The sequence below is a fragment of the Arachis hypogaea genome, chromosome 2 (assembly GCF_003086295.3).
Source record: "Arachis hypogaea cultivar Tifrunner chromosome 2, arahy.Tifrunner.gnm2.J5K5, whole genome shotgun sequence".
Taxonomy (NCBI): Eukaryota; Viridiplantae; Streptophyta; class Magnoliopsida; order Fabales; family Fabaceae; genus Arachis; species Arachis hypogaea.
Window position 1 is genome coordinate 30,300,565 of NC_092037.1, and position 70,496 is coordinate 30,371,060.

Sequence of the window (70,496 nt, forward strand, 5' to 3'; positions counted from 1 at the left end):
CCTCTAGTCTGTGGGGTGCCTTCAAGAATTAATTTCTAACGCTTTAGCTCCCTTAAGTTCACATCCTTGCTCTTCATGTTCCCTTAGGTGCCATGATCTTAATGAGTTTTAGCTCAGTGATCATGGCAAATCACACCAAACTTAGAGGTTTGCTTGTCCTCAAGCAAAAGAAAGGAAAGGAGAGGAATAGAAGGAGAGGCAGTTTCGAAAAAAAGATAAGATGAGTTGAAAAAGATTTGAAAAAGATTTGGATTGGAAAAAGATTTGTGTTTATGAATTAAGATACATTTGACATCTTTGAAAAAGGGATTTTAGAAATTAGTGTTTTTAGAAATTAGGATTAAAATTTTTGGAATTGAAAGATGATATTTTAAAACATATTTATGCAAGAAATTATGAATTGAAACATAAAAATTAGAAAATTTGTGAAGAAAAACGAATTTTACCTCCTCCCCACCATTCTGGCGTTAAACGCCCAAATGCTGCATGTTTTGGGCGTTTAACGCCCAATTGCTGCTTCTCCTGGGCGTTCAATGCCCAGCTGTTGCTTCTTTCTGGCGTTGAACGCCCAGATGGCTACCCTTACTGGCGTTGAACGCCCAGTGGGTGCTTCTTTTGGGCGTTCAATGCCCAAAACATTTCTTACTGGCTTTTTCATGCCAGTGAGCTTCCAAATTTCCCTGTAACTCTGTGAATTTAATCAATTGCTATTTTACCTTTTGAAGATACTCTGACATATATCTGTAAAATCAATTAATTAGCAGAAACAAATAAAATTAAATTTTGTGAATGGCTGGGTTGCCTCCCAGTAAGCGCTTCTTTAATGTCGTTAGCTGGACTATTACTGAGCTTTTGATCAAGTCTCAGTTTTGAGCATTCTTGCTCAAAATTGCTTTCAAGATAATGTTTAACTCTCTGTCCATTAACAATGAACTTTTTGTTAGATTCATTATCTTGAAGCTCTACGTATCCATATGGTGATACACTTGTAATCACATATGGACCTCTCTACCGGGATTTTAATTTCCCGGGGAATAATTTGAGCCTAGAATTAAATAGCAGAACTTTTTGCCCCGGCTCAAAGACTCTGGATGACAATTTCTTATCATGCCATCTTTTCGCTTTCTCTTTGTAAATTTTTGCATTTTTGAAAGCATTGAGTCTAAATTCCTCTAGCTCATTTAGCTGGAGCAATCGTTTTTCTCCAGCTAACTTGGCATCAAGGTTTAGGAATCTGGTTGCCCAATAGGCCTTGTGTTCCAGTTCCACTGGCAAGTGACATGCCTTTCCATACACAAGCTGGTATGGAGAGGTCCCTATAGGGGTCTTGAATGTTGTTCTGTATGCCACAGAGCATCATCCAAGCTTCTTGCCCAATCCCTTCTACGGTTAATTACAGTCCGTTCCAGGATTCTTTTGAGTTCTCTATTTGAGACTTCAGCTTGCCCATTAGTCTGTGGGTGATATGGAGTAGCTACCCTGTGGCTAACTCCATAATGAACCAAAGCAGAGTAAAGTTGTTTATTGCAGAAATGAGTGCCCCCATCACTGATTAATACTCTAGGGGTACCAAATCTGCTGAAGATGTGTTTCTGGAGGAATTTTAACACTGTTTTAGTGTCATTAGTGGGTGTTGCAATAGCCTCCACCCATTTGGATACATAATCCACTGCCACCAGAATATAAGTGTTTGAGTATGATGGTGGGAAAGGTCCCATGAAGTCAATACCCCATACATCAAACAATTCAATCTCTAAGATCCCTTGTTGAGGCATGGCATAACTGTAAGGTAGATTGCCAGATCTTTGGCAACTGTCACAATTAAGTACAAACACTCGGGAATCTTTATAGAGAGTAGGCCAGTAGAAGCCACATTGGAAGACTCTTGTGGCTGTTTGCTCACTTCCAAAATGTCCTCCATACTGTGATCCATGGCAGTGCCATAGGATCTTCTGCGCTTCTTCTTTAGGCACACATCTATGGATTACTCTGTTTGCACATCTCTTGAAGAGATACGGTTCATCCCAAAGATAGTATTTTGCATCTGTGATCAATTTCTTTGATTGATGCCTACTATACTCTTTGGGTATGAACCTCACTGTCTTGTAGTTTGCAATGTCTGCAAACCATGGCACTTCCTTGATGGTAAAGAGTTGCTCATCCGGAAAGGTTTCAGAGATCTCAGTAAGAGGGAGGGACGCCCCTTCTACTGGTTCTATTCGGGACAGGTGATCTGCTACCTAATTCTCTGTCCCTTTTCTGTCTCTTATTTCTATATCAAACTCTTGTAGAAGCAACACCCATCTTATAAGTCTGGGTTTTGAATCCTGCTTTGTGAGTAGATATTTAAGAGCAGCATGATCAGTGTACACAATCACTTTTGATCCTACTAAATAGGATCTGAATTTGTCAATGGCGTAAACCACTGCAAGTAGCTCTTTTTCTGTGGTTGTGTAATTCTTCTGTGCGTCATTTAGAACACAGCTAGCATAGTAAATGACATGCAGAAGCTTGTCATGCCTTTGTCCCAACACTGCACCAATGGCATGGTCACTGGCATCACACATTAGTTTAAATGGCAATGTCCAGTTTGGTGCAGAGATGATTGGTGCTGTGACCAATTTAGCTTTCAGAGTCTCAAATGCCTGCAGACACTCATTATCAAAGACAAATGGCGTGTCAGCAGCTAGCAGGTTGCTCAGAGATTTGGCAATTTTTGAAAAATCCTTTATAAACCTCCTATAGAATCCTGCATGCCCCAGAAAGCTTCTGATTGCCTTAACATTGGCAGGTGGTGGTAATTTTTCAATCACCTCTACCTTAGCTTGATCCACCTCTATTCCCTTGTTTGAGATTTTGTGCCCAAGGACAATTCCTTCAGTCACCATAAAGTGACATTTTTCCCAGTTTAAAACCAGGTTAGTCTCTTGGCATCTCTTTAGAACAAGTGCTAGATGGTCAAGACAGGAGCTGAGTGAGTCTCCAAATACTGAAAAGTCATCCATGAAGACTTCCAGAAATTTTTCCACCATGTCAGAGAAAATTGAGAGCATGCACCTCTGAAAGGTTGCAGGTGCATTGCACAGGCCAAATGGCATCCTTCTGTATGCAAATACTCCAGATGAACATGTGAATGCCATTTTCTCTTGATCTTTTGGATCTACTGCAATTTGATTATAACCTGAATATCCATCCAGGAAGCAGTAGTATTCATGACCTGCCAGTCTTTCTAGCATCTGGTCTATGACTGGTAAAGGAAAATGATCCTTTCTTGTAGCTGTATTGAGCCCTCTATAATCAATACACATACGCCACCCAGTAACTGTTCTTGTAGGAATCAGTTCATTTTTTTCATTATGAACCACTGTCATGCCACCTTTCTTAGGGACGACTTGGACAGGGCTCACCCAAGGGCTATCAGAAATAGGATAAATAATCCCAGCCTCTAGTAACTTAATGACCTCTTTCTGCACCACCCCCTTCATGGCTGGATTCAGCCGCCTTTGTGGTTGAACCACTGGCTTGGCGTCACCCTCCAGTAAGATCTTGTGCATGCATCTGGCTGGGCTGATGCCCTTGAGATCACTGATGGACCACCCAAGAGCTGTCTTGTGTGTCCTTAGCACTTGAATGAGTGCTTCCTCTTCCTGTGGCTCTAGAGTATAGCTTATGATTACAGGAAAGGTATCACCTTCTCCCAGAAATACATATTTCAGGGATGGTGGTAATGGTTTGAGCTCGGGTTTGGGAGGTTTCTCCTCTTCCTGAGGGATTTTCAGAGGTTCTATTATTCTCTCTGATTCCTCCAAATCAGGCTGAACATCTTTAAAGATGTCCTCTAACTCTGATTCGAGACTCTCAGCCATGTTGACCTCTCTTACCAGAGAGTCAATAATATCAACACTCATGCAGTCATTTGGGGTGTCTGGATGTCGCATGGCTTGGACAACATTCAACTTGAACTCCTCCTCATTGACTCTCAAGGTTACTTCCCCTTTTTGGACGTCAATGAGGGTTCTGCCAGTTGCTAGGAAAGGTCTTCCTAGAATGAGAGTTGCACTCTTGTGCTCCTCCATTTCCAGCACTACAAAGTCAGTAGGAAAGGCAAATGGCCCATCCTTGACAATCATGTCTTCAATCACACCTGATGGGTATTTAATGGAGCCATCAGCAAGTTGAAGACATATCCTGGTTGGTTTGATTTCTTCAGTTAAACCAAGCTTTCTGATAGTAGATGCAGGTATTAGGTTGATACTTGCCCCAAGATCACATAAAGCTTGCTTGGTACAAGTACCCTCTAATGTGCATAGTATCATAAAGCTCCCAGGATCTTTAAGCTTCTCAGGTAAGCTTTTCAGAATGACTGCACTGCATTCTTCCGTGAGGTAAACTTTTTCAGTCTCCCTCCAATCCTTCTTATGACTTAAGATCTCTTTCATGAACTTAGCATAAGAGGGTATTTGCTCAAGTGCTTCTGCAAACGGAATCTTTATTTCAAGAGTCCTGAGGTAGTCTGCAAAGCGGGCAAATTGCTTATCCTGTTCCGCTTGGCGGAGTTTTTGAGGATAAGGCATTTTGGCTTTGTATTCCTCAACCTTAGTTGCTGCAGGTTTATTACCTACAGAAGTGGTTTGAGAACCCTTTTTAGAAGGGTTGTTATCAGCACTTGTATGTGACTGATCCCCCACTGGCATTTGAATGCCAGGGGTGGAAGCTGGAGTGGCGTTAGATGCCACCTCCCTATTTGTTACTGGCGTATGAATGCCAGAACTATGCTCCCTTTGGGCGTTCAACGCCAGATTCATGCTTGTTTCTGGCGTTGAACGCCAGGAATGAGCATGGGCTGGGCGTTCAGCGCCAGCATTATTCCTCTCTGGGCTCTGATTGTTCTCAGAGGGATTTTGAGTAGCCATTTGTTCATTTCTTGGCTTCCTGCTGCTTTGAAGTGAAGTATTTAATGTTTTCCCACTTCTTAATTAAACTGCTTGGCATTCTTCTGCTATTTGTTTTGACAGTTGCTTTTCTGTTTGCTTTAACTGTACTTCCATATTCATGTTAGCCATTCTTGTTTCCTGTAGTATTTCCTTGAATTCGGCTAGTTGCTGGGTTAGAAAGTCTAATTGCTGATTGAATTCATTAGCTTGATCCACAGGACTGAGTTCAGCAGTTACTGTTTTAGCTTCTTCTTTCATGGAAGATTCACTGCTTAAGTACAGATGCTGATTTCTGGCAACTGTATCAATAAGCTCTTGAGCTTCTTCAATTGTTTTTCTCATATGTATAGATCCACCAGCTGAGTGGTCTAGAGAAATCTGAGCTTTTTCTGTAAGCCCATAGTGGAAGATGTCTAATTGCACCCACTCTGAAAACATTTCAGAGGGGTATTTTCTTAGCATCTCTCTGTATCTCTCCCAGGCATCATAAAGGGATTCATTATCTCCTTGTTTGAAGCCTTGGATGCTTAGCCTTAGCTGTGTCATCCGTTTTGGAGGGAAATAGTGATTCAGGAATTTTTCTGACAGCTGTTTCCATGTTTTTATGCTATTCTTAGGCTGGTTATTTAACCACCTCTTAGCTTGATCTTTTACAGCAAATGGAAACAGTAATAATCTGTAGACATCCTGATCTACTTCCTTATCATGTACTGTATCAGCAATTTGTAAAAATTGTGCCAGAAACTCTGTAGGTTCTTCATGTGGAAAACCGGAATACTGGCAGCTTTGCTGCACCATGATAATGAGTTGAGGATTCAACTCAAAGCTACTAACTCCAATGGAGGGTATACAGATACTACTCCCATATGAAGCAGTAGTGGGGCTAGCATATGACCCCAGAGTCCTCCTGGACTGTTCATTTCCACTTAGTTCCATGATGGAATAAAGGAGATGGTATGTATGTTGATATTATTTATTTTATAAAAATAAAATAAAAATGGAATAAAAACGAAATAAATAAAAAAATTGAAAATATTTTGTGAAGATTTTCAAAAAAATTTTGAAATTGAAATCTGAAATTTTTATATAAAAATTTCGAAATTATTGTTTAAAATTAGTTAGAAAAAGATATTTTTTGAATTTTGAATTTTATGATGAAAGAGAAAAACACATAAAAGACACAAGACTTAAAACTTTTAGATCTAATGCTCCATATTTTCGAAAATTTTGGAGGGAAAACACCAAGGAACACCAAACTTAAAAATTTTAAGATCAAGACACAAGAAAAAAACTCAAGAACACCAAGAACAAAAGGAAGAACACCAAACTTAAAATTTTTAGAAAACTTTAATAAAATTTTCGAAAATTATGAAAAGATTAACAAGAAAACACCAAACTTAAAGTTTGGCACAAGATTAAATCAAGAAAAATTATTTTGAAAAAGGATTTTAAAAAGAAGGTGCCCAATTGCTAAGAATATAAACCCACGCTATAACCAACTAAGCTAAAAATGTAACGTATTTTAAAGATGTATTATTTTTTTATGGATAAAATAAATTTTTGAAAACTAATGTTTTGAAAAAGCACAAGAAAAAACAAGAAAAGACACAAAACAAGAAAAACTCAAGATCAAACAAGAAAAATAAACAAGAACAACTTGAAGATCAATGAAGAACAAAGAGCACAAGTTCGAAAATTTAAAGAAAAATATAAAAGATGTAATTGACACCAAACTTAGAACAAGACACTAGACTCACGAAAAATTAACAATTAATAAAGAAAAATAATATTTTTTTTTGAAAAGAAATTTTTTTGAAAAGAAACTATCCTATCAGAATTTAATGACTCTATAACAATAAAAATAAATTATTCCTAATCTAAGAAATAGAATAAACCTTTAGTTGTTCAAACTCGAATAATCCCCGGCAACGGCGCCAAAAACTTGGTGCACGAATTTGCAATCCGTACAACTAACCAGCAAGTACACTGGGTTGTCCAAGTAATACCTTACGTGAGTAAGGGTCGATCCCACGGAGATTATTGGTTTGAAGCAAGCTATGTTTATTTTATTAATCTTAGTCAGGATACCAATAGAATTCTTTAGCCTCGTATAAAGTAAAAAGGGCATAAAATAAATAGTTGTTACTTGTTGTGCAGTAATGGGGAATATGTTGGAGTTTTGGAGATGCTTTATCCTCTGAATTTCTGCAATGTAATATTCAACTCAATTGTTTGTAAAGCCCGTCTATGGCAAGCTGTATGTAGGGTGTCACCATTGTCAGTGGCTACCTCCCATCCTCTCAGTGAAAACGGTCCAGATGCTCTGTCACAGCACGGCTAATCAGCTGTTGGTTCTCGATCATGTTGGAATAGGATCCATTGATCCTTTTGCGTTTGTCATCACGCCCAGCAATCGCGAGTTTGAAGCTTGTCACAGCCATTCGATCCTTGAATCCTACTCGGAATACCACAGACAAGGTTTAGACCTTCCGGATTCTCAAGAGTGGCCGCCATCAATTCTAGCTTATACCGCGGAGATTCTGATTAAGGAATCTAAGAGAAGCTCATTCAGTCTGATATAGAACGGAGGTATTTGTCAGGCACACGTTCATGGATTGAGGGAGGTGATGAGTGTCACGAATCATCACCTCCTTCATAATTAAGCGCGAATAAACATCTTAGATCGGAACACACACACGTTTGAGTGAAATAGAAACAATTGCATTAATTCATCGAGACGCTGCAGAGCTCCTCACCCCAAACAATGGAGTTTAGAGACTCATGCCGTCAAAGTGTATATAATTCAGCTCTGAAAATGTCATGAGGTACAAAATAATTCTCTAAAAGTTGTTTAAATAGTAAACTAGTAACCTAGGTTTGCAAAATATGAGTAAACTAAGATAATTAGTGCAGAAATCCACTTCTGGGGCCCACTTGGTGTGTGCTGGGGCTGAAACTAAAGCTATCCACGAACTGAGGCTTTTCTTGTAGTTGAACTCCAAGTTATAACGTGTTTTGGGCGTTCAACTCCGGATCATGACGTGTTTCTGGCGTTTAACTCCAACCAGCAGCATGTACTTGGCGTTCAACGCCAAGTTACATCGTCTATCTTCGCGCAAAGTATGGACTATTATATATTGCTGGAAAGTCCTGGATGTCTACTTTCCAACACCGTTGAGAGTGCACCAATTGGACCTCTGTAGCTCCAGAAAATCCATTTCGAGTGCAAGGAGGTCAGGATCCAACAGCATCAGCAATCCTTTTTCAGCCTAACTCAGATTTTTGCTCAGCTCCCTCAATTTCAGCCAGAAAATACCTGAAATCATAGAAAAATCACACAACTCATAGTAAAGTCCAGAAATATGATTTTTGCTTAAAAACTAATAAAATTATATTAAAACTAATTAAAACATACTAAAATCTACATGAAATTACCCCCAAAAAGCGTATAAAATATCCGCTCATCAATCTCCCGAAGGGCTAAATCTTTTCCCTTTTATATCTAACCTAATTTGATTTGAAACTAAAATCAAATAATAAATTCTAAACCTAAAAATATCTTTTCTTAATTCAAAAATTAAATTGAAAATCAAATAAAGCCTTCTGTGCTGATTTATTAAAGACGTAAGGACCACTCCTATTAGCACTGCCGGGGTTTAGCGCCAGTTTCTAGCATTTGGCACCGGGACTCTAAAGAAGAATGAGTGCTGGACGCGGTTTGGCGCTAAACGCTAATGTCATAGCGTTTAGCGTCGTGATTCCAGAGAGAAAGTATATACTATTATATATCGTTGGAAAGCTCTGGAAGTTGGCTTTCCAATACTGCTAGAACCACGTCAATTGGACCTCACTAGTTCAAGTTATGGTTGTTGGAGTGTAAGGAGATCAGGGTTGACAACATCCACTTTCTTCCTTTTCTTCCACACGAACTCTGTCAAATTCGCTCGGATCTTTCCTGAAATTAGTAAAACCACAAAGCGCATCAAAGTAACATCCAAACAGGCCTAAAACACTAAAATCTAAATAAAACTCAATAAATTCATATCTAAAATAATAAGAAAATAGCAAAAAAATGCTCACACATCAGGTTTCATCGGGAGGGGGTAGAAACCGACACATGAGCTCATAACCTGCACCAAGATTAGATATGCATCATACTTGTTTGTGCATCCTTTTTTGTTATGTATTCTCTATGAATGTATGTGTTTTCTGTATTGTTACTGTGATGCTTTTTGTATTTTCTATTTATCTATTATTTTCTATATTTTTATTTACTGTTTTTGTATTCTCTGTTTATACATTGCGTGTCTAGTCAATAGCAAAGAATTAATAAACGTAATTAACAACCCTGACCTTACTAGGAAATCCTAAATTTTTACCCCCTATTCTCCCCATTCAAATGGAAACGAAGTGCTTTTCTATGAGTTAGTGCCTCTGTTCATCTACGAGGTCCCGACGTTCGAAATTTATTATGTTTTGGGTGGGGAATCTCGTGTTCGACTATACGTACTATGCGATAGGCCCTTCTCACACCCAATAGATAGTCCGGACTTTAACTTGGACATGCTGTATGATTTCCCTCTTTCTTGGTTACACCCTAACAGCCACGGTCATCCTTTTCCTAGTCCACCGATCCATGCTTAGCCCTTACATCAGGTGGCTTCTAAGCCTAACACAGGCGAGGGTTACATTTCAGATCCACCTCCGGACGTCATTATACCTCAGGCACCTCCTTCACCAACCGAGCAACTGCAATCGCAGTTCGGTCCGTTGGGCGAAGCCTTAGCTCCTGTGTACGCTAATAGACCTGTATTGGGTGGCGGGAATAGCAATTCATTTGGTGGAGCATCTATTCCTAGAGACTCAAAAGAGGAGGATCCAGAGGAATATTAACAAGAGGAGGAGTTACCATCTTTCAGGAGTGATTCATCTGCAAGCAGGCCATATAGGTGGTCTATCGAATGACGATATTTGTGTTCAGTTAGGGGATGTTAGTTGATATTCTTTTGGCGGCATCTCAGCTTAGTACTTTTTCAGTTTAGTCTCTCCCTTTTGTTAGTTTACAGAGAGAATAGGAAAGTCTAGAAGTGTTAGGCTACCCCGGACAATAGCTTAGTGACTTTTTGTATGGGTCAAGGCCTGTGATGTCATATGTTAATATTTGTATATAACTATCTTATGGGATGTATACTGACAGGGTCTGTAAACATTGTACTAATGTATGATGATATGTGAATATTCTGTTAATATTTATGTTTATAATGTTAATTATTTTTGTATGCTTTCAATAATATATCGATAACTGTTTTCAACAAATTTTTACCTTGTAAAAGCGACGATATTTTAACAATGAATCACGGTTATATAATAAAGATTAGTCAATAAATAGAAAGGCAAGTTAGTGACGTTTAACTTCTGGTTGGTCATAACATACTAGAAGTTGGATCGTTATATGATTAACCCTTCACTTTACCAACTTCCTCACTTTAAAGGATTCGAATTCTAAATTTCAATCTCAATTACTAAATACTACAATAACACACACCAGCCACCACCAACCACCCGCCACATCATCAGTCTAGTCTCCTCCCACTCTCTAACAACCTTAAATTTTAATTTTAATTTTAATTATGATATTATAGTCAATTTAAAAATAAAAAATATTAAAAATAATTTTAATTTTGGACAAAAATTTTGAAGATAAAAAAATATTTTATTTTATTTTTATTATTTATTTTGTTAATAATGATAATGGGATGGCAAAAATTTACGTATGGTCATTTTTGTATGAAATTGATAGTTATCATTATATGATAATTTAATTAAATATATTAAATTATTTAATAATTTTTAATTACTAACTTTATATAAAAATAATTGTATTTGATTTTTTACTTAATAAAATATAAATATTAATATCTCTTATTCATACTGCTTAATGAAATAAATAATAAAAAATATAAATATTTTTAAAATATATATCAGTGAATAATTATTTTATTTTCTTTATTTAATTCTTTAATATGTATTTTGAACTCTCAAATTTTAGATGGACTGATTGTTAGTTTTATTTTTGTCAAGGTTACCGAAATCCAACCCACCATAGACCCATACCCCTGATTCCGTTACGCCCTGTCGCACTCCATGAAAAGTCACCGCCATATGCATTCCTTTAAAATACATAAATGCCGAAGACACATGGAATGATCGCTACCTTCAAGAACCATTCTAGAGCCTCCGAAGAGGAGAACTTCAATTGGAGACAACTCATAAGGTGTCGATCCACTCCTCTCTAACTTCGTTTTCTGTTTTCCACCTATATTTGTGCTATCGTGATTTTCATTCATTCTCTGGAGGTGTGTTTGACGTGGAAAAATCGTATAAACAATATTTTCAGGGTTTATGTTTACGTTGTTTTTACGCCGTCAATGTTATTCTTGCACAGAACAGTTTATTTTATTATTATTATTGCTTCTTCTTCTTCTTCTTCTTCTTCTTCTTCTTCTTCTTCTTCTTCTTCTTTCGAGATGTGAGTATTTCTGTTCTATTTGATTCACTTTGGTGTAGGTTTGAACTGCCTCTTTAAGCTCTTGTCTTGATCCTAACTGTTGGTTATGTCTTTGTTTTCTGGAATACCAAGGAGTGCAATTGGCGTTTTGCTCCCTGCTGTAGATTTGGGTATTGCCATTTGTTATTCTCACATGTGCTTTTAGAAATTCCATTGAAGATTTTCATCATGTTTGATAGTGCTATCTTGTGCCTTTCTTCTATTTGGAACACCTGGAAATTGAGAATTTGGTTGATTTATCTGCGTTCTTTAACTTGTTCAGAATTTGAATTACAGCAGAATTTTGTTCTAAAGTTCATGGAAAATTGAGAATTTCTATAAAAAAAAAATAGTTTTTATTGGGTAGAGAATTGTTTTTCCTTCAATTTCTATTATCAATAATGGGTGGATAGGTTATTTCTATCTGTCACTGTGTTTCTTCTTAATTAGTTATATAAAGCTCCCTGAAAGGATCTAGAATTTGCTTGACAATTGATTATATGTGACAAATGAGTTGAACGGCATAACCGCATAAGGATAATGTTGTAAAATTGTTGAGTAGATTTTTATTTAAAATTTTAAATATTTCATTTGCTCTCTATGGATAGAGATACAATCTGATTTTTTCCCCATAGCCCAAACACAAGAATTTTTCTGTGGGACTTGATCCTTTCAAAAGCTAATGAGTGCTATTTTAATCATACAAAAAATCATTGTTTCTTGATGAAAGGGTAAATTTTTGGGTAGCTATAGAATAACTTAGCCTGCAGCGACGTTGAAAAATAAAATATAATCAGTTAGCTTTCTTTAGGTAGTCATAACTTGGTCTTGAAAACTGATTTTTGTGTGGGGTTTCTTTTTGTTATGAAGCTTATTATTTCTAGTATCTACTATCCAGAAATCTAGATCAAAAGCCAATAGATGAAATTTTAGTGGTGTCGTGAAGTTAGTGTAGCAATCATGGTGAATATGAAATCAGTTTGGAATACAGGGTACAAGCTGAGTTAATGAGGTGTGATTTCCATTTCTAGTATTTTTCCATATACAGTGATAAAACAAGATAGTCCACCAAAATCTAGATAAGTCTCATCATTCTCATATGTGGAAATAAACATACAAAAATGGGAAGGTATGCATCCTGCATAACTGCACTTTTGCAGCATGGGAGTTGTTTTTGTTATTTGGAGTTCTTTTTATTTGATTGTGGTGAAGCTAATCTGAAATGAAAGTGTAGTCAATCTAGTTATATTGCAGAAAGTCACAGGTTCCAACTATATTGTTTTTCTTCTAAATTTAGCTATGTCTTTTTTAATTTATACTGATTAAATTTTTTATTTTTTCGTTAAATGGCTATTTTGGCACTTGAAAAATTTGAGTTTGACAAAATAGAGCCTTAATTAAAGAAAGAAACCCATGACCACTAAAATATAAAAATGTTTGACAAAATACACCTAACGTCGTCTGTTTGCTATTGCCATTATCGTCATTGGCAACGTGCAAGTTAGGCATCTACTTAGCACTACGACACAATTTTTGTGGATTCTAACCAACTGAAATCTATAGTGACTCCAAATTTACAAGACTCTTATATGATTCTATAAATTTGGGGGTCAATATAGGTTCTAATTGGCTAGGGTCAATGCCAAGTAGATGGCTAACATGACATGATGCCAACGATGGTAATGGCAATGATGAATAGATGACGATCGGTGTATTTTGACAAACGGATTAGTGCATTTTGTCAAATATTTTTTTATTTTTGTATTACACGGGCCGCTAATTCGTTTCTCTAATCTGGGGGCTATTTCGGTCAAATTTGAACATTTTCAGATGCCAAAATGGTTATCTACACTCCTGTGTTGTTTGAAGTAGCCAGGGGCGGAGGCTAGTGTTGGTGAAGGGGGGCAATGCTGCCCCCCCCCCCCCCCCCCCAACAAAAAAGAAATTAAAAATTTTAATGTATAAAGGTCACTGACTTTTACATTAGCCCTACTTAATTTTAATTTTTTTTTCCTTCTTCTAAAGTTATATATTTATATTGGCGCTCTCCTAAGAATTGCTCTAGGTCCGCCCTTGGAAGTAGCCCATTTTTGCATAACTTTCTGTGGAGACAGCAGCGTTCCTCCGTTCATAACTCAACCCATTGAGCTTATATTAACAAGAAACCATTTTTCCTAAAAGCTTGAGCTCTTTTAATATTAGGTCACCAAATATGAATCTCAAAAGATATTCGTAGAATTAGTTCTGAATTTCACATTTCTGGTGCTTAAAAAGGAACTAAGTGCAAATTTGTCCCATACTTGGTTCATATGTTGGGTTTTATAAATGAATTAGGACTAAAAGGAGATGGAAATATAAATCAGGAACATCCCCACTGAAATTTAATCCTAAGGACCTATACATGGGTTTTGGTTATGAATTTTCACAAGTGATAATTAGACGTGATTGTGATTGCTATCACATATTGTGCAGCAGTCTAGAAGGAAGATTTTGTGTTTAAATGGCATTGCTTGTTTGAACCAAAAGACATTTGAATTGTGTCTTTCTTGATGTTTCGTGACTTCCTATGATCATTAGGTTAGTTAGCTATTGGAATGTGTTTATTGTCCCTTTGGCAAAAGCTGATTATGATGGTTCTGGTTAAGGCCAATTTAAATTGATGATGCTTGACTCATTGACTATTATTCTTTCAATAGAGAATAGCCGTGCGTTGGTATGAGATATAGTTTGTAATAATGAGTTTTAAGCTGAATTTGATTGATAAAAGATGTTTATTGTTGTTGTTTGTGATTTTCTGCAGCATAAGAAAATGATCTTTGCTAATGATATCTGTTGTGTGTTGCTTGGCAACTTGATATTAGCTTTAGATTTCATTAACAATTAAGGATTTTCCCAAAAGAAAAACTATGCTGAAATTATGAGAATGTGACCAAGCTTCAAGAGGAACAACATTTGATCTCCCCTTTTTTCAGAAAGGTTCAGCCATGTATGGATGAGTGGGTGAGGACGAGTTTACTTTTCCTAAACACATGTAAACTCACTTTTAATGTGTTTGTGTTCGTAAAAATTGTTAGATCAAAATCAAAAACAACTTGAGATAATTTAGCTAAGCCAAAAACTTGTTGGTGTTGGTGTTGGTGGTGGTGTTTCTGAAAACTTCAGAATTCTGTCTAGCAGGGGTATCTTTGTGATTTTTTAGTTGTGTTAGGAAACTGCCAACAAAATAGTAGAAGGGATAAGTGTGTATGTATTGTTAACACTCGGTGAAGCTGGATCTCAGCTTACTGATGAAGAAGAGATGAGAATTAGCTAAACAGAAGGGATAACACAGGGCACTATAGCAGCCACCTCTCTCCCCAGACAGATTCGCGAAATCATCCCCTTCCCACTTTTCCCTCACCTGTACATTTATATCACCCCCTGTGCACCAACAGAATGCACACACATGCCCTATGCACTCTGCATCCCGGCATTGCATTCTTCTCACCTCATGCGTCACCCCCTAAGCATGTCAGTTAGGCCTCGAGGGCTCCCTTGAACCTTCTATTCCCTGATTTTGCATAATTCCTTGGCTTTCCCTTAACCTTTTCCTCTCGTACACTTTTAGACCCTTAGGGAATTTATTCTTATTACTAACATATGATTGAAGGTGAAGATTTTAACTAAATTTTACAATATTAAGCTTTTTCTATATTTAATTTTGGAAACTTTTGAGCTGGTTAGCAGTGTGTACATGGGTGTTGAAGATAAACCTAGGCTGAAGCTGTTTATGTTTTCCGATGTAAATAGTAAACTTTCATAAATTTTCTGTTTTAGTTAGAGATCTCGGATTGACCTCATATTTTAGTATGTTGTAGGTGAGACGTTGAAGTGAGTCTCCACAAAAATTTGTAGGTTTCTGTGTCGGTTTTTGTTAACTAATCAAATGACACTCAGGTGGCCTAAAAATCTAATATGATGATCACAACATATGAAATTGTTAATTGAATTTTAGAAAGAACTCAAGAATTTGTTGGATAGCAGAATTGATACTTCGACTTACCGAGGACAGTAATTGGTGCTTTTCTTCCCTCTGTAGTTTGCGTATTTTCAATCCCACGTGCCTTAGGAAAAAAGTATTCGATTGATCAATCCTCTTTATGCAACTTACCTTGTTTGGAATTTGAATTTGAATTAGGGTATAATTTTAGTTCAAGTTAATGGGAAATTGGAGAGCTATATAAAAAGATTTTGGTTAGTTTATGTTAGAGTATTCTAGTTTTATTTTTTACTTTTTCGATTTCGGTTATTGACAGGTGGATAAGCTATCTATGTTTGCCAATTGATTTTGTGTGACAAGGATAGTGTTGTAAAATTGTCGACTGAACTCTTAATTTTTTTTTTTTAATATTTGATTTGCTGCCGAGACATAGAGATTCAATCTTTATTTTCCCCATATCCTAAAGCAACTGTTTATTTATAATTGGACTGAATTATTTCTAGGAGTTTGTTTTAAACATGTCATAAATGTAGAATCATGTAAAATTTGCTAAGGTGAAACTTTGAGCACTTTTGATATGACTACTTTGAGCAATGACTTCTCAACTATTATGTAGAACTCTATTCTGTTTGAAACAAACAATTTATTATTTTCCTTCTTGTTCTGATTGCTAGGATTGTCGTATTAGGTGATCAGTAAGATGCTGGAACCAGTTCAATTTTGTGTTGGCACTTCGTCTCTAGTAGTACCAGGGCCAGGTGCACTGATTTTAGACACCTCACTATCTCAGTTAGTAGTTGAGCTAATTTTTGTATGTGAAGTGTCTCACATGTTACTTAAATCAATGGAATATGTTTTTGTTATATTTTCTCTGATGCAGCTGGATATAGAAGTCAGGGTGAAGTGCAGGTCAATAATGCTCGACCTAACATACTTCAGATGCAGCCCTTACCATATAACATTAGAAAAGGAGAACTTCAGACTGCTAATTTTCGAAGCCGTTCATCTCGTGTCAAATGTTCTGCTGTTTTGGTAGGCTATTTCCTTTTCCTTTTTATCTTTGGCATTTTTCTATATGTGGACCTCTTCTATTTTTTACTTTTAAATATAAAACAACTAATTTCAATAAGAAATGAAAAATATTACAAAGGTATGGAGGATAAGAGATCCTCATCACGATCAATTGGTATAAGCAGCAGTCTGTATTGTTACAAGGCAACTTTCATTCCTTATTGAAATTTTCAGAGTTCCTATTAAAATTGTTTGTAGTTGAATGTTATTTATCCAATCAAACGAGCTCAGGTCTTAATGACAGAGGAAACCATGCTAGGAAACATAGGAAACAGTTGTAAACCTACTTCCTTTTTAGAAAAAGCTTTTGGCTTCACTACTTGTAATTTCTTATTACCCCTTTCACAATCCTCATCATGTCTCACATATTGAGGCAATCTTTATCAGTTCCTTGCCCTATTTTTCTTAATCCCTTATCGTTTGAAGATGCTCAAGGACTCATCAAATGTGGATTATATTTTTAATAGAGGAGTCAACATTATTCTGTGCAGGATATTTTCCTGCTTGTTACTGAAGTATCTAAGTAGTTTTTATGTTGTTCTTTTCTGTCTTGATCTTTCTTCCGATCTCTGAACTTCCTCTTGGTTGTTATTACTCTCCATATTGAACCATTCTGATGTTTTGTGTTCTTTATTAATAGAGTGAGCTAGAGAGAAGCTCTATAAGAGTCCAGAAGAATGTATAAGAGTCAGAATCAGTTAGAGAATTAGTTAGATTAGTTAAGCAGTTAGGCTGCATTTGGAAGGGATACTGAGACTGAGGGACTGAGATTGGGAGACAAGAGACTGAGAAAGTGAAACTAAATTAAGTCTCTGTATTATGTTTAGTGTAAAATATATTAGACTAAGTTATGTGTTACTATTATTTTCAGTTTAAGATAAATATGGAGATTGAGGGCATAGATTTAGAATTTGAAAAGTTAAATGAGGATACTTCTGAGAATAAATGTTATTAAAGTTTCAGTTTTTATTCTACAAAATCTCAGTCCTCCGTGTTCTCTCTTTTTGGAGGTACTAAAGGGACTGGAATTTCGTGTCCCAGTACTGAAATTTTAGTTCCAGTCTTTGATCGCCAAAGACAATACTGAGTTGCAATCTTCCCGTCTCTGAAAACAAAAGCTACTTTAGAGAGCAATTAGACAAGTGGCTTCTAGAATCTGTTAAGAGTCCAACTAACTTAAGTGCCAAGGCCCCATGTATATATATAAAAGCATGAACTTAGTAATCTTCCTCATAATACCAGTATCATCTCTTTCTCTCTCTCTCTCTAACTCTCTAATTTATATAGGATGCTAGATGTGCTGCTGCTAGTGCAACACAAACCTTGGTACGTCGTTCTCGAACAACTACTATTTCTCCTGGTAATTACTTCTCTCCTATATCATTTATTTCGACGGCAGCCACAAACTTATATTTTGTTTTGTGCTTATACCATATCATGTGTGCTTGTTCATTTGTTTATATGAGAAATACTAAATGTTCCCATGTGGTGCTTAAAATTCTTCCAAGTTTAAAATCTCACATATATTAATAGTCTTTTTATGTTGTGTAAATTAAAAATCATACCAAGAGTGGAGCTCACCTTATGTGTTCAATGCCAATCAATATGATAAGCTTTGTTTGGGATGACAGAGAAAGTGAAGTCCCCTAAACTTGATGACAATGGCCCGGGGTTGCCCCCTCGAGATAATGATGGAAATGGCGGTAATGGAGGTGGAGGTGGTGGTAAGTTTTCCGGTGGACTTATTCTTTTGGGTATTCTTGGGATCCTGGACATTCTAAAGGATATAGAGTGTGAATGGCTCCGCAACCGTAAGCATAGGAGATTTCTTCAAGCATGAAAAGTTACTTGTCATGCATTGCTGTCGATTCTTCTTACATGCTTGACATAGAAACTTGGATTGTTACTCTCAAGTTACTGTTCTCGAGTTTTTCCATCGTTTATTGAGACATGAATTGATCTCAGTTAGAAAAGCTTAGATAGTTATGGTGCTCCATAGAAATTAATTCCTATATTGGTACACGTGTTGACTATGTAAGACTAGTTTGATCCATTATCTGCACCCTAACCAATTCAAAATTTTCGGATAAAACTTATTTTTTCGGGGTCCATTCGTTTATTCATTTTATTCATTTTTTGTTTGTTTTCTTTTTTTCCTTCCATTTGTCTCTTTATGTGTTAGGGGCGTATAATAGAATGGATTCAATTTCTACGAGGTATAGAATGGCCAATTTCTACGAGGGCCAAATAAATGCAAAATACAACAAAAATATAATAAGAAGTTAATATATTCCATAAAAAATATATATCTAGGTTAATAGTTTAGATTATATCCCATATAAAAGTCGACATTTAGTAACATATCTTAAGATTTCTGGTATTTTAAGTGGTGTATATGTTATGGAATTAAGATTATCAATTGTGCTTAGTAGTTATATAAAAGGGTTCTCAATAACAGTTTAAACATTATTTGTTGAATTTGAAATGATATTTATAATTTAGCTTATTATATGTTTTTTTCTCCCTCTTAAAAAATGTTAATTGTTTTTTAGATATTTTATAGTTTTAGCCGGACAAAATAACATCTTATTTATAAAAAATTAAACTACTTGACCTTAAATACTTATAGAAACATGTAAATACTAAAGGAAGAAAAACTATGTACTATGTAAGGACTAAGCAATAGATAAATTAAAAAAAAAAAGTCATGTTACAAACTAGGCAGCCAAGTTTAATCAAATTGGATTAAATTTAACAAAAATTAATTTTATTAGTGAGAGCGTCAATACACGTTTCAATTATGTTTTCTCTTTTTTTTTTTTTTGCATTTTTTCTCTTTTTTCACGTTTCTTCTTCTTCACATGTTTTCTCCTCATCGTCATTCTTTTATTGCTGTTGTATTTTTTTCTTTTTCTCCTCCTCTTTCTAGTGATTTTGGAGCATCATGCATTTTTTTTTCTTTGTTTAATTTTTTCTTGTTTTATTTTTGTTAAAAGAATAAAACCAAAAGAATAATAAGGTAAAACAACAAGAAGAAGATGAACAAAAAAAGACGATGATAATGCTGAAGAAAAAAAAGGAAGAGGAGGAGTTATCATTAAGTAATTTCGGTGAATTTTGAATTTAAATAAAGTGTACTTATAGTCTGTACTTGTTTCGAATTGAGTTTGTATGTGTGCTGTCATTATTAAGTAATTTTGGTTCATTTTGAATTTGAATTTTGATACATTCTAGATTTAAAATAAGGGGTACTTTTGGTTTGAACTTGTTGAACTGAATTTGTTTGCGTCATTATCATTAAGTAATTTCGGTGCATTCTAGATTTGAATTATTATACATACAAAAAGACGATGGTGATAATAATGATAACGATGATGATAATAATGATGACGAAGGAGGAGGAGGAAGAAGAGGAGGAGGAGGAGGGGGAGGAAAATGAAGGAGGATATTGAAGAAATTCAAATGAAAAAAAGAGGAGAAGAAATAGATGTAGGTGGTGGTGGTGACGAGGATAACAGAGTTATGAGAAAAAAAAAAGAGTAGGAGAAGAAAAAGAAGAAGTAGCAATATGAGTGGAGGAGTTTTATTCAAAAAAAAAAGACTAGATTTAAATTCTTGTAACTAGAGAGTTCTGCGTATATGCGCCATATAGACACTTTTATAGAAATTATTGTTTAAAAACAATTGTTTAAGTTTTATTTGTCTATGATATAATGTATTATAGGAAACTAATAAAATTTGAGATATTAATGACAAATATATAATACTAAATTATCTAGATTCTAAATTTTGGTTCATATAATAATTTAACATAATATTTATAAATAATATAATTGATAGTCTTACTTTACATAAGTAATAAGATATAAACGACGACTTTTTTTTAACTTTTTTTTTTATCATTTTCACCGTTTAACATAAAATGAAATTTTGCCAATTGAATATGATATTGTTATGTATTTATGAGGAAAAATAAGACTAAAATTTTAAAGTGATCCCTGACATTGGGTGAGTTATCTATAATTGTCTTTGACTTTTAAAATTTTCTAAAAGCATCTCTCACATTTAATTTCGGGACCCATAGTTGCCCTTCTACCTTTTTCAGAGGACAATCAGTAAATGGAGTAATGATGTGGCACCTCCTATGCCATGCTGGAGCAAGCAACGACTAGATGACGTGGTAAATCTTCATTTTTTATCTAATGTGGTCCTGGTCCCTTTAAAACCCTAAAAGCTAAGAATTATTACTGTATGTAGTATCTCTTCCTCCCTTCTCCTTCGTCCCATAATTGTAGTTTCACCGTTGTGATTTAAGAGAAATTCCGTTGAAGCTCTGAAGCGATGTTTGGAGGTGAAGAGCAAGCTAGTGCAAGCTCGATACGCTCAACAAGTAGTGGATACAGGGCTAAGACCCAAAATTGTAGCAGGACTACGCGTGTGCCAGAATGATGTGGTTGCGGCTGCCAACATGTTTTCCGGTGATCTGGGACAAATTTCAACCCAAATAAGCCTTTATTTGGGTGCCCAAATTACAATCTTAGCTATAATTGTTGGTTTTTACTGATTTTTCATTCCTTTCTCAAATTCTAATTTGGTTATTGAATCATTCATTGATTACAAACAATTGGTAAAAGAGGTGTGGTTTGTTTGTTTGGACAGATGTTGGGCAAGAGTTTGTGCCTGCAAAATCAAAAAGTGTTAACTACAATGATGACCAAAAGATGATAGAAGGTTGAAGGCTGGAAAAATTGAAATATGATATTAGGAGTCAAAATTTTATAATCCAATTATTGTTTCTGATTGTTTCTGTAATGCTATTGTTCTTACTAGTGGTATTTTGCAAATTTTGAACTCAATGTTGAGTAATGATGCGATTGAGATTTGGTATATGTGTAATGTTTTCAAGAATAAAAAAAGTTGCCGAACATCTAACTGTGTTAGCCAACATTTTCGAGATATTAAATGTTTTTGTACCACTAAAGATAATCTGAATATATAGCAATAGCAAAATATAGTAATTATTTTGAATAATGCCAACAAAGTCATGATTCATAAGTTTTGATGGGATTACAAAGCCATAAGCAAGGTATTGCTAACAAAATAAACATAACCATAGGCCTGATAAGAAAGTAGTCATAAACACAAAGTTATCCTAACAGAAGAAAGGGCCACATAATATAAACAAAGGTAATGAGTTTTTTTTTCAAACTTTCAAATTGTCCTATACAAAATAACTTCCAACACAATAAGCATGTTAGACCAAAGTCATCAATTTTTCTTCCTAGGTGCCTTGAATCCCAGAGTAGAAACGAACTTGAAGAAACTACCAAGTCTTGCACCTGTTTCGGAGCTAGCACCTTGCATGGGATTAACTGACGCATGGGCAGAAGTTGGCAGTTTAGACGATTTTTTCTTTGGTGGCAACTTATCTGGTCTTGACTTAGTGATGGTACATACTTCAGCAGCATAAAAGAAATGTAGTATATCAGAATATGCTTTTATAATTACATAACACTAAACAGTAGCATCACCACAATGCCTAAAATTTGGGTACTTCCTAACCTTCTTAACTAGTTTGCTCGCTACCCAATTTCTGTTGGCTGCCCTGTTCTTATCTTTTCTTGGACACGTATGATCATTAACGAGGGCATTATTTACTAACAAGTGTCTTCATGATCCCTTAATGCATACACCACCCATGGGCATCCTTTCACTTTACAAGTAGCCCTCATCCTCATATTGTCATTCTTCGTAAACTTAATTCATCTGCCCTCTTGAATTGTGAACTCCCTAATAGCCTCTTTAAAGTCCCATTTTGTGTTGAATTTCATGCCAACGTCCAATTGCAGTTCTCCAAACCTTATACCTTCTCTAAACATTGGAGAAACATCTTCATACTCCTCATCTGACCTCTCATCCTCAGAATTTGGAAGAGTCTTCATTTCTTCAAAATGCTACAAATTTGCCACGTTTGAGTCAGCCCCCTGAATCATATGCATCATCCCCTATTCTCCCACAAAGAATAGGTCTACATCCCCATCCGAGACCTCCTCAACAAATGCATCATCCTCAATAGTAACTTGGTCTTTATCCGTAGCAAATGCAACGACAGGAGCATGTTTAAATCTGATGTCTTTTTTGACAATCTTAGTCTCACAAACATCATTAGCATAATCATCATCATCAGAAGAACTATCTTCGATCCCTGGCTTATACAAACTATCTTTGGCACTATCCTATGAATCAGAGGATAATTAATAACCTCTCTCATGTCGTGCTTTCATCACTGCTTTTTCCTTAGCAACACTCCTCATACAAGACCTAAAATTATGGGTGGTTGTTGTTGTTTTCTTCTTGAGGGTGAATTTGGATGTTTCAATAAACTTTGGTGTGGATTTGGGTGTTGCAGTTGCACCAATTACCTTCTTTGGGGTGGGTATTGACACACTTTTAGGGAGATTAGACTTAGTAGGAGGCTTTGGCTTTGGATTAGTAGGAGGCTTTGCCTGAGATTGAGGATTTGGATTGGCAAGAGGCTTCGACTGACTTGGAGGTTTTGGATTAGTGAGAGATTCTAGCTTAGTTGGAGGTGTTGGATTAGTAAGAGATATTGGATTAATAGGAGCCTTTGGATTGTCCATGGTGTTGACAGGCGTTAGCTTGTTTTGGGGGAATTGATTAGTGGGGTTCTTCGTTTTGTCATTAGGAGTGACCATAGCACCTTGTCCTTCTGCAACATCCACTCCTTTATTGTCCATGCATATCTTTTTCTCCTGACCTTGTAAATAATCTGGAGATAACACTCGATGCTCAAAATATACATCTATCAATCAAATATTCTTTTGAGCAAGAAAACTGTAACACCCTAACTACCAAAGCTCACACTTCCGGCTGCGCGACTCTGATAGCTAAGACATTACGACAACACTTATACTTTTTAATACTAAGATATGAGCCTGTTTAAAACTTTAAACCTCAATACCGATCCAAAAGATACTTTTGCTATACAACGTACATCCATACATACAATACACTTACAACAACTCATAAAACGTACATACATGTATATATATATACATAAATGATATTACAAATATTATCCAATACAGTTCCTATCCCTCTTACAGAATATATCAAGATAAAGGCTAGGGTACAATAGACCATAACTAAAACAATACAGAGCATCTCAACAACAACTAAATAAATTCTTCGTAACTTCTGCGCCCATATCCTGAAAGGGGAAAAATGAAGGGGGGTGAAAACATCATCCTCGAAAGGGTTCTCAGTAGAGGGTTTTTGGGAATTACTGTAATAGGATACGTGAAGATAACTGCACCAGTGATTAATAATCGTCTTATGCCTCTTTTCAAAAATAACGGTTTACAATAAAAGTAAAGTCGGAAATCTTTTCTGAAAGAGGAACTGTTCAATTCTCAAAAACTCAAAAGTCTTTCAAAAAGGTTTATCTATACTGAACCAAAATAGCCTTTCATATCTTATTCCAAGCCAAAACCACAAAATCGAAATCAACCATCAGTTCATCTCATTCCAACCACGGCCCTAGGCCCAAACAATCCAACCACGGCCCTAGGCCCAAACAATCCAATCACGGCCCTAGGCCCAAACAATCCAATCACGGCCCTAGGCCCAAACCATCCAACCTTCAACCAAATCCCCACAATCCAACAGAGTCCCAATTGCAAACACAGATAGGAAGATGCAGGCACAAACAAACAGTTATTGCAAGTAGAACAATTAGCAATTAATCACATAGGCAAACCAAGTACAATATGCACACCCAAATAATGTCACATAGATGCATATGATGCATGCCTGTCCCTAGTGGCTGATGATATCATCTGTCGGTTATAGAGCCAACCCGACAAGTCCTGGTAGCTAACCATTGGACTGTCCCTCTGTTGCGCATCCCAACTCGAGTTATACTCATCATAAACTTGATCATAAACATGATCCATATCCATCACCCTCACTGGTGAATATTTCGGGGGCGAGCTCATCCGGGACTTTCACAGTGCCTGGCCACACTTACGACATAGGGTCAACAGAGTATCGAGTCTCAACCTGGAGCACGTGGTGGCTAGCCACTGCTACTACCCAAGGAAACTCGTATCTCAGATAGTGGAAGTGCAAATCACAATTATCAATAATTCAGCATATACATGCATTCATTCTCATCCGTGGATCAACATCCATCTCAGCCATCCAGCTCACGGTTCAGTCCAGAACCAGCCAATATTCATAGCATACACAGCCGTTCCGGCTCACGGTTCAATCCAGAACCAGCCAATATTCATATCATTCAAAGCCATTCCGGCTCACAATAAAACAGCACTTCCACATTCAAAATCATCAAATTCATGAAATCGGCATTTAAGCCATAAATAATTTTCTCAATTCATTTCACTTTGAAATCAAGTTTCAACTCTTTTCAGCCTTGGCTTTAGAAATCTCGTTTCTCAAATCATCTCAGGCTCATAAGCCAAATTTACTCAAAGTGAGTCCCCTTTTTAAAACAAAGCCACTCTCGGTATTTTCTTTCCAAAACTTCCAAAACCATGGAGAGGTAAAGATTTATTTCAAAGTATTCAAAATCACCCACCTAACAATGGGATTTTAAAACAAAATTTCTCGGCAGAGTCCCAAGTCTTTAGGGAAGGTCAACCTATATCAATTCCTTAAAATTCATTGTAACCCTTAAAGTCATAGATTCTCGGTTCAAGTAAATAAAACGGAATTTATTATGAAACCGACCATACATAAATCACAAGTTCCAACCCGGTCCAAAAATCAACTCATTTGAACGGAACCGGTTCATTTGAATCAAACCACTTTCAGATTTCTTTTTGAAAGTCATTTTTCTAGCTCTTCCAAAATGCCTCAAACTTAATTACTCAATCAAAAGTCTAGTTTCCTTTAAAACCACTAAAAGCCCCTTTTTATATAAAAATCAATATTAGAGCATCATTCTTTCCTTCAGTGATTCAAACTGTACAAATAGTCATTTCTAAATAAGCCGAACTCAACGCATAAGTTCACTAAATGAATTAAGCTTGAAAACATAAATATTCTCTTAATAAATCAAATAATACAATTTCTCAAATCCAACCCTTTTTAAATAACCTTTCAAACAAGACTAAGAGTTTATAGAAATTTCGGCAGCACCTCCCCTAAAACTTGGACTTTTGCCACCCGGTTCGGGTCCCAACTAAACCGTTCCTCATTCCTTTTTCAACAACACAAAACCAGAAAATCAATTCAAAGCAAGCTAAATCCAACAATCGCCTCATTGGCGTACCTCAAGGATACCATTTCAAAATCAACTCAATATCAATCGATTTAACTCATCTCCAAAGCTTTAAAGAATCGGTTCAACAATAAATCATTTATCAAAACCAAAATTAATTAAAGCAACACAGGCTGAATTTCAAGAGTATTCTATCTTTCACATCATCAAAATAATTGACTCAATTCAAACCAATCCTCAACGGATTAAACTCATATTTCAAATCTCTAAAGAATCAGCTTGGACGGCATTATGTTTCACAAAACCACACAACAGTTCGTTCATCAGAACCAAATAATAATCCATTCAAACATATAATTACATTCATCCAGGATAATCAACATCACATAAGGCTTATACAATCACCAAATACATTATCTCACATCAGTACCCATATGTAATAATTCCGGCATATAAAAAATAGATTTTGGAAAGCGCCCCTACCTCAAAACGCAAACCATAGCCCAAACGCGTCACAGAATCCTTTCTGCCTCGACCCAAAATCAACAATCAAAATACCGGCAGTCAAAACCTCGGTTCCAAGCCACTTTCGCAAGAGTCTCAACAACTCTAATCGCAACATACAACAACTGAAACTCAATCGTATAGTAATTAACACCACAAACCTCAGCGTAAAATAACAGAATAGTAGCTAAAGAGCTTTCAAATCGAAACGCTTACCGAACCGAAGGAGGAACGGTTGAACCGAAACAGCGACGGTCTTCGGGCCGGCTCGGCAGCAGCCCGGCAGCCACCTCAAGCGGCTGCGGCGACAAATTCCGATCACGACATCTGAAACCAACACGCGGCGACTATAGTATTCCCGAAGTTCAAAAAGGACAGAAACCACAATTAAAACCCTTACCGGCAACCTTTTCCGGCGACAGCAGCAGTAGGCAGAAGCTCCGGCGATGGTCCCTAACATCACAAAACCACTCCTGGCGGTCGGAATCACAGAGATGCAGCTCCCTTCTCCGGCAGCGACACCTGCGGCGGCCTGAACCCCTTTTGCTGGCGGTGGTTTGGGCTTACCATCATCAGCAGCAGCGAGCTCGGATGGTGGCAGCGGCGTCCGGGTCAGATTCCAGAACCTAGAAGTGGGAGCAGATTTGGCGGCGGGAGGAGGCACGAACGACGGCGGCGCTCAAGAGCTCCGGCGAGGACGCGTTCTGCCTCATCGCTCTTCTTCCTCTCGCGTGCAGTGGAAGCATCTTCGGCAGGGGTTTGGTGGTGGCGACACCCTCAGCCGCGGTGACACACGTCAATGGCAGCTCGACGGCGGTGGGAAGGAGCGGCGAGTCCCTCTCCGCGCGACGCCAACTCCACGCTTTCTCTCTCCCTCTCGGTCTCGCGCTTCCCTCTGTTCGCGATGAGGATGAGCAGCAACTGACGGCGAGGCACGGCGGTTGGACAGCGGCGCGAAGCTTCAGTGACAGCGACGACGCGACGGCGGCGGTGGAGCCCAGCACGCCGGCGCGAATCTCCTTCCTCTCCTCCTCCCTTCTCCCGCGGCCCTATTTCCCTATTTCCCCATCTTTCATTTGGCGCTGCTATGGGTTTCAGTTGTGTTTGCGTTAGGTTTGCTTGTGGGTGAGTGATGATGAGGGTAAAGGAGCAGGGCAGCAGCTGCGGCTGCATGGGTTTGAGGGGCTAGGGTTTCTTTTTTTTTTCAAAAATTAGGGTTAGGGGCATTTTAGTAATTTCACATAAAAATAGGTATAATGTAGTAATTAGAAATAAATTCTAATTCAACAATAATAGTATATAAAAATACTGTTTGCTCATCAATTTCACACTTTATTTTCAATAAAATGTCCAAATCCAAAATTTAGAAATAATATAATTAATTTCTTCATTTTCCAAAATAGCAGTAATAATATTTAAAATATTACTTATCTAATCCAAATCATATAAAATTCTTATTATTTCATAACTATCAACCTTATACTTTAAATATAGAGAATAATCCAATAATTATAAAATTGGATAATAATTATAACTTATCTCAAATCCAATAAATCAAAACTTACCTTAATTATCTTTAATAAAATAATCTATGAAATTAAGGCTATAAATAACTGTAGGATTTGAGACTTGATCATAATAAGACTTTTCAAAGATTTTGGGTCTTACAAAAACACATCTCCCTAAGCTCGTCGTCACTGTTTAGATTCCTTAATCCAGTTTCTAAAGTCCTCTTAGGTACTAACTGGTGCACGAATTTGTAATCCGCACAACTAACCAGCAAGTGCACTGGGTCGTCCAAGTAATACCTTACGTGAGTAAGGGTCGATCCCACGGAGATTATTGGTTTGAAGCAATCTATGTTTATTTTATTAATCCTAGTCAGGATGCCAATAGGATTAATTCGTTTTAATGATAAGAAGTCAAAGTATTTGGAATAAGGAATTGTTACTTTATTGATGGAGAATATGTTGGAGTTTTGGAGATGCTTTGTCCTTTGACTTCAACTCTTCCTTGAAATCCTTCAACACACGCAAGGCTCCTTCCATGGCAAGCTCTATGTAGGGTGTCACCGTTGTCAGTGGCTACTTCCCATCCTCTCAGTGAAAACGTTCCTATGCTCTGTCACAGCACGGCTAATCATCTGTCGGTTCTCAATCAGGTTGGAATAGAATTCATTGATTCTTTTGCGTCTGTCACTAACGCCCAGCCCTCAGGAGTTTGAAGCTCGTCACAGTCATTCAATCCCAGAATCCTACTCGGAATACCACAGACAAGGTTTAGACTTTCCGGATTCTCATGAATGCCGCCATCAATCCGGCTTATACCACGAAGATTCTAATTAAGGAATCTAAGAGATACTCGTTCAATCTGATGTAGAACGGAGGTGGTTGTCAGGCACACGTTCATGGATTGAGGAAGGTGATGAGTGTCACGGATCATCACCTTCTCCATAATTAAGCGCGAATGAACATCTTAGATAAGAACAAGCGTGTTTGAATGGAAAACAAAGGAATTGTATTAAATCATCGAGACGCTGCAGAGCTCCTCACCCCCAACAATGGAGTTTAGAGACTCATGCCGTCACAAAGTATGTAATTCAGATCTGAAAATGTCATGAGGTACAAAACAAGTCTCTAAAAGTTGTTTAAATAGAAAACTAGTAACCTAGGTTTACAGAAAATGAGTAAACTAAGATAATTGGTGCAGAAATCCACTTCTGGGGCCCACTTGGTGTGTGCTGGGGCTGAGACTAAAGCTATCCACGAGTTGAGGCCTTTCTTGGAGTTAAACTCCAAGTTATGACGTGTTTTGGGCGTTCAACTCCGGATCATGACGTTTTTCTGGCGTTTAACTCCAGACAGCAGCATGTACTTGACGTTCAACGCCAAGTTACGTCGTCTTTCTTCGCGCAAAGTATGGACTATTATATATTGCTGGAAAGCCCTGGATGTCTACTTTCCAACGCCGTTGAGAGCGCGCCAATTGGACTCCTGTAGCTCCAAAAAATCCATTCCGAGTGCAGGGAGGTCAGGATCCAACAGCATCAGCAGTCCTTTTTCAGCCTAAGTCAGATTTTTGCTCAACTCCCTCAATTTCAGCCAGAAAATACCTGAAATCACAGAAAAATACACACACTCATAGTAAATTCCAGAAATATGATTTTTGCCTAAAAACGAATAATATTCTACTAAAAACTAATTAAAACATACTAAAATCTACATGAAATTACCCCCAAAAGGCGTATAAAATATCCGCTCATCACAACACCAAACTTAAACTGTTGCTTGTCCTCAAGCAACTAGATGAATAAAAGAGGATAAAAAGAAATCAAGAAGCAATAATATCTCAGAGTTTTAAGTGAAGCTCAGATTCTAATTAGATGAGCGGGGCTAGTAGCTTTTTGCTTCCAAACAGTTTTGGCATCTCACTTTATCCTTTGAAATTTAGAATGATTGGCATCCATAGGAACTCAGAAGTCAGATAGTATTATTGATTTTCCTAGTTAAGTATGTTGATTCTTGAACACAGCTACTTTTATGAGTCTTGGCCGTGGCCCTAAGCACTTTGTTTTCCAGTATTACCACCGGATACACAAATGCCACAGACACATAACTGGGTGAACCTTTTCAGATTGTGACTCAGCTTTGCTAGAGTCCCCAGTTAGAGGTGTCCAGAGCTCTTAAGCACACTCTTTTTGCTTTGGATCACGACTTTAACCACTCAGTCTCAAGCTTTTCACTTGGACCTTCATGACACAAGCACATGGTTAGGGACAGCTTGATTTAGCCGCTTAGGCCTGGATTTTATTTCCTTGGGCCCTCCTATCCATTGATGCTCAAAGCCTTGGATCCTTTTTACCCTTGCCTTTTGGTTTTAAGGGCTATTGGCTTTTTCTGCTTGCTTTTTCTTTTTCTTTCTATTTTTTTTTCACTTTTTTTTTCAAGCTTTTGCTTTTTCACTGCTTTTTCTTGCTTCAAGAATCAATTTCATGATTTTTCAGATCATCAATAACATTTCTCTTTGTTCATCATTCTTTCAAGAGCCAACAATTTTAACATTCATAAACAACAAGATCAAAAATATGCACTGTTCAAGCATTCATTCAGAAGACAAAAAGTATTGCCACCACATATAAATAATTAGAATTTTTCTTATTAAGAACTCGAAAAAAATTAAATTGCCTCTTTATTCTACAAATCTACTATTTTATTCATGTTTGATGATGATGGGAAAAATAAATTATAACTTAATTGGAAATAAAACCAAAATAGATATGCTAATTACTACTACTCCTATATAACTTCTAAGGTAAAATCCTATAATAATACTATCACAGAGTTAAAGCTAGAATTAGAACTTAACAACCTGTATTTTGGGAAGTGGATGTTCCTCTAGTCTGTAGGGTGCCTTCAAGAATTAATTTCTGACGCTTCAGCTCCCTTAAGTTCACATCCTTGCTCTTCTTGTTCCCTTAGGTGCCATGATCTTGATGAGTTTTAGCTCAGTGATCATGGCAACTCACACCAAACTTAGAGGTTTGCTTGTCCTCAAGCAACAGAAAAGACAGTAGAGGAATAGAGGGAGAGGCAATTTCGAAATCCAAAAGATATGATAAGTTGAAAAAGATTTGAAAAAGATTTGGATTGGAAAAAGATTTGGGTTTATGAATTAAGATATATTTGATATTTTTGAAAAAGGAATTTTAGAAATTAGTGTTTTTAGAAATTAGGATTAAAAATTTTGGAATTGAAGGATGACATTTTGAAACATGTTTATGCAAGAAATCATGAATTGAAACATAAAAATTTAGAAAAATTATAAAGAAAAACGAATTTTACCTCCTCCCCACCATTCTGGCGTTAAACGCCCAAACGATGCATGATTTGGGCGTTTAACGCCCAAATGCTGCTTCTCCTGGGCGTTCAACGCCCAGCTGTTGCTTCTTTCTGGCGTTGAACGCCAGGAAGTCCTTTGTCACTGGGCGTTTTTCTGAACGCCCAGGACGCTGTCAATCTGGCGTTAAACGCCCAGAAGGTGCTTCTTTCTGGCGTTCAACGCCCAGAAGATGCTCCCTTCTGGCGTTTAACGCCCAGATGGCTACCCTTACTGGCGTTGAACGCCCAGTGGGTGCTTCTTTTGGGCGTTCAACGCCCAAAATGTTTCTTACTGGCTTTTTCATGCCAGTGAGCTTCCAAATTCCCTTGTAACTCTGTGAATCCAATCAATTGATATTTTACCTTGAAGATACTTTGACATATACCTATAAAGAAAAGAAAATTTATTTAATTAGTAAATAAACTTTGTAAATGGCTGGGTTGCCTCCCAGCAAGCGCTTCTTTATTGTCTTTAGCTGGACTATTACTGAGCTCTAATCAAGTCTCAGTTTTGAGCATTCTTGCTCAAAATTGCTTTCAAGATAATGTTTAATTCTTTGTCCATTGACAATGAACTTTTTGTTAGAGTCATTATCTTGAAGCTCTACGTATCCATATGGTGATACACTTGTAATTACATATGGACCTCTCCACCGGGATTTTAATTTCCCGGGGAATAATTTGAGCCTAGAATTAAATGGCAGAACTTTCTGCCCTGGCTCAAAGACTCTGGATGACAATTTCTTATCATGCCATCTTTTTGCTTTCTCTTTGTAAATTTTTGCATTCTCGAAAGCATTGAGTCTAAATTCCTCTAGCTCATTTAACTGGAGCAATCGTTTTTCTCCAGCTAACTTGGCATCAAGGTTTAGGAATCTGGTTGCCCAGTAGGCCTTGTGTTCTAGTTCCACTGGCAAGTGACATGCCTTTCCATACACAGGCTGGTATGGAGAGGTCCCTATAGGGGTCTTGAATGCTGTTCTGTATGCCCACAGAGCATCATCCAAGCTTCTTGCCCAATCCCTTCTACGGTTAATTACAGTCCGTTCCAGGATTCTTTTAAGTTCTCTATTTGAGACTTCAGCTTGCCCATTAGTTTGTGGGTGATATGGAGTAGCTACCATGTGGCTAACTCCATAACGTACCAGAGCAGAGTAAAGCTGTTTATTGCAGAAATGAGTGCCCCCATCACTGATTAATACTCTAGGGATACCAAATCTACTGAAGATGTGTTTCTGGAGGAATTTTAACACTGTTTTAGTGTCATTAGTGGGTGTTGCAATAGCCTCCACCCATTTGGATACATAATCCACTGCCACCAGAATATAAGTGTTTGAGTATGATGGCGGGAAAGGTCCCATAAAGTCAATGTCCCATACATCAAACAACTCAATCTCCAAGATCCCTTGTTGAGGCATGGCATAACTGTGAGGTAGGTTGCCTGATCTTTGGCAACTGTCACAATTAAGCACAAACGCTCGGGAATCTTTATAGAGAGTAGGCCAGTAGAAGCCACTTTGGAGGACTCTTGTGGCTGTTCGCTCACTTCCAAAATGTCCTCCATACTGTGATCCATGGCAATGCCAAAGGATCTTCTGTGCTTTTTCTTTAGGCACACATCTACGGATTACTCCGTCTGCACATCTCTTAAAGAGATACGGTTCATCCCAAAGATAATACTTTGCATCTGTGATCAGCTTTTTTGATTGCTGTCTACTGTACTCTTTGGGTATGAATCTCACTGCCTTGTAGTTTGCAATGTCTGCAAACCACGGCACTTCCTGGATGGCAAACAGTTGCTCATCCGGAAAGGTTTCAGAGATCTCAGTGAGAGGGAGGGACGCCCCTTCCACTGGTTCTATTCGGGACAGGTGATCTGCTACTTGATTCTCTGTCCCTTTTCTGTCTCTTATTTCTATATCAAACTCTTGCAGAAGCAACACCCATCTTATAAGTCTGGGTTTTGAATCCTTCTTTGTGAGTAGATATTTAAGAGCAGCATGATCAGTGTACACAATCACTTTTGATCCTACTAAATAGGATCTGAATTTGTCAATGGCGTAAACCACTGCAAGTAGCTCTTTTTCTGTGGTTGTGTAATTCTTCTGTGCGTCATTTAGAACACTGCTGGCATAGTAAATGACGTGCAAAAGCTTGTCATGCCTTTGTCCCAACACTGCACCAATGGCATGGTCACTGGCATCACACATCAATTCAAATGGTAATGTCCAGTCTGGTGCAGAGATAATTGGTGCTGTAACCAATTTAGCTTTCAGAGTCTCAAATGCCTGCAGACACTCTTTATCAAAGATAAATGGCGTGTCAGCAGCTAGCAGGTTGCTCAGAGGTTTGGCGATTTTTGAAAAATCCTTTATAAACCTCCTATAGAATCCTGCATGCCCCAGAAAGCTTCTGATTGCCTTAACATTGGCAGGTGGTGGTAATTTTTCAATTACCTCTACTTTAGCTTGGTCCACCTCTATCCCCTTGTTCGAGATTTTGTTTCCAAGGACAATTCCTTCAGTCACCATAAAGTGACACTTTTTCCAGTTTAAAACCAGGTTAGTCTCTTGGCATCTTTTCAGAACAAGTGCTAAGTGGTTAAGGCAGGAGCTGAATGAGTCTCCAAATACGGAAAAGTCATCCATGAAGACTTCCAGGAATTTTTCCACCATATCAGAGAAAATTAAGAGCATGCACCTCTGAAAAGTTGCAGGTGCATTGCACAGGCCAAATGGCATCCTTCTGTATGCAAATACTCCGGATGGGCAGGTGAATGCCGTTTTCTCTTGATTCTGGGGATCTACTGCAATTTGATTATAACCTGAATATCCATCCAGGAAGCAGTAGTATTCATGACCTGCTAGTCTTTCTAGCATTTGGTCTATGAATGGTAAAGGAAAATGATCCTTTCTGGTGGCTGTATTGAGCCTTCTATAATCAATACACATACGCCACCCTGTAACTGTTCTTGTAGGAACCAGTTCATTTTTTTCATTGTGAACCACTGTCATGCCTCCCTTTTTAGGGACGACTTGGACAGGGCTTACCCAGGGGCTGTCAGAAATAGGATAAATAATCCCAGCCTCTAGTAATTTGGTGACCTCCTTTTGCACCACTTCCTTCATGGCTGGGTTCAGCCGCCTTTGTGGTTAGACCACAGGCTTGGCGTCACCTTCCAATAGGATCTTGTGCATGCATCTGGCTGGACTAATGCCCTTAAGATCACTGATGGACCACCCAAGAGCTGTCTTGTGTGTTCTTAGCACTTGAATTAGTGCTTCCTCTTCCTGTGGCTCTAAGGTAGAGCTTATAATTACAGGAAAGGTATCACCTTCTCCCAGAAATGCATATTTCAGGGATGGTGGTAATGGTTTGAGCTCAGGTTTAGGAGGTTTCTCCTCTTCCTGAGGGATTTTCAGAGGTTCTATTATCTTCTCTGATTCCTCCAAATCAGGCTGAACATCTTTAAAGATGTCCTCTAGCTCTGATTCGAGACTCTCAGCCATATTGACCTCTCTTACCAGAGAGTCAATAATATCAACACTCATGCAGTCATTTGGGGTGTCTGGATGTTGCATGGCTTTGACAACATTCAACTTGAACTCCTCCTCATTGACTCTCAAGGTTACTTCCCCTTTTTGGACATCAATGAGGGTTCGGCCAGTTGCTAGGAAAGGTCTTCCTAGAATGAGAGTTGCACTCTTGTGCTCCTCCATTTCCAGCACCACAAAGTCAGTAGGAAAGGCAAATGGCCCAACCTTGACAATCATGTCTTCAATTACTCCTGATGGGTATTTAATGGAGCCATCAGCAAGTTGAAGACATATCCTGGTTGGTTTGATTTCTTCAGTTAAACCAAGCTTTCTGATAGTAGATGCAGGTATTAGGTTGATACTTGCCCCAAGATCACATAAAGCTTGCTTGGTACAAGTACCTTCTAATGTGCATGGTATCATAAAGCTCCCAGGATCTTTAAGCTTCTCAGGTAAGCTTTTTAGAATGACTGCACTGCATTCTTCAGTGAGGTAAACTTTTTCAGTTTCCCTCCAATCCTTCTTATGACTTAAGATCTCTTTCATGAACTTAGCATAAGAAGGTATTTGCTCAAGTGCTTCTGCAAACGGAATCTTTATTTCAAGAGTCCTGAGATAGTCTGCAAAGCGGGCAAATTGCTTATCCTGTTCCGCTTGGCGGAGTTTTTGAGAATAAGGCATTTTGGCTTTGTATTCCTCAACCTTAGTTGCTGCAGGTTTATTACCTACAGAAGTGGGTTGGGAAGCCTTTTTAGAAGGGTTGTTATCAGCATTTGTATGTGACTGATCACCCACTGGCAATTGAATACCAGGGGTAGAAGCTGGAGTGGCGTTAAATGCTTGGTTTTCTGCTGCTTTGAAGTGAGGTATTTAATGTTTTCCCACTTCTTAATTGAACTGCTTGGCATTCTTCTGCTATTTGTTTTGACAGTTGCTTTTCTGTCTGCTTTAATTGCACTTCCATATTCCTGTTTGCCATTCTTGTTTCCTGTAATATTTCCTTGAATTCGGCTAGCTGCTGAGTTAGAAAGTCTAATTGCTGATTAATTTCATTAGCCTGATCCACCGGACTGAGTTCAGCAGTTACTGTTTTAGCTTCTTCTTTCATGGAAGATTCACTGCTTAGATACAGATGCTGATTTCTAGCAACTGTATCAATAAGCTCTTGAGCTTCTTCAATTATTTTTCTCATATGTATAGATCCACCAGCTGAGTGGTCTAGAGAAATCTGAGCTTTTTCTGTAAGCCCATAGTAGAAGATGTCTAATTGCACCCATTCTGAAAACATTTCAGAGGGGCATTTTCTTAGCATCTCTCTGTATCTCTCCCAGGCATCATAAAGGGATTCATTATCTCCTTGTTTGAAGCCTTGGATGCTTAGCCTTAGCTGTGTCATCTGTTTTGGAGGGAAATAGTGATTCAGGAATTTTTCTGACAGCTGTTTCCATGTTTTTATGCTGTTCTTAGGCTGGTTATTTAACCACCTCTTAGCTTGATCTTTTACAGCAAATGGAAACAGTAATAATCTGTAGACATCCTGATCCACTTCTTTATCATGTACTGTGTCAGCAATTTGTAGGAATTGTGCCAGAAACTCTGTAGGTTCTTCCTGTGGAAGACCAGAATACTGGCAGTTTTGCTGCACCATGATAATGAGCTGAGGATTCAACTCAAAGCTACTAACTCGAATGGAGGGTATACAGATACTACTCCCATATGAAGCAGTAGTGGGGTTAGTATATGACCCCAGAGTCCTCCTGGACTGTTCATTCCCACTTAATTCCATGATGGAATAAAAGAGATGATATGTATGTTGATATTATTTATTTTATAAAAATTTATATATTTTTTTATTTTTATTTTTTTTAAAAAAATAAAATAAAAACGAAACAAAAAGAAATTGAAAATATTTTGAAATTGAAATCCGAATTTTTATAGAAAATTTTCGAAAATATAGTTTAAAATTAGTTAGAAAAGATATATTTTTTTGAATTTTGAATTTTATGATGAAAGAGAAAAACACACAAAAGACACAAGACTTAAAATTTTTAGATCCAATGCTCCTTATTTTCGAAAATATTTGGAGGGAAAACACCAAGGAACACCAAACTTAAAAATTTTAAGATCAGAGCACAAGAAAGACTCAAGAACACCTTGAAGATTCACAAGAACACCAAGAACAAAAGAAAGAACACCAAACTTAAAATTTTTAGAAAACCAAGACAAATTTTCGAAAATTATATCAAAATTAACAAGAAAACACCAAACTTAAAGTTTGGCACAGATTAAATCAAGAAAAATTATTTTTGAAAAAGATTTTCAAAAGAACTGGTGCCCAATTGCCAAGAACATAAGCCAACGCTATAACCAACTGAGTTAAAAATGTAATGTATTTTAAAGATGTATTATTTTTGTGGATAAAAGTATAATTTTTGAAAGTTAATGTTTTGAAAAAGCACAAGAAAAACAAGAAAAGACACAAAACAAGAAAAACTCAAGATCAAACAAGAAAAATAACCAAGAACAACTTGAAGATCAATGAAGAACAAAGAACACAAGTTCGAAAATTTAAAGAAAAATATCAAATATGCAATTAACACCAAACTTAGAATAAGACACTAAACTCCCGAAAAATTAACAATTAATTAAGAAAAATAATTTTTTTTTTGAAAAGAATTTTTTGAAAAGAAATTATCCTATCAGAATTTAATGACTCTATAAAAATAAATTATTCCTGATCTAAGAAATAAAATATGCCTTCAATTGTTCAAACTCAATAATCCCCGGCAACGGCACCAAAAACTTGGTGCACGAATTTGTAATCCGCACAACTAACCAGCAAGTGCACTGGGTCGTCCAAGTAATACCTTACGTGAGTAAGGGTCGATCCCACGGAGATTATTGGTTTGAAGCAATCTATGTTTATTTTATTAATCCTAGTCAGGATGCCAATAGGATTAATTCGTTTTAATGATAAGAAGTCAAAGTATTTGGAATAAGGAATTGTTACTTTATTGATGGAGAATATGTTGGAGTTTTGGAGATGCTTTGTCCTTTGACTTCAACTCTTCCTTGAAATCCTTCAACACACGCAAGGCTCCTTCCATGGCAAGCTCTATGTAGGGTGTCACCGTTGTCAGTGGCTACTTCCCATCCTCTCAGTGAAAACGTTCCTATGCTCTGTCACAGCACGGCTAATCATCTGTCGGTTCTCAATCAGGTTGGAATAGAATCCATTGATTCTTTTGCGTCTGTCACTAACGCCCAGCCCTCAGGAGTTTGAAGCTCGTCACAGTCATTCAATCCCAGAATCCTACTCGGAATACCACAGACAAGGTTTAGACTTTCCGGATTCTCATGAATGCCGCCATCAATCCGGCTTATACCACGAAGATTCTGATTAAGGAATCTAAGAGATACTCATTCAATCTGATGTAGAACGGAGGTGGTTGTCAGGCACACGTTCATGGATTGAGGAAGGTGATGAGTGTCACGAATCATCACCTTCTCCATAATTAAGCGCGAATGAACATCTTAGATAAGAACAAGCGTGTTTGAATGGAAAACAAAGGAATTGTATTAAATCATCGAGACGCTGCAGAGCTCCTCACCCCCAACAATGGAGTTTAGAGACTCATGCCGTCACAAAGTATGTAATTCAGATCTGAAAATGTCATGAGGTACAAAACAGTCTCTAAAAGTTGTTTAAATAGAAAACTAGTAACCTAGGTTTACAGAAAATGAGTAAACTAAGATAATTGGTGCAGAAATCCACTTCTGGGGCCCACTTGGTGTGTGCTGGGGCTGAGACTAAAGCTATCCACGAGTTGAGGCCTTTCTTGGAGTTAAACTCCAAGTTATGACGTGTTTTGGGCGTTCAACTCCGGATCATGACGTTTTTCTGGCGTTTAACTCCAGACAGCAGCATGTACTTGGCGTTCAACGCCAAGTTACGTCGTCTTTCTTCGCGCAAAGTATGAACTATTATATATTGCTGGAAATCCCTGGATGTCTACTTTCCAACGCCGTTGAGAGCGCGCCAATTGGACTCCTGTAGCTCCAAAAAATCCATTCCGAGTGCAGGGAGGTCAGGATCCAACAGCATCAGCAGTCCTTTTTCAGCCTAAGTCAGATTTTTGCTCAATTCCCTCAATTTCAACCAGAAAATACCTGAAATCACAGAAAAATACACACACTCATAGTAAAGTCCAGAAATATAATTTTTGCCTAAAAACTAATAATATTCTACTAAAAACTAATTAAAACATACTAAAATCTACATGAAATTACCCCCAAAAGGCGTATAAAATATCCGCTCATCACTAACCACCAACAATGTTGCATCTTGTCATAGCCTAACTCCTTGTAATAATTCTTTATGAAGAAAACTTTCAAGGCATCCTCATCCAGATCACCTAAGAAAGTTAAGTTATCAAGGGTATACCTCAATATCCCTTCATCATCTTTCTCAAAGTTTTCTCTATGATAAAATATTATATCCAATAACACATTTATCTGCACCAACAAATCAAAACCATTAGATAACACACAATCATAAAAAAGCACTGCAACATCATCCAACAACTATATCATATAAAAAAACTTATAAATTAATCACAAATCTTCATTACCACCGTGCATTAACCCAATATTGAAAAAATCTGTTTTATTACCAAAAAACAAAGGATAACACACCAAACTCTTTGTCTTAGCAAAAATTCTTAAATAGAACCCTTTAAAATAATGCAGCCATAAAATTTTAGGACAACCCAACACATTAACAATGCAATGAGAAACCTTCATAAAAAAATCAAAAATTATTTCAACCAATACATACCTTCAACGATGCAGAAGATAGAGAAACCATTTGCCTCCAAATGAACACAAATCCTTCAGACGAAGTGTGAGGGTGGAGGAGACAGGGAACACAAAGTTAACGCGGTGTCATTGATGAGAGAAGGGGAAGACGAAGACTGAGAGTGGAGGAGACGAAGACTGAGAGTGGAGGTAGGACAACCCAACACATTAACAATGCAATGATAAACCTTCATAAAAAAAATCGAAAATTATTTCAACCAATACATACCTTCAACGATGCAGAAGATAGAGAAACCATTTGCCTCCAAATGAACACAAATCCTTCAGACGAAGTGTGAGGGTGGAGGAGACAGGGAACACGAAGTTAACGCAGTGCCATTGATGAGAGAAGGGAAAGACGAAGACTGAGAGTGGAGGAGACGAAGTGTGAGAGTATTCAAATAAATATGATGAAGGCAAATCGTTTTCAAGAGCTCCAATGCAAAAAACGATGTCGTTTTCCTTTTCATTGGGCGCCAAAACAGTACTGCGTCGTTTCACTTGGCACCAGCATGGCATGGGAGGTGCCACATCATTACTCCGTTTGCTGACTGTGCGTCGGAAAAGGTAGAAGGACAACTATAGGTCCCGAAGCTGAATGTGAGGGATGCTTTTAGAGAATTTTGGAAGTTAGGATGATTACGAGTAACTCACCCAATTTCAAGGACCACTTTAGAGTTAATGAGTAATGACATGTAACATTACCGTGATGCATGTTTAGCTTGTTATTTTACTTAACCTTAGTGTTTTTTTTTTTTGGATTTGAACCTTATTGTTTTTGGACTTGTGGTTCCAAATGGATTTTTTAGTATTTTTTTCCAGTCTTTCTTAAAAGAACTAAGTTTATAGCTTGCATGGTTGTACTTAACCTTATTAGGTTGCTTTTGAGCTTGCGGTTTGCCTAATGAATTTTTTAGTTTCTTCATTTTTCTTAGAAAAATTAGGTTTATTTGAATCAGATCCTTTTTTCCGTTTTTTAATCTTTTACATGCTTTTGACTATTTAGCAATTTGTTTAAGTCCTTAGATGATGCATTAGACTTAGATAATTCACTCTTAAAATTTTTCTATATCTTTAAGATGATCCTTACAAGATTCACATGATGATCGTTATTTTCCACTTCTTTGTTTGCCAATGATTTTATTTTCATTTTTTAAAAAATCGACTTCTTTTCCAAATTGTAAAATAATTTTCTTTGATAAAGAGAATTTTTTGCCAATTTCGGTAAATTTTTCAAACAACTCATCATAAGTTTCTTGTAATTCATCATTGGAGTTACAAATCATTATCAATGGCCATTAGACGAAGGTGGTCAACTTGTTATTCTGTGGACGGGGATGCATCTTCATTTTCCCACTAAATGTAGGTGCACTGCTTCTTGAATTTCTTTTTATTTTTCTCCTTTCGAAAGCTTAGAACTTGAACAATTAGACTTGATATGTCAAAGTTTACCACACTCATAACAACATTTTAGTCCTTTGCCTTGACACATCCTTTGAAATTCAGTTTTTTTCTTTGAGCTAGTTTGTTAAATATCTTTAACAATAAAGCAAATTCTTGTTCTTCGTCGTCATCGTCTTCTTTGATTGATGATGCATTTAGCGCCAAACTCTTTTTCCTTTTATCTTCTCCTTATGACTTCTTAAGGAAAGTAATCTCATGTGTAATTAGATTACCTCTCAATTGGTCATAGGTGAGACCATCATAATTTATCCCTTCTTTTATGGCAATCACCTTGGAGTTCCATTGCGGCGTTAGGCTCCTCAGAATTTTTCTCACAACTTCTCTTTCTGGTATCTTTCTTCCTAGCAAGTTGAGGCTCGCAATAATGTTTGAAAATCTCCCAAACATGTCTTCGATCTTTTCATCTTCCTTCATTCGGAAGAGTTCATATTCATGAACAAGGTGGGAAATCTTTGATTGTTTTACATGACCTATTCCTTCATGTGTTATACTCAACTTATCCCATATCTCCTTTGCCGTTTCACACGTACAAATCATCATGTAGTCATTTTGTGTGATGGCGCAATGAAGATAGTTGATTGCCTTGAAATTGAATGAGACCTTTTTATAGTGGTCATCGGTCCATTCACTTTTTGGTTTAAGTTCTTCGGTTGACGTTTCAACTTCTCCCACTTCCTTTGATGTTGTCTTTATCGGAACATGGTTTCCATTTTCGATGACATCCCAAATTCTTAAATCTTGCGACTTGATCCAAATTGCCATTCTATTCTTCCAATAGAGGTAGTTGGTGCCATTTAGGAGAGGAGGACGATGATAACATTGTCCTTCAAAAACCTTACCAAATAAAAAGGAAGCATGTTAACTGAAAAAATGATCACACTATACAAATGAGAAATTCATATTAAAGTAAGATAGTTCATTAAAAATAGAATCAAAGCAAGTTTTACATACCTCGTCAAAGGTGAATACTCTATCTACTTCCCGTTTGGTTTCATTACTTGTCACCACTTTAGAAACATTCAATTTCTGTTCATCATCGCTTAATGACCTGTTATTGAAATAAATAAAACAACAGTCTAAGAGCATGTCGGGTAAACCTTTTTGGAGGAATGCAACATTTTTTTCCTCAATGTTAACATCTATTAACCCTAAAAAGTGCTATTCCAAACCAAAGCAAACCAAACATTGAGAGAGATCCATGGCCACTTAATAATCAATAAAAGACATACAAATTTGCAATTCAAAATTCAAGATTCTTATTATACACCACAGATAAAACACAGTACAGGAAGCTTGGATCATAAAGCTAACGCTAGTTGCCAGGTCTAAAAGGTAAAATTCATGAAGAAGAAGAAGATGATGATGATGACCTGTGGTGAAGCAAAGCTTGGACGTTAGTCTCGCTATCTTTGTCGTGACAGCTATTCTTATTAGAGTTCCGATCTGATCCAACTTTCTTGCCGTACTGATCTGGCATCATTTTCTTTTAACGTTGCAAATCAAACGCAAAACAGAAATTAGAATAAACGAAAACACTTATTGGCGTGTGAATTTCCTTACTGAAGAAGTAAGGTTAAAAACTTCAAATGCAAAGAGTGAAAAAGGATATATTTTTTTTCGGTGATTTCTTCTTTCTTCCACTTCTTAGGTGAAGCGGCAACGGCTATTTGAGAGTATATAGAAAGGAGTAGCACTTTAAGTCTTTAACATAGATTGGGATAGTCGTTGAGAGATTTCCAAACCCTAGGGCCTCTTCAAACCCAATATTCGTCCAAGTGAAAACTCAGATTGAATTCTCTGTAAAATTAATAGCTCATTTTTAGTCAAATTTACCAAATAATTTAACTTAAGAAAAAAGAAAAAGACACGCTCCGAAGGGATTTTTTTAACAAATAAATTAAATATTTTATTTACAGATGTAAATAATATGTAACCTATTTATAATTTTAATTTTAATTTTTTTTTATTTATTTCATTTACAGTGTAAATAAAATAATTGTATAAGATAATTTGTATTGCATGTATCATGTTTATAAACTAAATATATAGAGTTTAAAAATAAATACACATATCTCATTTTCAGTATAAACGAAATACATGTATTATTTTGATAAAAATTACAATTAAAATAATCTAATTTGTAGTGTACAGTTATTAATATTTTAACTGCGTCTTTTAATACAATTTAATTTTATATACAGTCATACTATACATTCATGTAATTTTCTATCCAAGTCCATCCCATTTGGTCCAACACCAAAAAAATCCAATTCCATTAAATGATCATGTATACGCGCGCCTAAACTCCCCCAAAACATTTAACATCCATTCGCGTTTTCATTATGAAACAATCTTCCTTCTTCAACCTCAAAACTGCCAATGGAAAAATTTAAATCTCTCTCAAAATCTCTCAAACCTCCATCGTGTTCTCTGCAGAAATTGCTCCTACTCCAGAATCGCGTCAAGCTTTCGAAAGGAAGAAGAAAAAACAAACAAAAACAAGAACAGAGACTCCGCAAAGTATGAGAAAAGTTGTCGTTATTATGTTCATTTAATTTCTCTCAAAACTCGCATTTCTCCTAGTTTGATTTAAGGTTTAGTGGATTGAGTTGCTTCATTTAGTAGAGGCTTATTCTAAATTTTATTGCGTAACTAGGGCATACAAATAGAAAATGTGTTATTATTTTCGTTCTGTGATATATTGATCAGTTCATTGGTGTTGGTCATTTTGATTCACTTGATTGTTAGTGTGTTCAATTGAGTCATTGTGCATGCAGAAATATTTTTCTTAATGATTAAATGTTTATCGTGTTTTATTCAGCACATGAATGTTGTTCGGTTCAATGGAGTTGTTCATTTTGATTCACTTGATTGTTAGTATGTTCATTTGAGTCCTTGTGCATTCAGAAATGTTTTTCTTGATAATTGAATGTTTATCACGTTTTATTCAGTACGTGAATGTTGTTCAATTCAGTAGAGTTGCTCATTTTGATTCACTTTATTGTTAGTATGTTCAGTTGAGTCCTTGTGCATGCAGAAATATTTTTCTTAATGATTGAATATTTGTCACATTTTATTCGGCACATGAATGTTATTCAGTTTAGTGGAGTTGCTCATTTTGATTCACTTGATTGTTAGTGTGTTCAATTGAGTCCTTGTATATGCAGAAATATTTTTCTTGATGAATGAATGTTTATCACATTTTATTCAGCACATGAATGTTGTTCGGTTCAGTGGAGTTGCTCATTTTGATTCACTTGATTAAAATGTGCATTGTAACACCTTAACTACCAAAGCTCACACTTCCGGCTGCGCGACTGTGATAGCTCGGACATTACGACGACACTTATACTATTTAATAATAAAATATGAGCCTGTTTAAAACTTTAAACCACAAAATCGCTCCCAAAAATACTTTCATTTGATAACGTACATCCATAGATACCATACAACTAACAAAAAAACTCATAAAGAGTACATCCATATATATATATATATATATATATATATATATATATATATATATTACAAGCATTAATCAATACAAAGCCAATCCCTCTTACAGAATATATCAAGATAAAGGTGAGGGTACAATAAACCATAACTAAAACAACACAGAGCATCTCAACAACAACTAGATAAACTCTTCGTGACTTCTGCGCCCATATCCTGAAAGGGAAAAAATGTAGGGGGGTGAGAACATCATCCTCGAAAGGGTTCTCAGTAGAGGGTTTTTGGGAAATACTGTAATAGGATACGTGAAGATAAACCGTACCAGTGATTAATAACCGTCTTATGCCTCTTTTCAAAAACAACGGTTTACAATAAAAGAGAAATCCAAAATCCTTTTCCGAAAGAGGAACCATTCAATTCTCAAAAACGCAAAAGTCTTTCAAAACGGTTTATCTATGCTGAACCAAAATAGCCTTTCATATTTTATTCCAAACCAGAAACACAAAATCGAAATCAACCATCAGTTCATCTCATTCCATCCACAGCACTAGGCCCAAATAATCCAACCATTAACCAATCACCACAGTCCAACAGAGTCTCAGTAGCAATCACAAATAAGAAGATGCAAGCACAAATAAACAGTTATTGCAAGTAGAACAATTAACAGTTAATCACACGGGCAAACCAAGTACAGTATGCACACCCAAACAATGTCACATAGATGCATATGATGCATTCTTGTCCCTAGTGGCTGATGATATCATCTGTCAGTTATAGAGCCAACCCGACAAGTCCTGGTAGCTAACCATTGGACTATCCCTCTGTCGCGCATCCCTAACTCGAGTTATACTCATGATAAACTTGATCATAATCATGATCCATATCCATCACCTTCACTGGTGAATATTTACGGAGGCGAGCTCATCCGGGACTTTCACAGTGTCAGGCCACACTTACGACATAGGGTCAGCAGAGTCTCGGGCCTTCACTTGGAGCACGTGGTGGCTAGCCACTGCTTTCTCCCAGGGATCTCGTGCCTCTAATAGTGGAAGTGCAAATCACAATTATAAATAATTCAACATATACATGCATTCATTCTCATCCAGGGATCAACATCCATCTCAGCCATCCGGCTCACGGTTCAGTCCAGAACCAGCCAATATTCATATTATACGCAGTCATTCCGGCTCACGGTTCAATCTAGAACCAGCCAATATTCATAATCATACACAGCCATAACGACCCATAACAAAACAGCACTTCCACCATCCAACATCATCAAATTCATAAAATCGACATTTAAGCCATAAATCACTTTTTCTCAAATTGTTTCACTTTGAATTCAAGTTTCAACTCTTTTCAGCCTTAACTTTAGAAATCTCGTTTCTCAAATCATCTCAGGCTCATAAGCCAAATTTACTCAAAATGAGTTCCCTTTTTAAAACAAAGCCGCTCTCGGCATCCTCTTTCCAAAACTTCCAAAACCTTGAAAAAATTAAAGATTCATTTTGGGAACATTCAAAATCATCCACCCCACAATTGGGAATTTTATAACAAAGTTTCTCGACAGAGTCCCAAGTCTTTAGGGGAGAATAACATAACTCATTTCGCCAAGTTCATTCAAATTCATTAAAAACCTTGGCTTCCTGATTTGAGTAATAAAATAGGATCTAGCCAAACCGAGTCATATAATCATTCACTTCTTTCAAATCCATTTCCTTTACTCAGGCAAAACCAACTTCAACCCCCATGATGAATTCTAGAACGTTTCAACTGTTCAAAATTGTTTTAGTCTTGCAAGAATTCAGAATTCAAAGAGTACTTAAAATCTTTCTCAAAACATTTCAAAATGAAACTTGTCAATAGACATTCAGGTTCTTTCAAAATCATTGAAACTCCTCTAATTGGAACCCTCAAGTCAAATTTAAAGGCATTGCCCTTGTCACATTTAAAACAGCTTTAAAACATAAGTTTCTTCTAAATAACTTTCTTCTGAACGAGATACAATGCCTTTCTTAAGAAGCAAGACTAAATCATAATTTTCTCTTTAATGATTCATTTTAAAAGCATGATCATCCTTTTCTTGATAATTCAAATAAAAGAGCAGAAGTCTTTAACTCATCATTTTTCCAAACAACATTTCAATAAAGACTTAGATTTTATAGAAATTTCAGCAGCATCTCTCCTAAAACTTGGACTTTGCCACCCGGTTCGGGTCCCATCAAAACCTTTCCACAATCCTTTTCAACAGCCCAAAATCTAAAATCAGTTCAAGGCAAGCCAAAATCCAACAATCATCTCAATTCCATATTTCAAGAAAACCGTTTCAAAATCAAATCATTATCAGCCGAATAAGCTCATTTCTAAAGTTTTAAAGAAACGGTTCAGCAACAATCATTTATCAAACCAGATCATTTAAAGCAAACCAGGCTGAATTCAAGGGTGTATTCCATTTTTCACATCCTCAAGAAAATCAACTCAACTCAAATCAATTCTCAACGGATCAAACTCAAATTTCAAAGCTTTAAAGAATCAACATCAAAACATTCCATTTCACAAAGCCGCACAACAATTCAGCCAAACAAACATTCATAATCATTCGATACAATCAAATTATACATAAGCCTGATACAATCACCAAATACACATTTTCTCACAACAGTATCCATATGTAATAATTCCAATACATAAAGTATAGTTTTTGGAAAGCACCCCTACCTCAAAACGCAATTCCATAACCCAAATGCCTCATCAAGTCCTTTCCGCCTCAAACTGAACTGACGGCAACCAAAACCTCAGCTCCAAGCTACTTTCGCAATAGTCTCAACAACTCTAATCGCAACATACAACAACCAAACTCAATCTTATAGCAATTAACTCCACAAACCTCAGCGTGAGATAACAGAATAATAACAAAAGGGCTTACAAATTGAAACGCTTTCCGAACCGAAGAAGGAGCAGCTGAACCGAAACAGCGGCGGTCTCTGAACCGGTTCGGCGGCAGCCCGGTAGCCACCTCAAGTAGCAGTGGCGACCGGACTCCCACAATGGTGCCTGGAACCCACATACAGAGATGTTAAAGCTTCTAGAATCTTGAACAAATGAAGACCAAATTCAAAACCCTTACCAGCAGAATTTTTCGGCGACGGCAGCGGGGTTTTCTGGCGGCCAGGCACGGCGGCGCGACTCAACACAGAACCAGGCAGAGCGGCGGCAGCCTCCAGCAACTCCGATGAGCTTCCTCAACGACGGTGATGGCCGGAGCTTTGGCGGTGCTAACCGAGGCTTTTCGGCGGCAGGAACGGCGGCGATAGCTCTTTCTCAGCGGACCAAAACAGCAGACATGGAGGGGGTTTCATCTCGCTTCTTCTTCGCTTCTGGCAAGGACAAAAATTACCCAGCTCCGGCGATGGCGAGCTCGCAGTAGCAGTGGTGGTATCCAGGTGCGACGGCGGCACGCAAGACAGCGCCCCTCTCTCTTCACCACAAGCTCCCTCCCTTTCTCTCGCGATGGTGGTCCTCCGGTGCGACACTAGTCACAACAGGGACGGCGGCGGTGAGGCTCCAACAACGCCGGCGCGGCTCACTCACTCTTCCCCGTCGCGTTCATCTCTTCTCCTCGGGTTTCTCCGACAACAGCGGTGCGAACATTGGCGACCACCGTGGCTGGGAGTAGCTCCTTCGACGGTGAGGAACAATGACCTATCGGCGATGACAATCGGCGGCTCTTTCCCCCCTCCATGGCCTTCTTCTCCATCTTTCTCTCTGTTTCGTGCAGTGTCGGCAGAAGCTCGACGGGACTGCGGCGGCGCGAGATTGGTAGCGACAATGCGTGGGTGACGGCCACTTCAGCGGCGGCAGTGAGACGCCGATGATGACGGCTAGAAGATGGTGCGGGTGAAGTTCCCTCTCTCCGACGCCACTTCTTCTGGCTCGATCCCCCTCTCTCACCATTTCTCCATGGTTGCTGCGCATGATTTGGGAAAGGGAAAGTATGTGCATTGCTGCTGCTGGGCTCAGAGGGGAAACAGGTTTTGATTAGGGTTTTCAAGGTTAGGGTTTCATTTTCAAAAATTAGGGTTAAGGGTACTTTGGTAATTTCACTCAAAAATAGGGATAATATAGTAATTGAAACCCAAATTAAATCCAACACTAATTGTATATAGAAAATACTATTTGCTCCTTATTTTTACAAATTATTTTCAATAAAATGTCAAATCAAATAATTAGAAATAATATAATTAAATCCTTTATTTTCTCAAAATAGTAGTATCAATATTCTAAAATATTAATTAATTAGTCCAAAATCATATAATAATCCTTATTATTTCACAACCACCAACTTTGTGATTTAAATATAGAAAATAATCCAACAATTATAAAATTGGATAATAATCATAACTTATCTTAAATTCAATAAATCAAAACTTGCCTTAATTATCTTTAATAAAAATAATTTCTGAAATTAAGGCTATAAATAACTATATGATTTGAGACTTGATCATAAAAAGACTTTTCAAAGGTTCTGGGTCTTACATGCATGCTTGTGCTTGTCAGTGTATTGGGTAAATTATTAACCAAATTCTTTTGTCCTTACTTCAAAAATGAAGAAGACAATGGTGACAAAGAAGGAGAAGCCGCGCTATAACGTAAGCATATGTACAAAATGAGAGACCAAGTGATTCGGACATCTGAAGCAATAAGACTCCCGAAGCTATCTGCTACCCTCTCCAGCCTTTATTGTAAATCTACATTTGGGGATTTAGATAGTAAATAGGATATACTTTGTTTGACTGGTTGTAACTAACACTATTTTGTTTAACTTTTTTAAAAAGCAAACACTGCTTCTTTCAATGTATATATGTGAATATTAATGTAAATGTTATTGAAAATATAATGTTAATGTATATATCTGATTTAAGATGGATTTGTCCTTGTCTTGTCAGTCTGAGATGTTAATGTCTATATCTGTTGGAATTGTCTGACTGCTATTTTGTTTCAGGTTCACAGTGAATGAAAATCAAGGTATTTATCAAACATTAATAGCCCTAAAAATCCAAATGAACTAAAATTAATACACTGGATAAACCAAAAAAGTGCATATATCACTATTAAAAAAATGTTTCTATCAGTATTCAGTTTTAAAACAGCTTTCTGCATAATGAACTGAATACGTTATTAAGGTGAATCAACTGTATAGTGCTAAATGAACGGAACATTATTCATTATATAAAATCAAATTCAAAATAGTTTTCTGTATAATGAATCGAAGACGTTATTAAGTTGAATCAATTGTATAGTGCTAAATGAATGGAACATTATCCATTATGTAAAATCAAATTCAAAATATCTGTGTCTATAATTTAGAGATTATCAATTCAATTAAATTCAATTCAGAACACCTGCGTACATTCAATTCAATTTAGCAATTGCATTCCATTCAATTCAATTCAAAAAATAATCTAAAAGAGTGCTTGGATGGACTTTGAGAGAAATAAATTTATGAATCTAATACAAAAGACTGGGCCTTTAATATTTCATCTGGAGATGTTAAAGAATTTTACTTATTGGGAATCTTGGAAAAGAATAGCAACACAACAAAATTCAATGAGAATAACGTGGCGCAACTTATAGAAACTAATTACTTTGACGCACTTGCTCCTTGTGTGCATATAACAGAGATTAATGGCAGTAAACTAGTGGATCACTTGGAATGCACTTGGGAGAAAACAAAATATATTTGCAATAAACAGCTTTCTGCATAATGAACTACTGAACACGTCATTATGGTGAAATAATTACATAGTACTAAATGAATGAAACATTATCCATTATATAAAATCAAATTCAAACAGCTTTCTACAAAATAAACCGAATATGTTATTATGGTGAAACAATTGTATAGTACTAAATAAACGAAACATTATCCATTATATAAATTCGAAACACCTGTGTCTACAATTGAGAGATTATCAATTCAATTCAATTCAGAACATATGTGTACATTCAATTCAATTCAATTAAACAATTGCATTTCATTCAGTTCGATTAAAAAAAATCCAAACCATGTCTTCTTGATTCATTTCAGAAGAATAATCCAAAATGCTCTCATTCAACTGATTTAAAGTTGAATCATTCATTATTTTGATAGAATATTAAAATCTGAAAATGAAGAAGATAAATCCACAAAATTGAAGAAGAAATTAAAGAAGAATAGGAAGAAGAAGGATGAGCAGCAGAGAAGAACAACGAGCAAAAGTAAAGAAAAAAGAATAAGAACAACGAGCAGCAGAGATTGCAGATCCAAAAATTACAATGCAAATTATTAACGTTGAAGAAGAGAAGAAGAAGAAGAATGTTTACGTTGAAGAAGAGGTTTATCTGTTACGTTGATAGGAGAGAGAGAGAGAGGGGCGCGCGTATATTTCATGTAATTTAGGAAAAGGGGGAGGTGCGTTAACGAAAAACTACTTGGATGACTTGGATAAGTATTTTATATGGATGTGGAGTGTAAAACCCTTAATTTTTGAAAATTAAATAATAAGTGATTTACAATTTATTATATATTGAGAATTTTATTTAAAAAAAAGTATTTTTAAAAAGTAATTAAATTAAATTTTTTAATATTTTAAATTAAAAATCCATTAAGATTTTCTAAATAATTTTTATTATAATAAGATAACTAAAAAAAGGGTAAAAGAACTATTATTATTATTATTTGATCTTAATCATTCATCAATATGAGCCGGAATGGTTGTGTATGATAATGAATTATGGCTGATTGCGGAATATGTTATAAGCCAGATGGCTAACTATAAATTATGAATTTAAGTCGAATGGCTGAGATAAATGTTGACTTATGGCTGAGAATACATGCATATATGCTGGGTTATTGAGAATGTGATTGTTGCACTTCCAATTATCAGAGATACGAGTTTCCCTGGGTAGTAGAAGTGGCTAGCCACCACGTGCTTCAAGTTGAGACTTGATACTCTGTTGACCCTATGTCGTAAGTGTGGTCGGACACTGTGAAAGTTCCGGATGAGCTCGCCCCCAACCAATGAGGGTGTTGGATATGGATTATGAGTATGATCATGATGATGATCGAGGATAACTCGAGTTGGGGATGCACGACAGAGGGACAGTCCAATGGTTAGCTACCAGGACTTGTCGGGTTGGCTATATAACTGACAGATGATATCATCAGCCACTAGGACAGGCATGCATCATATGCATCTATGTGACATTGTTTGGGTGTGCATATTGTACTTGGTTTACCTTTGTGATTACTTGTGATTAACTGCTAATTGTTCTACTTGCTGTAACTGTTTGTTTGTACTTGAACTTTCCTATTTGTGTTTGCGACTGAGACTCTGTTGGACTGTGGTGATTGGTTGTTTTTTGGATTGTTTGGACCTAGAGCCGTGGTTGATCATGAGGTGGGTCGAAGGCCATGTTTGGTTGATATTTCTGATTTGAAAAAGTATGAAAGATTAATTTGGTTCAGCATAGATAAACCTTTTGAAAGGCTTTTGAATTTTATTTTAAACGAACAGTTTCCTCTTTCAAAAAATATTTCATATTGTTCCTTTATAGTAAACCTTTGCTTTTGAAAAGATGCATAAGGCAGTTATTAATCACTGAAATGATTTTATCTCGCGTATCCTATTATAGTAATTCTCAAAAACCCTCTACTGAGAACCCTTTTAAGGATGATGTTCTCACCCCCTACAATTTTCCCCCTTTCATGATAAGGACGCAGAAGTCACGAAGAATTTATCTAGTTGTTATCGTGATGTTTTGTATTGCTTTAGTTATTGTTTATTGTTCCCTCGCCTTTAACTTTATATATTCTGTAAGAGGGATAGAAATTGTATCGGTTAATGCTTGTAAGACTATGTAATATATATACATATGTATGTACTCTTTGTGAGTTTTTGTTAGTTGTATTGTATGTATGGATGTACGTTACATAGCAGAAGTATTTTTAGAGCGGTATTGTGGTTTAAAGTTTTAAACAGGCTCATATTTTAGTATTGAATAGTATAAGAGTCGTCGTAATGTCCGAGTTATCAGAGTCGCGCAACCGGAAGCATAAGCTTTGATAGTTAGGGTGTTACAGGGTTCCCACCTGATTCTCTCTTCCTCAGCGTGTTTCGTAGTATAGAGGAAGAAGACTTGTCTTGGTGTTTTATATGTTAGGCCATGGTCCTAGTCCAACCGGTTTGGCCCATTGGCTTGTTTTTGGGCCAAAAACCTTTAAAATTAGTGTCAAAATTCGTATTTTTAATATTTTTACCTTTCTGGATTAATAAAATTTAATTCTCTAATTTTTTTATTAATAATTAATTTATTGACTAATTATTCATTTATTATGTGGGGTTAACATCTATTACATTGATAGGCAAAATTGTGATTTACTCTTTTCATAACTCGAACAATTTTTAGTAATGGCTCCAAAAACTTGGTGCACACTACTATGGTCTACTCACATTCTTCACAACTTCGCACAACTAACCAGCAAGTGCACTGGGTCATCCAAGTAATAAACCTTACGTGAGTAAGGGTCGATCCCATGGAGATTGTTGGTATGAAGCAAGCTATGGTCATCTTGTAAATATCAGTTAGGCAGATTATAAAAGTTATAATGGTTTTCGAAAATAATAATAAATAAAACATAAAATAAAGATAGAGTTACTTATGTAAATCATTGGTGGGAATTTCAGATAAGTGTATGGAGATGCTTTGTCCCTGTTGAATCTTTGTTTTTAGACTGCCTTCCTTCAATTCTTCATACTCCTTTCCATGGCAAGCTATATGTAGGGAATCACCGTTGTCAATGGCTACATCCCATCCTCTCAGTGAAAATGGTCCAAATGCTATGTCACAGCACGGCTAATCATCTGTCGGTTCTCGATCATGTCGGAATATAATCCATTGATTCTTTTGCGTCTGTCACTACGCCCAACAATCGCGAGTTTGAAGCTCGTCACAGTCATTCAATCCTTGAATCCTACTCGGAATACCACAGACAAGGTTTAGACTTTCTGAATTCTCATGAGTGGCCACCAAAGGGTTCTAGCTTATACCACGAAGATTCTGATCAAGGAATCCAAGAGATATGCGCTCGGTCTAAGGTAGAATGGAAGTGGTTGTCAAGCACGCGTTCATAAGGACAGATGATGATGAGTGTCACGGATCATCACATCCATTAGGTTGAAGGGCAGCGAATATCTTACAATAAAAATAAGCATGAATTGAATAGAAAATAGTAGTACTTTGCATTAAAACTCGAGGTACAGCAGAGCTCTACACCCTTAATCTATGGTGTGTAAAAACTCCACCGTTGAAAATACATAAGTGATGGTCCAGGCATGGCCATGAGGCCAGCACCCAAAATGTGATATGAATTCGAATAATAGGGAAAAAGACTAGACCTGGTCAAAAGACACTAGTACAATATTAAAAAGTTCTATTTATACTAAAATTAGCTACTAGGGTTACAGAGATAAGTGATTGATGCAGAAATCCACTTCCGGACCCACTTGGTGTGTGCTTGGGCTGAGCTTGAGCTTTATACGTGTAGAGGCTTCTTTTGGAGTTAAATGCCAAGTTGTAACGTGTTTTTGGCGTTTAACTTTGGTTTGTGACGTGTTTCTGGCGTTTTACTCCAGAATACAGCATGGAACTGGCGTTAAACGCCAGTTTGCGTCATCTAAACTTGAATAAAGTATGGACTATTATATATTACTGGAAAGCTCTGAATGTCTACTTTTCAACGCCGTTGAGAGCGCGCAATTTGAAGTTCTGGGGCTCCATAAAATCCATTTTGAGTGCAGGGAGGTCAGAATCCAACAATATCAGCAGTCCTTTGTCAACCTGAATCAGATTTTTGCTCAAGTCCCTCAATTTCTGATAGAAAATATCTGAAATCACATAAAAACACAAAACCTCATAGTAAAATCCAGAAATGTGAATTTTGTATAAATAATAATAAAACATCCCTAAAAGTAGCTAGATCCTACTAAAAACTACCTAAAATCAATGCTAAAAAGCGTATAAATTATCCGCTCATCACAACACCAAACTTAAATTGTTGCTTGTCCCCAAGCAACAGAAAATCAAATAGGATAAAAAGAAGAGAATATACTATAAATCTCAAACTATCAATGAATATTAGTTCTAATTAGATGAGTGGGACTTGTAGCTTTTTGCTTCTGAACAGTTTTGGCATCTCACTTCTTCCTTTGAAGTTCAGAATGATTGATCTATAGAAACTCAGAGTTTGATCTATGATCTTGGACTGCTAAGACTTTGTTTCCAGTATTCAAATACATAATGCCACAGACACATGACTGGGTGACTTTCAGATTGTGACTCAGCTTTGCTATCCCTTGAAGTTCAGAATGTTGGCATCTATAGAAACTCAGAGTTTCAGATAGTGTTATTGATTCTCCTAGTTAAGTATGTGATCTTGAACACAGCTACTTTATGATCTTGGACGTGCCTAAGCACTTTGTTTCCAGTATACCACCAATACATAAATGCACAGACACATGACTGGTGAACCTTTCAGATTGTGACTCAGCTTTGCTAAATCCCATTAGAGGTGTCCAGCTCTTAAGCACACTCTTTTTGCTTTGGATCACGACTTTAACCACTCAGTCTCAAGCTTTTCACTTGGACCTGCATGCCACAAGCACATGGTTAGGACAGCTTGATTTAGCCGCTTAGGCCTGGATTTTATTTCCTTGGGCCCTCCTATCCATTGATGCTCAAAGCCTTGGATCCTTTTCACCCTTGCCTTTTGGTTTTAAGGGCTATTGGCTTTTTCTGCTTGCTTTTGCTTTATATATATATATATATATATATATATATATATATATATTTTTCGCCATATATTTTTTTTCACAAGCTTTTGTTATTCACTGCTTTTTCTTGCTTCAAGAATCAATTTCATGATTTTTCAGATTATCAATAACATTTCTCTTTTTCATCATTCTTTTAAGAGTCAACAATTTTTACATTCATAAACAACAAGATCAAAAATATGCACTGTTCAAGCATTCATTCAGAAAACAAAAAGTATTGTCACCACATCAATATAATTAAACTAAATTCAAGGATGAATTCGAAAATCATGTACTTCTTGTTCTTTTGTATTAAAAACATTTTTCATTTAAGAAAGGTGAAGGATTCATGAAATTATTCATAGCCTTAAGACATAGTTACTAAATATTAATGATCATGTAGTAAAGACACAAACATAAGAAAACATGAAGCTCAAAAATTGAAAAACAGATATATAAGAACAAGGAAGTTAAGGAATGAGTCCACCTTAGTGATGGTGGCGTCTTCTTCTTGAAGGACCAATGATGTCTTTGAGCTCCTCTATGTCTCTTCCTTGCCTTTGTTGCTCCTCCCTCATAGCTCTTTGATCTTCTCTAATCTCATGGAGAATGATGGAGTGCTCTTGTTGCTCCACCCTTAATTGGTCCATGTTATAACTCAAGTCTTCTAGAGAAGTGTTGAGTTGTTCCCAATAGTTGTTTGGAGGAAAATGCATCCCTTGAGGCATTTCAGGGATTTCTTGATGATGAGCTTCCTCATGCGTCTTTTGGGATCCATGAGTAGGCTCTCTTGTTTGCTCGATCCTCTTCTTAGTGATGGGCTTGTCCTCTTTAATGAGGATGTCTCCTTCTATGACAACTCTAGCTGAGTAGCATAGATGGCAAATGAGATGAGGAAAAGTTAGCCTTACCAAGGTAGAGGGCTTTTCGGCTACTTTGTAGAATTCAAGAGAGATAACTTTATGAACTTCTACTTCCTCTCCAATCATGATGCTATAGATCATGATGGCCCAATCCATAGTAACTTTGGATCGGTTGCTAGTAGGGATGATGGAGCGTTGGATGAACTCCAACCATCCTCTAGCCACAGGCTTAAGGTCCAGTCTTCTCAATTGAACCAGCTTGTCTTTTGAGTCTCTTTTCCATTGAGCTCCTTCCACACATATGTCCATGAGGACTTGGTCCAACCTTTGATCAAAGTTGACCCTTCTAGTGTAGGGGCGTGAGTTTTCTTGCATTATAGGCAAGTTGAATGCCAACCTTATATTCTTCGGACTGAAATCTAAGAATTTCCCCCGGACCATTGTAAGATAATTCTTTGGATTCGGGTTCATACTTTGATCATGGTTCCTAGTGATCCATGCATTGGCATAGAACTCTTGAACCATTAAGATTCTGACTTGTTGAATGGGGTTGGTCAGAACTTCCCAACCTCTTCTTTGGATCTCATGTCGGATCTCCGGATACTCATTTTTTTTAGCATGAAAGGGACCTCGGGGATCACCTTCTTCTTGGCCACAACTTCATAGAAGTGGTCTTGATGGACCTTTGAGATGAATCTCTCCATCTCCCATGACTCGGAGGTGGAAGCTTTTGTCTTCCCTTTCCTCTTCCTAGAGGTTTTTCCGGCCTTAGGTGCCATAAGTGGTTATGAAAAAACAAAAAAATATATGCTTTTACCACACCAAACTTAGAATATTGCTCACCCTCGAGCAAAAGGAGAAAGAATAGAAGAAGAAGAAAATATGGATGAGAGAAGGAGAGATGTGTTTTTGGCCAAGGGGAAGAAGAGAGGGTTATGTTGTGTGAGAATGAAGAATGATGGAGGGGTTTATATAGTGGAGGGAGAGGGTATTGGTTCGGCCATTTAGGGTGGATTTGGGTGGGAAAGAGATTTTGAATTTTGAAAGTAGGTGGGGTTTATGGGGAAGAGAGGATGGATATGAGTGGTGAAGAGGTGATGGGGAGAGAGATTGCAGTGATTGGTGAAGGGTTTTTTTATGGGAAGAGTGTTATTGGGTTGTGTGAAAGAGAGAGAAGGTGAGTTGAGATAGGTGGTGATCCTGTGGGGTCCACAGATCCTGAGGTGATCCTGTGGGATCCACAGATCCTTAGGTGTCAAGGATTTATCATCCCTGCACCAATTAGGCATATAAAACGCCCTCTGCACGCAATCCTGGCATTTAACGCCAGATTGATGCTTGTTTCTGGTGTTAAACGCCAGTTCTATGTTTGTTTTGGGCGTTCAACGCTGGTCTGCAGCATGTTTCTGGCGTTGAACGCCAGTTCTATGCTTGTTTCTGGCGTTTAACGCTAGCTCTCCTCAGGGTGTAATCCTGGCATTTAAACGCCAGGATGCTGCTTGTTTCTTGCGTTCAACGCCAGATTTATGCTCTGTTCTGGCATTGAACGCCAGCCAGATGCTCCTTACTGGCGTTTAAATGCCAGTAAGCTTTTCCTCCAGGGTGTGCTATTTCCTTTGCTTTTTCTTATTCTATTTTTAATTTTAGTATTTGTTTTGTGATTTACCTTTTTCATAACTTGAACACTTCGTAGCAATGGCTCCACATGATCATGAACCTAATAAAACATAAAAGAACAATTAAAATATAGATAAATAAAAATTGGGTTGCCTCCCAATAAGTGCTTCTTTAATGTCAATAGCTTGACATTAGGCTCCTATGGAGCTTCACAGGTGTTCAAAGCATTGTTGGGACCTCCCAACACCAAACTTAGAGTTTGAATGTGGGGGTTCAACACCAAACTTAGAGTTTGGTTGTGGCCTCCCAACACCAAACTTAGAGTTTGATTGTGGGGGCTTTGTTTGACTCTGTATTGAGAGAAGTTTTTCATGCTTCCTCTCCATGGTTGCAGAGGAAGATCCTTGAGCTTTAAACACAAGGTAGTCCCCATTCAATTGAAGGACTAGCTCTCCTTTGTCAACATCAATCACAGCTCTTGCTGTAACTAAGAAGGGTCTTCCAAGGATGATGCATTCATCCTCCTCCTTCCTAGTGTCTAAGATTATGAAATCAGCAGGGATATAAAGGCCCTTAACCTTCACTAACCCGTCCTCTACCATTCCATAAGCTTGTTTAATTGACTTGTCTGCCATCTCTAATGAGAATGTGGCAGCCTGTACCTCAAAGATCTCCCGCTTCTCCATGACAGAGAGTGGCATTAGATTTATACCCGACCCCAGGTCACACAGGGCCTTCTCAAAGGTCATGGTGCCTATGGTACAGGGTATTAAGAATTTACTAGGGTCTTGTTTCTTTTGAGTTAAAGTTTGCTGAACCCATGTATCTAGTTCACTAATGAGCAAAGGAGATTCATTTTTCCCAGTCTCATTACCAAACAACTTGGCATTCTGCTTTATGATGGCTCCTAGATATTGAGCAACTTGCTTTCCAGTTACTTCTTCATCCTCTTCAGAGGAAGAATAGTTTTCAGAGCTCATGAATGGCAGAAGGAGGTTTAATAGAATCTCTATGGTCTCTATATGAGCCTCAGATTCCTTTAGGTCCTCAATAGGGAACTCCTTCTTGTCTGGAAGACGTCCCATGTGGTCTTCTTCATTGGGATTCACGTCCTTCCCTTCCTCCTTGGATTCGGCCATATTGACAATATCAATGGCCTTGCACTCTCTTTTTTTATTCTCTTCTGTATTGCTTGGGAGAGTACTAGGAGGAGTTTCAGTGACTTTCTTACTCAGCTGACCCACTTGTGCCTCCAAGTTTCTAATGGAGGACCTTGTTTCATTCATGAAACTTAAAGTGGCCTAAGATAGATCAGAGACTATGTTTGCTAAGTTAGAGGAGCTCTGCTCAGAATTCTCTGTCTGTTGCTGAGAAGATGATGGAAAAGGCTTGCTATTGCTAAGCCTGTTTCTTCCACCATTATTAAAGCCTTGTTGGGGCTTTTGTTGATCCTTCCATGAGAAATTTGGATGATTTCTCTATGAGGGATTATAGGTGTTTCCATAGGGTTCACCCATGTAATTCACCTCTGCCATTGCAGGGTTCTCAAGATCATAAGCTTCTTCTTCAGAAGATGCCTCTTTAGTACTGTTGGATGCATTTTACAATCCATTCAGACTCTGAGAAATCATGTTGACTTGCTGAGTCAACATTTTGTTCTGAGCCAATATGGCATTCAGAGCATCAATTTCAAGAACTCCCTTCCTCTGAGGCGTCCCATTACTCACAAGATTCCTATCAGAAGTGTATATGAATTGGTTATTTGCAACCATGTCAATGAGTTCTTGAGCTTCTGCATGCGTTTTCTTTAGGTGGATAGATCCACCTGCAGAATGGTCCAGTAACATCTTAGAGAACTCAGATAGACCATAATAGAATATATCTAAAATGGTCCACTCTGAAAGCATGTCAGCAGGACACTTTTTGGTCAACTGTTTGTATCTTTCCCAAGTTTCATAGAGGGATTCACCATCTTTTTGTTTGAAGGTCTGAATATCCACTCTAAGCTTGCTCAGCTTTTGAGGAGGAAAGAACTTAGCCAAGAAGGCCGTGACCAGCTTATCCCAGGAGTCTAGGCTATCTTTAGGTTGTGAGTCCAACCATGTTCTAGCTCTGTCTCTTATAGCAAAAGGAAAAAGCATGAGCCTGTAGACTTCAGGATCTACTCCATTAGTCTTAACAGTATCACAAATTTGCAATAACTCAGTTAAAAACTGGTAGGGATCTTCTGATGGAAGTCCATGAAACTTGTAGTTCTGTTGCATTAGAGCAACTAATTGAGGCTTCAACTCAAAATTGTTTGCTCCAATGGCAGGGATTGAGATGCTTCTTCCATAAAAATTGGAAGTAGGTGTAGTATAATCACCAAGCATCCTCCTTGCATTATTGTTGTTGTCATTATTTTCGGCTGCCATCTCCTCTTCCTTTTCAAAAATTTCTGTAAGGTTGTCTATGGATTGTTGTATTTTAGCTTCTCTTAGTTTCCTCTTCAGAGTCCTTTCAGGTTCAGGATCTGCTTCAACAAGAATATTCTTGTCCTTGCTCCTGCTCATATGAGAAAGAAGGGAACATAAAATAATAATAGGGATCCTCTTTACCACAGTAGAGAGATTCCTTTATGTGAGTAGAAGAATAAAAGAATAGAAGAATGAGAAGGAAAAATTTGAACACAGAGGGGAAGAGAGGGTTCAAATTTTTAAGATGAAGAGAAGTGTTAGTAAATAAATAAATAAATAGAAAAATATGAGAGGAAGAGAATTTCGAAAATTGTTTTTGAAAAAATGGTTAGTGATTTTTGAAAATTAAGAAAAGAAATAAAATTAAAAATTGAAACAATTAGTTAATTAAAAGAATTTTGAAAAAGAGGGAGATGATTTTCGAAAATTAGAGAGAGAAAAGTAGTTAGGTGGTTTTGAAAAAAAAAAAGATAAGAATTTTAAAACAGACAAAAAGTCAATTAGTTAGTTGAAAATGATTTGAAAATTAATTTTGAAAAGATAAGAAGTTAGAGAAGATTTTGAAATTGATTTTGAAAAAGATATGATTGAAAAGATATGATTGAAAAGATATAGTTGAAAAAGATTTGATTTTTAAAATTTAAAATTGATTACTTGACTAACAAAAAACTAAAAGATATGATTCTAAAATTTAAAGATTGAACCTTTCTTAACAAGAAAGTAACAAACTTCAACTTTTTGAATCAATCACATTAATTGTTAGTAAAGTTTCGAAAATTATGAGATAAAATTAAGAAAAAGATTTTGAAAATTAATTTTAAAAAAATATTGAAAATAATAAAAAAATGAAAAAGATTTGATTTTTGAAAAAGATTTTGAAAAGATAAGATTTTTAAAATTGAAATCTTGACTTGACTAACAAGAAACAACTTATTTTAAAAAAAATTTGACTAAGTCAACCCAAAATTTCGAATTTTATGAGAGAAATACGGAAAAGATATTTTTTATTTTTAATTTTAATGAGGAGAGAGAAAAACACAAAAATAACCCAAAACATAAAAATTTTGGATCAAAACCAATTATGCATGCAAGAACACTATAAATGTCAAGATGAACACCAAGAACACTTTGAAGATCAAGATGAACATCAAGACTTATTTTTGAAAATCTTCAAGAAAAGAAAAAACATGCAAGACACCAAACTTAGAAATTTTTAATATTTAGACACTAAGAATGCAAAAATGCATATGAAAAACAACAAAAGACGCAAAACAAGAAAATATGAAGATCAAACAAGAAGACTTACCAAAAACAACTTGAAGATCATGAAGAACACCATGCATGAATTTTTGAAAAATACATAAATTTTAAAAACATGCAATTGACACCAAACTTAAAAATTGACACTAGACTCAAACAAGAAACACAAAATATTTTTTGTTTTTATGATTTTATTAATTTTTTTGTATTTTTTTTTCAAAAATTATTTTTTTGAAAAATGAAAACAAAGAAAATTTTTTTTGAAAGATTTTTGCAAAACTTTTTGAAAAGAAAATTACCTAATCTGAGCAACAAGATGAACTGTTAGTTGTCCAAACTCGAACAATCCCCGGCAACGGTGCCAAAAACTTGATAGGCAAAATTGTGATTTACTCTTTTCATAACTCGAACAATTTTTAGTAATGGCTCGAAAAACTTGGTATACACTACTATGGTTCACTTACATTCTTCACAACTTCGCACAACTAACCAGCAAGTGCACTGGGTCGTCCAAGTAATAAACCTTACGTGAGTAAGGGTCGATCCCACGGAGATTGTTGGTATGAAGCAAGCTATGGTCATCTTGTAAATCTCAGTCTGGCAGATTATAAAAGTTATAATGGTTTTCGAAAATAATAATAAATAAAACATAAAATAAAGATAGAGTTACTTATGTAAATCATTGGTGGGAATTTCAGATAAGTGTATGGAGATGCTTTGTCCCTATTGAATCCCTGTTTTCCAACTGCCTTCCTTCAATTATTCACACTCCTTTCCATGGCAAGCTGTATGTAGGGCATCACCATTGTCAATGGCTACATCCCATCTTCTCAGTGAAAATGGTCCAAATACTCTGTCACAGCATGACTAATCATCTGTCGGTTCTCGATCATGTCGGAATAGAATCTATTGATTCTTTTGCGTCTGTCACTACGCCCAACAATCACGAGTTTGAAGCTCGTCACAGTCATTCAATCCTTGAATCCTACTCGGAATACCACAGACAAGGTTTAGACTTTCCGGATTCTCAAGAGTGGCCACCAAAGGGTTCTAGCTTATACCAAGAAGATTCTGATCAAGGAATCTAAGAGATATGTGCTCAGTCTAAGGTAGAACGGAAGTGGTTGTCAAGCACGTGTTCATAAGGACAGATGATGATGAGTGTCACGGATCATCACATCCATCAGGTTGAAGGGCAGCGAATATCTTACAATAAAAATAAGCATGAATTGAATAGAAAATAGTAGTACTTTGCATTAAAACTCGAGGTACAGCAGAGCTCCACACCCTTAATCTATGGTGTGTAGAAACTCCACCGTTGAAAATATATAAGTGATGGTCCATGCATGGCCGTGAGGCCAGCCCCCAAAATGTGATATGAATTCAAATAATAGGGAAAAAGACTAGACCTGGTAAAAAGACCCTAGTACAATAGTAAAAAGTTCTATTTATACTAAAATTAGCTACTAGGGTTACAGAGATAAGTGATTGATGCAGAAATCCACTTCTGGGGCCCACTTGGTGTGTGCTTGGGCTGAGCTTGAGCTTTACACGTGTAGAGGCTTCTTTTGGAGTTAAATGCCAAGTTGTAACGTGTTTTTGGCATTTAACTCTAGTTTGTGACGTGTTTCTGGCGTTTTACTCCATAATGCAGCATGGAACTGGCGTTGAACGCCAGTTTGCGTCGTCTAAACTTGAATAAAGTATGAACTATTATATATTACTGGAAAGCTCTGAATGTCTACTTTCCAACTCCATTGAGAGCGCGCAATTTGAAGTTCTGGGGCTCTAGAAAATCCATTTTGAGTGCAGGGAGGTCAGAATTCAACAGCATCAGCAGTCCTTTGTCAGCCTGAATCAGATTTTTGCTCAGGTCCCTCAATTTCAGCCAGAAAATATGTGAAATCACAAAAAAACACACAAACTCATAGTAAAGTCTATAAATGTGAATTTTGCATAAAACTAATAAAAATATCCCTAAAAGTAGCTAGATCCTACTAAAAACTACCTAAAATCAATGCTAAAAAGCGTATAAATTATCCGCTTATCATCCATCTAATCATAAGATTTAACATAATTCCTACTAAGTTCATAACTCAAACTTGGGGATAACAAAGAGAAAAGGTTCGCTCACCTTATTCCTCGCTAAAACTTGATTAAGCCTCCCTTAAACATCAAAATTTGGAAATTTCTTCAATATCCAAAACAAAAATGCAAAATTCAAAGTTACTTGCCACAATGTTTAGATAGAATGGAAGAGGATTTTGTGACGAATGTGTGGCCACAAACGGCTTGTCAATCGGAGCTTCGTAGCGAAACTTATGACCAAATAAAAGTAATGGAGGTTATGGTTTCTTCTTCTCCTTTCTCTCTTCTCTGAATTTGTGGCTCTTTTCATGAATGAAGGAAATGATGTTAAAATAGCTAAGTTCAAGGCTTTTAAGCCTTGGGCTTGGGACTAGTGAGGCCCGATTTAATTATTTTAGTCTGTTGGTCTAACTTTGGGCCAAAACCTTTAAAATTAGTGTTTTAATTCGTATTCTAAATATTTTTACTTTGCTAAATTTTAAATTCTAATTTCTTAATCTTCTTTTATCATATTTAATTTATTAAATAATTATTTATTAAATTATTTACCATACCTTAAAGAACACATGCAAAGGATCCATTCTAAAACTCAACCAAACTTGCCTGTAATCACATGCACACCCAGCACCTAGGGATCAGCAACCAAGGTCTAAAAAGAGCGCCAATGTAACACTCTAACTATCCTAAGCCTTACTTCATTCCGTAAAGCAAAGGTTAATCAAATGTTATGACAATTCTAAGGCTTATACATAAATATATATAGAAAGGAATAATAATTCTAGAAGTCCGATGAAGAATTAAGCTCAAATACAGAATTACAAAGCGTGAAACGTTCACACGAAACTACAAACTTAAGGCACAAGATAAAGATACAAGATAACAAGATATAAATATATAAGAAAGTATAATAATCATAAGGAACTAGCCTCAGCCTGTGGAGTTTAGGCTAACTAGTTATATACAGACACACAGAGTTTTGAAAGTAAAACAGCTTGTACAAAATATCTCTCTCAAAGTAAGCCTCTAAGGCAGTGTAAATACAAAGGTCAGAGAACTAAATCAAAATAAACAAAAGACTCCAAATACATAATAAAGGTTCTCCGCTCTATGACCATCAAGCAACTCACCGAGATGGGTTGCGACCTACATCTGGAAAGTAACAACAAATTAGGGAACAAGAACCGGAGGTTCTTAGTATGGTAACAGTGCCCAGTGATGTAAGATATAAGACTCCTGGATGCCAGAGGCAATCCTAGAGCTTCATATCCATCATGAGATTCAAGCTTAAAAGTTAAGTAAATTAAAACCGCAACTTTGAATACCATAATATAATTGGCTAACTTAGAGAATTTCTAAATAACATCCACACCGCTGTCCTACAACCTTCGCCAGCCTAACCACCATGCGATCCCATCACCACTGCCTACTGAGCCTCCTCAATCCCAATAGAAAACACAAGTAATATCATACAAGTAAAATAGAAGTAATTATCAATTATAACAGGTAATTCAAGAAACAATTAAGCATGTTATACAAATAGGAAAGCAATGCAAGTAAACAAAGAAAACAACCATATAGAAGATGCACATGATGAATGCCTGCCCTATTGGTTGTGATATCACATTGTCGGTTTAACTACCAACCTGACACATCTCTATGGAGATGACGCCCTTCGGTCTCTGGTGGACGAAATTGTGATCACTGTTCTTTGTGCTTGTATGGATTTATTCAATAATTGTCTTTATTTGAATTCACAACTCCGTTCAACTAACCAGCAAGTGTACTGGGTCGTCCAAGTAATAAACCTTACGTGAGTAAGGGTCGATCCCACAGAGATTGTTGGTATGAAGCAAGCTATGGTCACCTTGCAAATCTCAGTCAGGCAGATTAAATTGGTTTATGGGTTTCGAAAATAAAAATAAGAAAATAGATTATAAAAAGGATAGAAGACTTATGCAGATTCATTGGTAGGAATTTCAGATAAGCGAATGGAGATGCTGCATGGCTCAAGGACGCCTGCTCTCCTACTGCTTCTACTCAATCCTTCTTACTCCTTTCCATGGCAAGCTTTGTATAGGGGTTCACCATCAGCGGTGGCTACTTTCAATCCTCTCGGGAAAATGATCCTATGCGGCTGTCACTCGCAGGGCTAATCGTCTGGAGGCATCACCCATGGTTGATGGCTACATCCCATCCTCGCAGTGAAAACTAATGCTCACGCACTCTGTCACAGTACGGCTAATCACTGGTTGGTTCCCGCTCCTACTGGAATAGAATCCCTTGATTCTTTTGCGTCTGTCACTAACGCCCAGCACTTGCAAGTTTGAAGCACGTCACAGTCATTCATTACCGGAATCCTACTCGGAATACCACAGACAAGATTAGACTTTCCGGATTCCCAGGATCCTACTCGGAATACCACAGACAAGGTGAGACTTTCCGGATCCTCATAAATGCCGCCATCTATCTAGCTTATACCACGAAGAATCTGTTGGGGAATCTAAGAGATACGCATTCAAGCTCTGTTGCATGTAGAACGGAAGTGGTTGTCAATCACGTGCGTTCATAAGTGAGAATGATAATGAGGGTTACTTATCATCACATTCATCATGTTCTTGGGTACGAATGAATATCTTGGAATAAGAATGAGAGAGAATTGAATAAAAGAAAATAGAATTGCATTAATACTCGAGGTACAGCAGAGCTCCACACCCTTAATCTATGGTGTGCAGAAACTCCACCGTTGAAAATACATAAGCAAAGGGTTCAGGCATGGCCGAATGGCCAGCCCCCTAAAACGTGATCAATAGCCTCTTACGATGAAGAATAAAACAAAACTGAGACCAAAGATGTCTAATACAATAGATAAATGTCCTATATATACTAGACTAGCTACTAGGGTTTACATGAGTAAGTATTTGATGCATAAATCCACTTCCGGGGCCCACTTGGTGTATGCTTGGGCTGAGCTTGATCAATCCACTAGCTGAGGCTTTTCTTGGAGTTGAACTCCGAGTTATGACGTGTTTTGGGCGTTCAACTCCGGATCATGACGTTTTTCTGGCGTTTAACTCCAGATAGCAGCATGAACTTGGCGTTCAACGCCAAGTTACGTCGTCATTCTTCGAATAAAGTATGGACTATTATATATTGCTGGAAAGCTCTGGATGTCTACTTTCCAACGCCGTTGAGAGCGCGCCAATTGGAGTTCTGTAGCTCCAGAAAATTCATTTTGAGTGCAGGGAGGTCAGATTCCAACAGCATCAGCAGTCCTTTTGTCAGCCTTCTTCAGAGTTTTGCTCAAGTCCCTCAATTTCAGCCAGAATTTACCTGAAATCACAGAAAAACACACAAACTCATAGTAAAGTCCAGAAATGTGAATTTATCATAAAAACTAATGAAAACATCCCTAAAAGTAGCTTAAACTTACTAAAAACTATGTAAAAACAATGCCAAAAAGCGTATAAATTATCCGCTCATCACAACACCAAACTTAAATTGTTGCTTGTCCCCAAGCAACTAAAAATCAAATAGGATAAAAGAAGAGAATATACTATAAATTCCAGAATACCAATGAATATTAATTTAATTAGATGAGCGGGACTTGTAGCTTTTTGCTTCTGAATAGTTTTGGCGTCTCACTTTTTCCTTTGTAGTTCAGAGTGATTGGCGTCTCTTAGGAACTTAGAATTTGGGATAGTGTTATTGACTTTCCTAGTTAAGCATGTTGATTCTTGAACACAGCTACTTATGAGTCTTGGCCATGGCCCTAAGCACTTTGTTTTCCAGTATTACCACCGGATACACAAATGCCACAGACACATAACTGGGTGAACCTTTTCAGATTGTGACTTAGCTTTGCTAAAGTCCCCAGTTAGAGGTGTCCAGAGCTCTTAAGCACACTCTTTTGCTTTGGATCATGACTTTAACCACTCAGTCTCAAGCTTTTCACTTGGACCTTCATGACACAAGCACATGGTTAGGGACAGCTTGATTTAGCCGCTTAGGCCTGGATTCAATTTCCTTAGGCCCTCCTATTCATTGATGCTCAAAGCCTTGGATCCTTGCTACCCTTGCCTTTTGGTTTTAAGGGTTATTGGCTTTTTCTGCTTGCTTTTTCTTTTTTTCTTTGCTATTTTTTTCGCCACTTTTTTTTTCGCAAGCTTCCTTTTTCACTGCTTTTTCTTGCTTCAAGAATCAATTTCATGATTTTTTTCAGATCATCAATAACATTTCTCTTTGTTCATCATTCTTTCAAGAACCAACAATTTTAACACTCATAAACAACAATATCAAAAGACATATGCACTGTTCAATCATTCATTCAGAAAACAAAAAGTATTGTCACCACATCAATATAATTAAATTGAATTCAATGATAAATCCGAAATCTATGTACTTCTTGTTCTTTTGAATTAAAACATTTTTCATTTAAGAGAGGTGAAAGACTAATGGATTTTATTCATAGCTTTAAGGCATGGTTACATATTAATGATCATGAAGTAGAGACACAAAACATAAATAAACATAACATTAAAAACCGAAAACAGAAAGTAATAAAGAACAAGGAATGAATCCACCTGAGTGAGGGTGGCGCCTTCTTGAAGGTCCAATGGTGCTTTTTGAGCTCCTCTATGTCTCTTCCTTGCTTCTGTTGAATGATTCCTAGTAATTTTGGTGTTGCTACCCTTAGTTGCTTCCAATATTTGTGTGGAGGATAACTTATTCCCTGAGGTATCTCAGGGATCTCTTGATTTGCAGCCACATGTTCTACCACTGAGCTATGACGGCTTATTTTTTTTTTTCCATCTCCCAAGACTCAGAGGTGGAAGCTTTTGTCTTCCCTTTGAGGTTTCTCTGGCCTTAGGTGCCATTAATGGTAATGGAAAAGCAAAAAAACTATGCTTTTACCACACCAAACTTAAAATTTTGCTCGCCCTCGAGCAAGAGAAGAAAGAAGAGAAGAAGAAGAAGAAGAAGAAGAAAATGGAGGAGAGTGAGGGGAGATGGATTCGGCTATATGGGTGGGATTGGGTGGGAAGGAGAAGTTGAATTGTAAAGGTAGGTGGGGTGTATGGGGAAGAGTGGGTAGATGTAGGTGGTGAATGAAAAACAGAAGGGATGACCATGAATGGAGAGAGAGAGGGTGAGGTAGGTGGGGATCCTGTGAGGTTCACAGATCCTGAGGTGATCCTGTGGGGTCCACAGATCCTGAGGTATCAAGGAATTCCATCCCTGCACCAAATAGGCATGTAAATTGCCTTGGCACACCATTCTGGCGTTCAAACGCCCATTGGTGCACGTTCTGGGCGTTCAACGCCCATGTAATGCATGTTTCTGGCGTTGAACGCCAGCTTGTCTCCTCCAGGCACATTCCTGGCGTTCAGCGCCAGGATGTTGCTTGTTTCTGGCGTTCAGCGCCAGAATGGTGCTCTGTTCTGGCGTTGAACGCCGGCCAGATGCACCTTACTGGCGTTGAACGCCAGCCCGTGCGTCTTCCAGGGTGAAAAAATTTTTTTCTTCTGTTTTTGACTCTGTTTTTAATTTCTTTGATTTTTTCGTGACTCCTCATGATCATGTACCTAATTAAACACAAAAATAACAAAGAAACAAAATAAAATAAAATTAGATAAATAAAATTGGGTTGCCTCCCAACAAGCGCTTCTTTAATGTCAATAGCTTGACAGTGGCTCTCATGGAGCCACAAGGTGATCAGGTCAATGTTGTATAGTTGTCCACACCAAACTTAGAGTTTGGATATGGGATCTTAACACCAAACTTAGAGTTTGGTTGTGGCCTCACAACACCAAACTTAGAGTTTGACTGTGTGGGTTCTTCTTGACTCTGAACTGAGAGAAGCTCTTCTTGCTTACTCTCTTTTGTCACAGAGGGATGGCCATGTGCTTTAAACACAAGGTAGTCCCCATTCAATTGAAGGACTAATTCTCCTCTGTTGACATCTATCACAGCTCCTGCTGTGGCTAGGAAAGGTCTTCCTAGGATGATGCATTCATCATCTTCCTTCCTAGTGTCTAGGATTATAAAATCTGCAGGGATGTAAAGGCCTTCAACCTTTACTAGCACGTCCTCTACTATTCCATAAGTTTGTCTCACTGACTTGTCTGCCAATTGCAATGAGAACAAGGCAGGTTGTACCTCAATGATTCCCAGCTTCTCCATTACAGAGAGAGGCATAAGATTTATCCCTGACCCCAGATCACATAGAGCTTTTTCAAAGCTCATGGTGCCTATGGTACAAGGTATTAGGAACTTGCCAGGATCTTGTTTCTTTTGAGGTAGAGTTTTCTGAATCCAAGTATCTAGTTCACTAATGAGCAAGGGAGGTTCACTTTCCCAAGTCTCATTACCAAACAGCTTGGCATTCAGCTTCATGATAGCTCCTAAGTATTGAGCAACTTGCTCTCCAGTCACATCTTCATCCTTTTCAGAGGATGAATAGTCTTCAGAGCTCATGAATGGCAGAAGGAGATTTAATGGAATCTCTATAGTCTCTAGATGAGCTTCAGATTCCTCTGGATCCTTAATAGGAAACTCCTTCTTGCTTGAAGGACGTCCCAGGAGGTCTTCCTCACTAGGATTTTCGTCCTCCTCCTCCCTAGTGCATTCGGCCACTTTGATCAAATCAATGGCCTTGCACTCTCCTTTTGGATTCTCTTCTGTATTGCTTGGGAGAATACTGGGAGGAGTTTCAATGACTTTCTTACTCAGCTGGCCCACTTGTGCCTCCAAATTTCTAATGGAGGATCTTGTTTCATTCATGAAATTGAAAGTGGCCTTTGACAGATCAGAGACTATATTGGCTAAATTAGAGGTGTTTTGTTCAGAATTCTCTGTCTGTTGCTGAGAAGATGATG

At 37.2% G+C, this 70,496-nt stretch overlaps 2 protein-coding genes, 2 long non-coding RNA genes and 1 other non-coding gene across 11 annotated transcripts; 2 read left to right on the forward strand and 3 right to left on the reverse strand.

Moving 5' to 3' along the window:
• Positions 1-7,633: 7,633 nt before the first annotated feature.
• LOC140178933 (uncharacterized) lies at positions 7,634-18,559 on the reverse strand. Of its 2 annotated transcripts, XR_011872021.1 has the most exons (3): positions 18,113-18,559; positions 9,015-9,064; positions 7,634-8,889 (listed from the first exon to the last, which is right to left on the reverse strand). It is a non-coding gene; the product is annotated as an uncharacterized lncRNA (long non-coding RNA). The 2 variants fall into 2 exon arrangements; XR_011872022.1 differs by lacking the exon at positions 9,015-9,064 and having other exon boundaries at positions 18,113-18,494.
• LOC112742200 (uncharacterized) lies at positions 10,986-18,640 on the forward strand. 6 transcript variants are annotated; one of them, XM_025791447.3, is made up of 6 exons: positions 10,986-11,208; positions 11,575-11,612; positions 16,135-16,218; positions 16,341-16,492; positions 17,819-17,891; positions 18,163-18,640. In XM_025791447.3, exons 3-6 carry the CDS (start codon positions 16,161-16,163, stop codon positions 18,369-18,371), a joined length of 492 nt encoding a protein of 163 aa, XP_025647232.1. In that variant the 5' UTR covers positions 10,986-11,208; positions 11,575-11,612; positions 16,135-16,160; the 3' UTR covers positions 18,372-18,640. The 6 variants fall into 6 exon arrangements, with proteins under 6 accessions (XP_025647232.1, XP_025647229.1, XP_072072451.1 ...); XM_072216350.1 differs by having other exon boundaries at positions 11,106-11,208; positions 11,502-11,612; XM_072216352.1 differs by having other exon boundaries at positions 11,193-11,463.
• A 3,352-nt stretch (positions 18,641-21,992) lies between these two features.
• Positions 21,993-27,480, reverse strand: LOC112718784 (uncharacterized). The gene is made up of 4 exons (XR_003813260.2): positions 26,701-27,480; positions 26,517-26,627; positions 26,280-26,425; positions 21,993-23,762 (listed from the first exon to the last, which is right to left on the reverse strand). It is a non-coding gene; the product is annotated as an uncharacterized lncRNA (long non-coding RNA).
• Positions 27,481-40,799: 13,319 nt separating this feature from the next.
• LOC112718795 (uncharacterized) lies at positions 40,800-42,673 on the reverse strand. The gene is made up of 3 exons (XM_025770224.3): positions 42,405-42,673; positions 41,986-42,082; positions 40,800-41,868 (listed from the first exon to the last, which is right to left on the reverse strand). The coding sequence occupies exons 1-3, from the start codon at positions 42,512-42,514 to the stop codon at positions 41,203-41,205; spliced, it is 873 nt and encodes a 290-aa protein (XP_025626009.1). The 5' UTR covers positions 42,515-42,673; the 3' UTR covers positions 40,800-41,202.
• Positions 42,674-59,718: 17,045 nt separating this feature from the next.
• On the forward strand, positions 59,719-59,826 carry LOC112768139 (small nucleolar RNA R71). Its single transcript, XR_003185583.1, has one exon. It is a non-coding gene; the product is annotated as a small nucleolar RNA R71 (small nucleolar RNA).
• Positions 59,827-70,496: the final 10,670 nt, after the last annotated feature.

Excerpts from the sequence above, each read along its gene's own strand:
- LOC112742200 (XM_025791447.3), top strand. The coding sequence starts at position 16,161 with ATGCTGGAACCAGTTCAATTTTGTGTTGGCACTTCGTCTCTAGTAGTA. Across the intron at positions 16,219-16,340 it reads TCTAGTAGTACCAGGGCCAG|CTGGATATAGAAGTCAGGGT; the intron begins GTGCACTGATTT and ends TCTCTGATGCAG. Across the intron at positions 17,892-18,162 it reads AACAACTACTATTTCTCCTG|AGAAAGTGAAGTCCCCTAAA; the intron begins GTAATTACTTCT and ends TTGGGATGACAG.
- LOC112718795 (XM_025770224.3), bottom strand. The coding sequence starts at position 42,514 with ATGATGCCAGATCAGTACGGCAAGAAAGTTGGATCAGATCGGAACTCT. Across the intron at positions 42,083-42,404 it reads CAAGCTTTGCTTCACCACAG|GTCATTAAGCGATGATGAAC; the intron begins GTCATCATCATC and ends TTTCAATAACAG. Across the intron at positions 41,869-41,985 it reads GAGTATTCACCTTTGACGAG|GTTTTTGAAGGACAATGTTA; the intron begins GTATGTAAAACT and ends TTATTTGGTAAG.